This window comes from Lethenteron reissneri, chromosome 67 (genome assembly GCF_015708825.2).
Source record: "Lethenteron reissneri isolate LAM-NWPU_2019-01 chromosome 67, ASM1570882v1, whole genome shotgun sequence".
NCBI lineage: Eukaryota > Metazoa > Chordata > Hyperoartia > Petromyzontiformes > Petromyzontidae > Lethenteron > Lethenteron reissneri.
Window position 1 is genome coordinate 3,890,538 of NC_083845.1, and position 63,252 is coordinate 3,953,789.

Genomic DNA, 63,252 nt, shown 5'->3' on the forward strand with positions numbered 1-63,252 from the left:
ATACGAACAAACCTGGTCCGGATGTCCAGTCGCCTGTTCGGACCGAGAGTCGTAAGTTGAACCGCTGCACAACAGATGGCGGTGGTGGCATCTACATCTGCAGAACGTGAAGAACCAGTGACATCTACATCTGTAGAACGTGAAGAACCAGTGGCATCTACATGTGCAGGACATTAAGAACATGTGCATCTACATCTGCAGAACGTGAAGAACCAGTCGCATCTACATCTGTAGAATGTGAAGAACCAGTGGCATCTACATCTGTAGAATGTGAAGAACCAGTGACATCTACATCTGTAGAATGTGAAGAACCAGTGGCATCTACATCTGGAGAACATGAAGAACCAGTGGCATCTGCATCTGCAGGACATGAAGAACCAGTGGCATCTTCATCTGCAGAACGTGAAGAACCAGTGGCATCTACATCTGCAGAACGTGAAGAACCAGTGGCATCTACATCTGCAGAACGTGAAGAACCAGTGGCATCTACATCAACAGAATCATGACGAACCAGTGGCATCTACATCTGCATAACGTGAAGAACCAATGTCGTCTACATGTGCAGGACATTAATAACCAGTGGCATCTACATCTGCAGAACGTGAAGAACCAGTGGCATCTACATCTGCAGAACGTGAAGAACCAGTGGCATCTACATCTGCAGGACGTGAAGAACCAGTGGCATCTACATCTGCAGAACGTGAAGAACCAGTGGCATCTACATCAACAGAATCATGACGAACCAGTGGCATCTACATCTGCAGAACGTGAAGAACCAATGTCGTCTACATGTGCAGGACATTAATAACCAGTGGCATCTACATCTGCAGAACGTGAAGAACCAGTGGCATCTACATCTGCAGAACGTGAAGAACCAGTAGCATCTACATCTGCAAAACATGAAGAACCAGTGGCATCTACATCTGCAGAACATGAAGAACCAGTGGCATCTACATCTACAGAACATGAAGAACCAGTGACATATACATCTGCAGAACGTGAAGAACCAGTGGCATCTACATCTACAGAACGTGAAGAACCAGTGACATCTACACCTGCAGAACGTGAAGAACCAGTGACATCTACATGTGCAGAACATTAAGAACCAGTGGCATCTACATCTGCAGAACGTGAAGAACCAGTGGCATCTACATCTGCAGAACGTGAAGAACCAGTGGCATCTACATCTGCAGAACGTGAAGAACCAGCGGCATCTACATCTACAGGAGATCATACAACTTTTAAGCCATTCCCCGTGTTTAGTGCACATGCCGTACAAGTTTGCAATCGACAGGAGTAAAGTTGTACTTACGAACAAATCGACTTACGAACAGACCTCTGGAACCTAACTCTTTCGTAAGTCGAGGAGTCTCTGTATCTCAAAGTAGCAATCCGTGTACGTTCATTGGTTCTGTCGGCGGGCTATCCCATGGCAACGCGATTCAGTAGCGCCCTTGTTTTGGCTGTGCGTTTGCATAGTTTGAGAATCATTTGGCCGGTGGGTTTTGATGGAAATCACACGCGGCACACAGCCCTCGGGGCCAATAGTCATGGCGACACACACAGACAAAGGTCCCCCGTGTAGCCTTGAGCAGACTGTCTGGGCAAGCCACAGCCAACAACAGTGGCTAATATTTGAACGGGTCCTGGGTCCATCCCCCCCCGCCAGCTCCCTCCCCACTGGGTCGACTCAACCTTAAATAAGTATCTGGTGTTACGTGTACACGTCAGCACTGGGGAGACAAAGGCGGCCGGGCGTGGTGCTGGCCGCCAACTCCCCCTTGTGCACCGTGCCGACCTTCGTAGGTGCTGCTTCTCGCTGACGTCACTTGCAACCCAATAGATTGTTGAAGGCTACACACGGAGGGGGGCAGGCGCGCGGGGGGGGGGGGTGGAGTTTTTTGTCTTTGTTCCGTGTACACAAAGACCTGCAGGACTGGGCTTGAGTGAGAAGGGGCACTCATTAAACGCATGCACGTTTGAAAGGCCTGGAATTTGCCAATGTTTATTACGTGCGGGGAGCGGTGGCGCAGCGGTTAGCGCTACGCTGCGCTCCGAACTCCGGCGAGCCGAGGTTCGATTCCCGCTCACGGCCAACATCGGTGACGAGTATCCGAGCCGGTCCTGGGCCTCCTCTAGGTCGACTCAGCCTCAAGTGGGTAGCTGGTGTGGTCAGTAAACATCGCCACTGGGGAGACAAAGGCGGCCGGGCGTGGTGTTGGCCACTCGTGTCTCCTGCCGGCCTTCATAGGTGCTCGCTAACAGCACTTGCGCCAATAGTCTGTTAAGGCTATACGGGGGATCTTTGTCTTTTTGGTAGTGGTGCTGTTGGTGTTGGAAATGGGTGTGGAATGGCAATGGTGCAGAGAGTGTTACCTGGTGCGGTGTGTACACCTAAAACGATGTTTTGTTTACTTTATTTTAACCAGGTAAGGCCCACTGAGCTGTTATCTCTTCTTTTTTTCAGAAGCGACCTGGCCACAAATGGTAAGGTCAACGAAGTAGCTTATCTATCATCAGCACGTGGAAATCCATAGCAGCCGAACTCTCCAAACGCGTCGCGATGTTGATTATAAATGTGGAGGTGGGGGGGAAACCGGAGGACCCGGAGAAAAATCCACGCAACCACGGTAAGTAGAGAGAGAGACACCGCAAACTCCACATATACAGCAGGCGTCAGGGTCGGGATCGAACCCACGACCTCCTGTACACCAGGCGAGGTAGTTGACATCTCCTAGCCACCGTGATGATGAGAGAGACACACAAACTCCACATACACAGCAGGCGTCAGGGTCGGGATCGAACCCACGACCTCCTGTACACCAGGCGAGGTAGTTGACATCTCCTAGCCACCGCGGCGCCCCTCATCGTGAGCCATAGGAAAACAAAGGCGGTCCATGGCACGAGTGATGTGGCCCAGGCCAGCCTCGTGAAGGTGGCTGGCCTGGTCTCTGGAGTTCCCCCACACCCCCCTACAACCCTCCACTACCACCTCCCCACCCCCCATACCACCCCACAACCCCCCTACGCCCCCCACAACCCCCCACACCCCTCCCCACCCCCCATACCTTCCCACAACCCCCCCTACCCCGACCCCCCCCCCCACCCCACCCCCCACTACCCCCACCCCCATACCACCCCACAACCCACCTACCCCGACCCCTACCCCCCCACCCCACCCACACAACCCCCCCTAACCCCCCCTTCTACCCCATCCCCCCACAACCCCCTACCCCCCACAAGCCCCCCACACAACCCCCTTATCCCACCCCCTCCCCCACAAGCCTCCCACACAACCCCCCCTACCCCCCCTACCACACCCCCTTACCCCCCCTACCCCACCCCCTTACCCCCCACTCCCATCCGTTTCAACAAATCCACCTCGAAGCCCGGCGACACGGGAACACCTTAGCCTTAGCACTCTCAGTGTGCGCTGTAACAACATTGTCCCTGAACATTCGTACGTTCCAAGCATGGGCGGAGTTTACGGGGGGGCACGGGGGAGGGAACGGGGAGGGGGCATTGCCCCCCCCCGCTCCCCCCAAAACTGGACACCTTTATTAATGTATCCCCAGTAGTTTACAAGATAGATTTTAAATTAATTGTTTAATTCAATGTAACCCCCCCTCCCCGATTCCTAATGTGATGGACAAAGCGAACCTCTGCCCCCCCCCCCCCCCCCAATATAGAAGCCAAACTCCGCGTGTGATTTCGAGTGGGATCGTTTGTAATCGTTGACCAAGGGGCCGTCCATAAATGACGTCACGCACCTAGGGGGGGGTCAGACATTTGTGACGATGTGTGAAGAGGGGGGGGGGGGTTGAGAAATGTGACGTCACGTCAAAATTCACAACTTTAAATAAACATAGACAACACGTTCTACTTAATTAAATAGACTTTTTAATAAATGTTTTCTCCTACAACATCAGAGTGCAGCGCCACATTAAATACGCACTACAATGACGATAGTTTAAAGCGATTTGAAGCATGTTTTTTTTGGACGGGGGGGGGGGCAGAGCTTTGTGACCTCATATTTGAGGGGGGGGGGAGTCTGACTTTTTATGACGCCGTGTGACGATGGGGGGGGGGGGGTCAAACATCGTCCAAAATCGCGTAACGACATTTATGGACGGCCCCCAAGCCATGGTCTCCTCTCTCTCTCTCTCTTCCCACACGTGCGTCTCTCGTGCGGAGTCAGAGATCACCGTGCATACAGGGAACCCTGGGGCAGGCGTTGTAGAAGTAAACCTGATTCAAAGCAGGAATTACTCTTTGGTTCGTTCGGTAAAGTCACGTGGAAAAGAAATTCAATTACATAATAATAGACGTTTCGATTGCAGCACAAGCAACCATCGTCAGGTACAAATGAATGAGAAAACAAACATAGTAAACTTGGAAATATAACGCAATGGAAGAACGTCATCAACCAGGTGGGGTGTTGACTGTTGTTTTGGCTGACTCTCTGTGTTGTATTGCGTTATATTTCCAAGTTTACTATGTTTGTTTTCTCATTCATTTGTACCTGATGGTGGTTGCTTGTGTTGCAATCGAAACGTCGTATTCTATTATTTAATTTATTTTCTACGTGACTTTACCGAAAGAACCAAAAAATGGTAGAACTACTTTTCAATTCAGTTCAAACACGTGGTAGTAGTAGTGGTAGGAGGCTTTCGCGGCCAATGTTATCCAAAGTAGAGGGTTTTTTTTATCGGGGGGGGGGGTGGTTAGATCGCGTGAATGTGGAATGTGTCGATGACACCCGCCACCACCCGACGCAACCAACCATTGAAAGTGGTGTCACGTAAATAAAACACGCGAATTCGTTACTAGTACAGCACCACCGGTGGCGTGTTGGAGAGTAAACCCACATACACGACACAGCACACGAGTACACTACTTGAACTGTAAATGCTGTAGTGGGTTTGCTCTCCAACACACAACCGGTGGTGTGTGTTGGACTTCAATTGCTCATCTTACATCTACGAATCGAAGACGATTCATTCTCAGGAGGCGAAGAAATTCAGCCAACGTGAGTGGCAAACCGCGACTCGAGAGAGTGTGTGTGTGTGTAATGCATCGCGCTGCATTGTGTGTTCATGAACTGGAGACCCTCAATAAACTGGATTAAAGCTCAGTCTGTGTGCGTCTGTGGGTGTAGGTCTGCGTCGACTCAACCTCAAATGAGTACCTGGTGCGGTGTGTAAACATCGCCACTAGGGAGACAAAGGCGGTCGGGCGTGGTGCTGGCCACCCACCCCCTCGTGTACCGTTGCGGCCTTCATAGGTGCTCGCTAACAGCCACCTCACCTGGTATACAGGAGGTCGTGGGTTCGATCCCGACCCTGACGCCTGCTGCTGTATATTTGTGAAATCTCCGTGTTTCTCTTTCCCCGTGGTCGCGTGGATTTTTCTCCGGGTCCTACGGTTTTTCCCCTCCACGTTTAGAATCAACATCACGCGTTTAGAGTGTTTGGCTGCCATACATTTCCCCGTGATAAGCCACTTCGTTGAGCTATCATTTGTGGCCAGGTCGCCTCTGAAACACATTCCTGCGGAGAGAGCTGGTAGGAACGTTGGGTTGCTCGGTCAATGGCCAGGGTCAACGGCGACGTGGTGTATTCCGCAAATATGCCCGACTTTGAGGGCGGGCACAAGCCGGCGTGAGTAGGTTAAACGTTGAGTTTTATAAGGGCACCACGGGGTGACCAGCCCCTCCCCACCCAGCCCCACCCAGCTCCACCCTCCCCACCCAGCCCCTCCCCACCCTCCCCACCCAGCCCCTCCCCACCCACCCCTCCCCACCCAGCCCCTCCCCACCCACCCCTCCCCACCCAGCCCCTCCCTCCCCACCCAGCCCCTCCCTGCAGGACGGACGGACACAATAATCCCCTGTGGGCTGGTGTAACCAGGAGGTTCCTACCAGTAAAATAATTCCATAGCTCAGTGGGCCTTACCTGGAAAAATAAAAATAATAGTTTCTAGTTTTAAGAATGTAGTTTTTTTCGACGTCTGATTCTGCGTGTAAGTCTTATGAGTCTACGTGACTGTAGGCGTCTCTGCATGAGACTGTGTATCTCTGTAAATCCATGGGCCTCTATGTAAGTCGTTGGGTACTTTTTGGTTCTTTCGGTAAAGTCACGGAGGTGAGAATATTTTATTATTTATGTTTAGTATTTTGTTTATTACTATTTATATTTTCACCTACGTGACTTTACCGAAAGAACCAAAGAGTACCCAACGACTTACATCGAATCCTTGCAGTCACAAAAACTTCAAATCTATAATTAAGTCTTTGGGTCTCTATGCCAGTCTGTGTATGTGCGTCTCTGAATCTCTGTGTGATTCTACGGATCTCTCTGCAAGACGTTGAGCACCCAGGTTTAATCACAACGCAGTCTATGCGAGTCTACGAGTCTCTGTGCGAGTCATTGGGTGACCGGGCCTGAACGACCGTCAATCCTCGCACGCGCCTCCGATGAGCGCGGTTGGCTGCGTACGGTGCGAAAGAAGTGCAAAACAAAGACAAATGTCCCCCGCATAGCATCAACAGGCAAGTTCAACACGCATGCATACACGCAGTGCCCGGATTTTAATCGCGGTTGGCTGGTTGGTTGAACAGGTTGAAACTGATTTTCTAACAAAGATGCTCTCGGCAATTCTGGCATGATTTGTGACACGGCCATGATGTACCCACCAAAGACAAAGATCCCCCGTGTAGCCTTAACAGACTGTAGGGGCAAGTGTTGTTAGCGAGCAGCACCTATGAAGGCGGGAACGGCACACGAGCGGGTGGGTGACCAGCACCACGCCCGGCCGCCTTTGTCTCCCCAGCGGGCCATGGTTACTGCACGCCGCGGCAGGTGCTGAGTTGAGGCTGAGTCGTGATGTATCTACCACGTTCCACCCACCGCATCCACTTCATGTCGGGCTCCCCACGATGTGTGACTATCATCCCGTCGCCGCTGCTGCAGACCAGCCCCATGATTTCCAGGGTGCTATAGTTATTGATTTATATAATTTTGTTCTTTCAGTAAAGTCACGTAGATAGGAAAATAACAATAAAACAGTGAATAAAATAATAATAATAAAATAATAATAAAAACAATAATCTACTAATGTAAACTGTAGCCTGATTCTTATTTATGTTGGGGGTAAGGGGACAACTCTTTTACGGTTCAGCACAACTGTGGTTATTAATTAACTTTTATTTTTATTTTTTTACACAGCATGTTCCCCCGTGGTTTTACAGGCGTCGTACAGTGAACTGGCGCGGGTAAATACGCCGAGGCGATGATGTTAGACCACCCTGGCTGCCCTTGGTGGTGATGGGCAAGGATTTTTTTTTCCGACGGTTTTATTTATTTTCATTCAACGGTTTTTTTCATTCAACGGGTTTTTTATTTTCATTCAACAGTTTAATTTTTTTCATTCAACGGGTTTTTATTTTCATTCAACGGTTTTATTTTTTTTATTCAACTGATTTTTATTTTCATTCAACGGTTTTATTTTTTTTATTCAACGGTTTCATTCAACGGTTTTATTTTTTTCATTCAACGGGTTTTTTTTCATTCAACGGTTTTATTTATTTTTATTCAACTGTTTAATTATTTTCATTCAACGGTTTCATTCAACGGTTTTATTCAATTTTTTCATTCATCGGTTTTATTCAACGCTTTTATTTTTTTCAACGGTTTTATTTTTTTCAACGGTTTTATTTAGCTTCACTTGTGTGAAATCTTGTAATCAAAAGTTATTTTACGGTTTTATTTAACTTCGCTTGTGTTTGTCGTGATCAAATCTTGTAATCAAAAGTTAGTCTACTTCCTGTTGTCCAATCAATTCAAAATTTTGCACACGTACTCAGATCCGGTGACAATGCATCAATTAATCAATGAATTGGCTCCTTTAAAGCAATTCACATTTTGTATGGACGCCTTATTTCAGACACGCTTTTGCCCTAGGAGTTTGGATTAAATCCCGCAGATTTGCCTCCTACTCCTCCTCCTGCTGTCTCCTCCTCCTCATTCTTCTCCGGGTGATGAGACGCAGCTGACGGAGAGTGAAGACGCTCTCCCAAAACTCGTGCGCCCAGCGACAATGAGAGTCACAAGAGATCTGGTCTCGCGCACACAAAAACAAAGATCCCCCGTGTAGCCTTAACAGACTGTAGGGGCAAGTGCTGTTAGCGAGCACCTATGAAGTCCGGCACGGCACACAAGGGGGCGAGTTGCCAGCACCACGCCCGGCCGCCTTTGTCTCCCCACTGGCGATGTTCACACACCGCACAGGGTACTCATTTGAGGCTGAGTCGACCTAGGGGAGGCCCAGGACCGGTTCAGATAATCGTCACCGGTGTTGGCCGTGAGCGGGAATCGAACCCGGGTCGTCAGGTTCGTAGCGCAGCGTAGTGCTAACCACTACACTACCGCTCCACACACAAAGTCAAAGGTCACTCCCCCGTATAGTCTTCACAGACTGTTGGGGCAAGTGCTGTTAGCTGAGTAGCACCTATGAAGGCCAGCACGGCACACGAGGGGGGGGGGGTGGCCAGCACCACGCCCGGCCGCCTTTGTCTCCCCACTGCTTGTTTTTTTTTACACAGCCCACCAGGTAAAGACACACTACCATACACACTACCAACACGCACACACACACACAGACTAACAGCACCACGCGCCAACGACAGCGGACGAGCGAAGCTCACAACAACGAGCGGAGCGCCGGGGGGCAGCTAAAACGGCAGCGCGAGGTGGCACGGGTGATGGCGCACAAATTCGGCCAGTCGTCTCAGTCAGCCAAACCAAGACATCCGCCTCTGTCCCGTGACTCAAGGCGCACCTAGCCTGGCACAAACCCCGCGGTGACGAGTTGTTATTGCCTCCGAGTGTACGAGCTCCACCGCTCCGCTGCTGTTGCTCCAATCGGAACTCTGCGCCGTGGCCAATAAAGCTGACGCTTTTATTTGCACACGCAAATAACTCATCGGGCAGGAATTTACGGCGCCGTTTGTAAAGGCGTCGTTCCTATTAATTTTTTGTTTATATTATAATTAAACACCGCTTTGAGATGTGGCTCAATAAAAAAAAGTTAAATAAAAAAATAAGTATAACCCGTAAAAACTAAGTTTTTCACTCTAAATCCTTTATATGCGTGGCGGCCAGAGTCCTCTCGTCATCTGGCTTGAGATGGCTGCCACCTATGGGTCAGATGATTGTCTGCCAGTATTAAACAATTGGTAATTAAATATTTAATTTGTTTTCCCTAAACAGTGTAAAATTTTTGAAAAAATGTTTCACGAACATTAATTGTCTCGCACATCGAGTCTGTGTGCAAAATGTCAGCTCGATTGGATCACGGGAAGTGGGTTAAAAAACGACCGAAATGTTTGCACGGTCGTAAGCAAGCAAGCAAGCACGCAAGCAAGGAAGCAAGCGAACTTAATATAAAGGATTTAATATACGCGCTGCAAATGCACGCGCACGCTTTCACGTCGGCGAAGGCGCAGCACCTGCAATTGCGTGCCCTCGCCGCTGCTGGAATAATAGAGGGTCGATGTTGGTGGCTACGACGCTGCTGTTGTTGCTGCTGCTGCACGTGGCGTGGCCTCTAATCCAGCACGTGTCGAGTCAGCAGCAGCAGCAGCGGTGAGGGTTGGTGGATGACCGTACACACAGCTCCCCCCTCCCTTCATGACCGTGGGCGTCGAGGAGGAGCCTTACCCACCTTCAAGTTCAAGTTTCATTTATTAGGTACAAGCCCTGTGAGCCATTCGGCTCTTGAATCGGGTGCAACCGCAACAAAGAAAAAACAAAAACATGAACAAGAAAACATCTTAAAGTGACTATGTGAAACAGAAAATCCAAGAAAAGACAGCAAAATATTGCAGAAAAAGCACCGTACACCAACACTGTGTGCAAAAATCCCAGTGGTATGCAAGTCAAACAACAACCTTGACTCGCCGCATAGAAGGCGGTACAGCACACGCGTGGACTCCACCTGTTTCCATCTGCATGGGGGTGGGGGATAGAGTGTTTCCCCCTCGCACGCGTGGGGGTTTTTTTTTCCGGGTACTCCGGTTTTCTCCAACCTCTTTGAGTTCGTTGTCCTTCCCCCCTCCCACCCACAACCTCCAATTAGCACGGTTAGCTACGTGCGGTGTGAAAAAAGTTCAACAGACACACATACATTCATATATATGTATAGAACCGCTGAGCTTGGATGGGAAATTTTCCGTCAAAAGGAGGAGGCGCCAGGAGGAGGAGGAACCACAGACGAAGAGCGGTAAGACAGCAGCTGCAGCAACAGCAGCAGTAGCAACAACAGCAGCAGCAACAGTAGCAACAACAGCAGCAGCAGTAGCAACAACAGCAGCAGCAGTAGCAACAACAGCAGCAGTAGCAACAACAGCAGCAGCTGCAGCAATAGCTGCAGCAACAGCAGCAGTAGCAACAACAACAGCAGCAGTAGCAACAACAACAGCAGCAGTAACAGCAACAACAGCAGCAGTAACAGCAGCAGCAACAGTAGCAACAACAGCAACAGCAGCAACAACATCAGCAGTAGCAACAACAACAGCAACAACAGCAGCAACAGTAGCAACAAAAGCTACAGCAGCAACAACATCAGCAGTAGCAGCAACAACAGCAGCAACAACAGCAGCAGTAGCAGCAATAACAACAGCAGCAGAAACATCAGCAGTAGCAACAACAACAGCAGCAGCAACAGTAGTAGCAACAACAACAGCAACAGAAACAACAGCAGCAGCAACAGCAGTAGCAACAACAGCAGCAACAGCAGTAGCAACAACATCAATAACAACAGCAACATCAGCAGCAGCAACAAACAGCAGCAGCCACGTGGCGGTGAGCAGCCGGCGCCCATTCCCCTTCTACACCCCCCCAACCCAAGCTCTGCGATCTTCCGCGTGTGAAGTTGTTCTCGAGTTTCGTCGGCTAATCTGAAATCGAGTTCGTACGTGGGCCATTAACGCCGCGTTACGTGACACTTGCGCTCCGGGGCTGTTAAAGTTGGCAACTCTGTTCAGTTTCTCTCCACGGCAGCGCATGTTTGTAATAACGACGCGAGGGAGGGAGGACTTTTGCGGTGAGTGCTTTAATTAAATCAGAAGTTAACTTTGTCAAATAAATAATAACGACGACGACGATGATGATCATAGCAATAATGCGCATGTTCCCATCGCTACGATAGCAGAGGTCCCTAAACCCTGTCCCGTCGCATCCGCAGGTCCAGGCGTGCCCTGGCAAGGCTCAAGGGGTGGCGACACACGCTGCGACTCTGAGCACGATCGTGAAGCGTGCGTTTACGATGGGCACCATCAGTGTGGGTGGCAGCGGCAGCAGCATCGGCAGCAAGCTGGCGCCTTCCAGCAAGAAGGGGTTGCCCGGGTTCGAATCCCGACTCGGGCGTTTTTCTGTGCGGAGTTTGTGCGTTCTCGCCCCGTTCTGCAGTGAGTGTGAGTGAGAGAGTGAGTGTGAGAGAGTGTGAGTGAGAGAGTGTGAGTGAGAGAGTGTGAGTGAGAGAGTGTGAGTGAGAGAGTGTGAGTGAGAGAGTGTGAGTGAGAGTGTGAGTGAGAGAGTGTAAGTGAGAGAGTGTGAGTGAGTATGAATGAGTGTGTGTGAGAGCGTGAGTGAGTTAAAGTGAGTGAGAGTGTGTTTGTGTGTGTGAGATCGAGTGAGTGTGAGAGTGAGTGAGAGTGTGAGTGTGTGTGAGTATGTCAATGAGAGCGTTTGTTTGTGTGAGTGAATGTGTGTGAGTGAGTGAGTGTGTGAGTATGTCAGTGAACCGTCCCTGGGCCTCCCCTAGGTCGACTTAGCCTCAAATGAATTCAAGGTGCGGTGTGTAAACATCGCCACTGGGGAGACAAAGGCGACCGGGCGTGGTGCTGGCCACCCACCCCCTCGTGTGCCGTGCCGGCCTTTATAGGTGCTCGCTAACATCGCTTGCCCCAACAGTCTGCTAAGGCTACACGTGGGATCTTTGTCCTGTGTGGAGTTTGCATGCTCTCTCTCTCTGTCTCTCCCCTCTTCTGCATGGGGCTTCCTCCGTGTCCTCCAATGTCATCCCACGTGTACAATCGACACACTCATCATTAATTAATTGTCTCCAAGCATCTTAACGATCAACACCAAATGTAGCCACAGCAGCAGCAGCGGCAGGACCCTCCCGAAATGTCATTGCGACGTCTCTGCGTCCGTGACATTCGTTGATTAACAAACAAAGTATTTTAATAATGATGATCGCATCATTATTATTATGATCTTGGAAACACCGCAGGGTTGAATAGGTTGGCGTCTCGGCGAAGATCACAGCGTTCCACTTTCACCACCGACGCAATCATTAATTTCGAGCACTCCCGGCGTTGAGTTTAAATTTGTTTAGAGGCGCCAATGGAAACGTGGGTTCAACAACAACAACAACAGCAGCGAAAATGTGAGATTGAAAGTGGTGAAGGCGCAAGCGCCCAGCAAAACTGTGGTCGCCACTGTGGCTCGGAGATGTTAACTCCCTCGCCTGGTATGCAGGAGGTCGGTGGTTCCATGCCGACACTGACGACTGATTAGAGATTTGCAGTGTGTGTGCGTGTCTCTCTCTTTAAACAAATGTACAAGTCTCCCGTAGCCAAACGCTACGGTGACCTTCAGTGGAGGTTGGCACACTGCACGTTGCCATCGGCCGTGTGGCTCCGCCGAATCTCGCCAGGGGTAACAGACTTGTGAATTTCCTGCGGTGTCAGGGAGGATCTGCCCCACCGAGTACTTACACTGCCAGCGGCTCAAACCAATGTTCTGCCTTTTGGGGGACATCTTCAGGAAACTGGGGGTACCCTTCTACAACAGCAGCTTCGTATATGGGGTGGTGCCTTACCTGGATAACAAGCGCCATGACCTCGCCAACTTCGCCTGTGCTCAGGCGAAGATGGTGTGATGCCGCCGCCACGAAGCCGTTCGGCAGGCACCAAATCCCCGACCTCGCCACCACCAAGCAACGGAGCCGACCCCGCGTCCCCCTCACCTCACCTCACATGAACACACCCGCACTCATTTCCCCCCCCCATAGAGCTCCGAGGGGAGGTCGCCTGGCCGACCGGTTTTTATCCGAGAGACCCTTATCGGGATTAATTCTCACGGTTTCCGGCGATCAGGGAATTGGATGACCTCCCCCGTGCTACGTGGCACCGCGGCGCTGCGGCCGGCCTTAATATGGTGTGGTCGCGGCATGGGGCATTCGGCCACCGCGGTTGAGGCGCATTTCCCCCCACACACACTCCCACGGGTCGACGGGGCAAGCAGGGGAGGCACGGGACAGCATGAATAGCGGGGTCACAGGGGCTGTTGCGTATAGTCATGGAGGGTTGGGATAATTGCGCTTGAGCGCGCAGGCCCCATTGTTAGGAAGGGTAAGGGAGTAATTAGGATGTACGCCGCCAACGTCGCTCACTGATTAGCATATCAACAGCGCCCGGGAACCGCCGTGCGCGGGCTTGGGGTGCACGAGCCCATTGTTCAGCGCAGCATCCCCTTTGAGGTAGGGAGGATAAATAGAGGAGCGCAGAGGGGAAATCGCTCTCTTCTCTCCAGCGCCAGGCGACAGGACGCTCTCCAGTCCAGCGACCCGATCGTCCGTGAGACGCATCGAGGTACGCTGCGAGCACGGGATCAACGAACCGCCGTGGGCATCCAGCAGGAAGTAAGTAGGTGAATTAGAATCATAGCAGATAAATCGGGAATAGGTATAAAGGTATCAGCGTAGGCCAGCCTCGTCGACTCACTGATTTAACATTAAATTACCAGGTATCAGATAATAAATCATTAATAGCGAAGCGTGGTCTCGCGTGATATTGTCGTGCAGTGTGAGCGTGTGGGTGCGCGTGTGTACACTGTGGTTCACCACGTGAGTGAGCGCTGCGTAGAGCGGCGCACGAGTGGGTGTCGCGTGTGTGCAGGTGTGTGCGCTCGTAGTGTGGGTGAAGGGGTCGGTGCGTCCGCAGGTCCCCGATCCGTCTGTCGCCGCCGGGACTCGCGCAGTGTGAGGGCAGCGTCGTTCGCCCCCGACCCCCGTTTAATAGCGCGTGATCCGTGGAGAGACAACGCAGCGTCTGCAGGTGAACGAGGGCGTGCGGCGAGCTATGCCTCTCACACGAGCTCGCGGAGGGACGGACCAGGGAGGGGAGCCGTCGGGCGATGAGCCCAGCGACGGCAGCAGCTGCTCGCAGAGCAGCGAGGGGTCGGCGCACGGCGGAGCCCCTGCCATAGGCACGGAGCAGGGAGGGACTCCGGGGACCAGCGGCCCCAACAATGGCGGTGTACAGGTCGAGGAAAAATATGCTGCAAGGTGACACTGACGGCTGCTCTGTGCTTCCAGTGTTCAGGGGCCTGCTTAAGGCGCGGCTCCGGCAGGAGCACGCATACCACACACACATGTCGGTGATGTGCGTGTCTTCTTCGAACGCTGGGGAGACGGACAAGCCCCTCTCTGTACCAGCGTGGACGGCACCCTCGTGGTGTTCACCTTCTGAAGCACTCGCTCGTCACCGTGGCGTGCGCGATGACCACCACCACCACCACAACCACCACCACAACCACCATCACCACCACAACCACCACCACGTGACTTTTCTTTCGTGTTGTGCGCGGTGCATTTAGCGCCACAGCGCGTGGATTTGTATAGCGTTTGTTTTATTTTTTTGCTGGTGACTTTGTGTATTTCATATCGGAATAGCCTCCAGTGTTGCTGCTGGCGGCAATAAAAGTTGTTTAAAAGTCAAAAGTCTCCGTGGTCACGCGGTTTTTTTCTCCAGGTGTCGCCACGCGGGTTTTCATGCCGCCACATTCAGAATAAACATCGCGCGCCCAGAGTTGTTTTGGCTGCCGTAAATGTCCACACGACGATGACGATGATGAACCACTTCGGTTGAGCTATCGTTTGGGTCGCTTCTGAAAAAGAGCTACTCCAACGCTCAGCTGGGGGCCTTACACCTGGTCACATAAAATCAGTTGATCGTTGATTTTTTTTTGTTTTAAGCCTGCTCACTCTGGATCCATATTTTGTTTGTCGCAGGTATATTTGGCCTGCGCGTCCACGCCGCCTTTGAGGAGCCTCGACGCATTTTGGAGGAGACGTGGAGATCGATGTCCCCGGCAACTCTCACCCTGCACCGCACGCGACATGACAATCAACTCCCTGCAGCGAGACACATTCACACCGCTGCTGGGAGCTCAGAGCACGTGGAGGTGGGGGGTGGGGGAGGTGGTATAAGAAACTCCCCCCCCCCAGTGTTTCAGCTGCCACGCCAGGAGATGTAGTCGAACCCGGAGCCTAATCGGTCGCAAGTCCGGTGCCGTGTCAACCGTGACGAGGCCTCGGCAAGGTAAGGTAAAAGGTAAAAGCAACGAGCCTACCTTTACCCTACCTTTTACCCTTACCCCATACAAATTACCCGATTACAGGGTAATTACTGGGGTACTACTACACATAAAAAAGGTGTATAACAGGTAAATGGTAGGTAGAGCGCTTTATTCATCTAAATATATATAGAAGGGAAATTTGTGAATATGTGTGTCTGTTCGAAAAGTTTAGCATACATACTTCCCAACATGCAACAAACTTGAAATTTGGCATGTGGAAAGCTTCCAGACTGCACACAATGCAAAAAGTATAAAAATAGACTTTGTATTTTGGGGGGGGGGGGGGGGAGCACAATAATGGATGTATTTTGCACGGCAAGTGAGCGGTGACGTCACATCTGTGATGTCACCCGCATGCGGCAGCGTCACGCAGTGTGCATGCTGACGTCACGCAGTGTGCCTGCTGACGTCACGCAACCCCCCCCCACCCTCCGCGTAGGCCGTGTATTAATCCAAGACAAGAATCCAAGTCTCGGGCGAAGCCGGGTAGTAAAGCTAGTCTAGAATATTTCGATGATTCCAATTTTAAATGGAGGCCACGGACTGCGCCACGGAGCTTTTAGCGAGCGGTAAACAAGATGTTTACATTGCCGAGGCCTAACTGTGACGCCGCTACTGTGTTGAGCAACCCACACGTTTGACCCGGGAAGGCTTTCGTGACATCCGTGTTACGATTCACGATTTATTGTAAAATCCCAATTGCGTGCACGCGCATGTGTGTGTGGTGTACACACACACATGTACGAACCTGGCGACCCGGGTTCGATTCCCGCAAGCGACCAACACCGGCGACGATTATCTGAACCGGTCCTGGGCCTCCCCTAGGTCGACTCAGCCTCAAATGAGTACCTGGTGCGGTGTGTAAACATTTCCACTGGGGAGACAAAAGCGGTCGGCCGGGTGTGGTTGCTGGCAACCCACCTCCTCGTGTGCCGTGCCGGCCTTCATAGGTACTAATCAGCTAACAGCACTTGCCCCGACAGTCTGTGAAGGCTATACGGGGGATTTTTGCCTGTGTGTGTCGTGCACCCCTTCCACCACCCGACGCAAAGATCTCATACAATTTCATCACCGTCAAACCACTGGATATTATCTCATAAGGTGCTCATTCTAAATGTACGCCTCTATGTAAGGAATGAGACAGGTGGACTTCTCCACAGATCTGGCTGTCGCCTGATGAAGCTGGTTGTAATTACTGGCGAAACGTCGTACTTCAGATTGTAAATGTTGTGGCTTGGCTCTCCAACACACAACCTGTGTGCTGTGCTAGTATACTACACTATACACTACACTATACACTACACTACTATACACTACACTATACACTACACTATACACTACACTATGCACTATGATACACTACACTATACACTACTATACACTACTATACACTACACTATACACTACACTACTATACTATACACTACTATACACTACACGATACACTAGTGCTGTACTAGTGACGAATTAGCCACGTTCTGTTTACGAGACAACTCTTACTAGTTGGCTGTGTCGGGTGGTGGCGGGTTCTAACGACACATTTATATACTTACGCGATCTAACCTAAAAAAAAAACTCACTATTATGCACTGGACACCTGATGGCAGGGAGCCGGGAGACAGGATTCATGGAACGCTGTTCGGAAACTTTAATATCGCCACACGCGTACAGACCCACGGGTTTGAACAACCGTACGTACGGACGCGCATACATTCAAATGCATACAAAAAGTAATCTGTATCGTAGACTATATATTTATATATCTTCATATATGACGACGACAACAACACATTCTTCTGCCTACGTTGCTTCGTCTTCAGGGATGACATTCGAAACGCGACTGTTTAGCGCGTGGCTATGGAACAGCTGAATCCATCGCGGGTCAGCGAGTCCAGCGGTTTCTTAAACTTTTACTGTAACCTTGTCCCCCTCTGGTTCTCAATCATGAAAAAAAAACATGTTACAATGGCAATTATTAAATAAACTCCTTAAAAAAAGTGTTTTTGTTAAACAACGGTTTTATTAACAACTTCTTTAACTACGTCAATTATGCTGCGCGCCTGCTCCAACATCAACGCTTACTTGAATTAATTGATTACTTTATGAATGAATCTTCAATGTACAACTTTTGTTCGTGTGGAGTGAGAGTACCCGTAACTCGTTGACACGGAGCAGGCGCGTCTGAGACACGTGTCGCCCGAGACGTCACGTGTCGCCCGAGACGTCACGTGTCGCCCGAGACGTCACGTGTCGCCCGAGACGTCACGTGTCGCCCGAGACGTCACGTGTCGCCCGAGACGTCACGTGTCGCCCGAGACGTCACGTGTCGCCCGAGACGTCACGTGTCGCCCGAGACGTCACGTGTCGCCCGAGACGTCACGTGTCGCCCGAGACGTCACGTGGGGCCCGAGACGTCACGTGTCGCCTGAGACGACACGTGGCGCCTGAGACGTCACGTGTCGCCCGAGACGTCACGTGGTGCCCGAGACGTCACGTGGTGCCCGAGACAACACGTGGCGCCTGCTTCTTGGGCGAGGCGATTTGAGAGTTTAGGGACCGCGGCGTTTTTTACCTACACATATCAATATTTAATTATTTAGCCGTACATACAAAATGTTAATTGCTTTAAAAGAGCCAATTAATTGATTAATTGATACAGGCAATACATTGTCACCGGATCTGAGTACGTGTGCAAAATTTGGAATTCGTTGGACAACGGGAAGTGGACGAAATTTTGACTTAAAGATTTGACCACGACAAACATAGGAGTCAAGTTAAATAAAACCGTTGAAAAAATAAGAATGGGTTTAACCCTTTCTGGCAATAAAACAGGAGTTGTGTTAAGGTGTTCAAACACCAAATAGACACCTTTTGTAAGCAATCAAGTTAGCGCATTAACCACACACACCCGGTAGTTGTGGTGATCATGGTGTAGGACCAATCAGCAAGATTCTGCTTGCCTTGAAGCAATGCTGCTGAGATCACGTGCTCCCAGAAGGCCGTGCGTGCTGGCCGATGGGTTTCGTAAGAAAGACTCTTTTTTATACCTTATACATAGAGGGAGACTGATTATTACGTGTGAAAGACGCAGGATCGTGATAGGTGGAGGGTGGGTGGCTTGTGGGTGAGGCATTCATCCAGCAGTGGATTTATCATTGCTGATGATGGTGGTGGTAGTGGTTAGCGCGCTGCGCTATGAACCCGGCTACCCGAGTTCGATTTCTGCTCACGGCCAACAACAGTGACGATTATCTGAACCGGTACTGGGCCTCCCCTAGGTGGACTCAGCCTCAAATGAGTACCCAGTACAGTCAATAAACATCGCCACTAGGGAGACAAAGGCGGCCGGGCGTGGTGTTGGCCACTCACCCCCTCGTGTCTCCTGCCGGCCTTCATAGGTGCTCGTGGTGGTGTTGGAAATGGGTGTGGAATGGCCATGGAGGAGCTGTGGTACAGAGACTGTGCGTTTGGTTAAATCTGTCGTGGATTGTTAGGATTTGATAAATTGTACAATGTTTATATCAGCAGGCGAACTGAAATAACCGCGATTGCCCCTTGAAAGTGAAGGACGGAGAGTGTCCAGCGATTTGGAGGAATTCGTAGGAGAATGAAACGGCAACAACAAAAAGTCGATGAGAACATCCGAACAAAGTCCGAATCATTCGGGTGAAGAATAATAACAGATGCAGATGAGGCTGGTTAAAACAACAAGTCGGAGAAACTCCAGGGAGATCTGGGGGGGGGGGGGGGTGGAATGTCAAGACAAATTTGAGAAATACGTCTCGAACGATCGAGAGATGAAATAATTCGATTTAAAAAATAATCCAGGGAAATATGGTGAACATTTGTTTACAAAATCCAGTTTAAATCTGGTGGAAAGTCAAGATGATCTGGGGAAAGTTAAGAAAATCTCCAAAATAAGGTGGGCAAAAAAAACTGATGAATCTGTTGAAAAAAAAGAGAAAGTGTTTCATTTTATTTTTATTTTACTTTTATTAATTTAAAATTTTTACCTACGTGACTTTACCGAAAAAACCGAAGAATATTAATCCTTGCAGTCACGAAAGCTTCAAATCTAGAATTAATACACTCTACGGTGAGGAATTCCACCTATCTGTTAGAGTTTTTAACATACAACGAGACAAGAAGTCACAGCTTCTCGAGACGCTGGCCTTCCTCAAGAGATGCCGAGATAACAAGGTAATACCCATCGCTTTCACACTCACATCTGCTGCTGTGTCCTCACCGAACTCTAACTTGGAATTTATCTTACTTGATACAGCAATCGTGCTGTGACGGTTCCACCTGAAGACGGAAGCTTGTGTTGCCTCCGAAACGTCGTGATTTGTATTTATTTTTATTTTACTTTTATTAATTTTATTTTTTTATTTTTTTACCTACGTGACTTTACCGAAAAAACCTAAGAATATGAATAAGAGAAAGTGTGGCTCACGACCAACACGGTCCCCCAACTTCACTCACGAAGGGGCGCGCAACGCCGACGGCCTCCTGGCGACGAGGCCACCCGGGAGATGCGGGCTCCGAGTGGTGGAGTGAGCAGCCTCACCGTGGCTCCCTGGTGTGAGCCACGGCTCGGCTCAACGCTTCAAGACGCCGGCTCAAGTGGAGCCGTGGCTCAAAGCCGTGCGCTTATACTTGAGCCGGCTCTGAGATAATCTCAGGGTAATCCCCCGAGTTGAGCCGAGAGCCGGGCCACGTCTGAGCCGCTCACTCCTGATCAGTGGCGTAGTAACTACATAATCAGTGGCGTAGTAACTACATTATCAGTGGCGTCGTAACTACATTATCAGTGGTGTAGTGACTACATTATCAGTGGCATAGTGACTACATTATCAGTGGCATAGTGACTACATTATCAGTGGTGTAGTAACTACATTATCAGTGGTGTAGTAACTACATTATCAGTGGCATAGTGACTACATTATCAGTGGTGTAGTAACTACATTATCAGTGGTGTAGTGATTACATTATCAGTGGTGTAGTAACTACATTATCAGTGGCATAGTGACTACATTATCAGTGTTGTAGTAACTACATTATCAATGGTGTAGTAACTACATTATCAGTGACGTAGTAACTACATACTCAGTGCCGTAGTAACTACATTATCAGTGGTGTAGTAACTACATTATCAGTGGCGTAGTAACTACATTATCAGTGGTGTAGTAACTACATTGTCAGTGGTGTAGTGACTACATTATCAGTGGCGTAGTAACTACATTATCAGTGGTGTAGTAACTACATTATCAGTGGCGTAGTAACTACATTATCAGTGGTGTAGTAACTACATTATCAGTGGCGTAGTAGCTACATGATCAGCTCAGGGCGTGCGGAAATCGGTCAGGTGGGGTCACCCAATATGTGATTTGTCTCGCACGGTCGCACCTCGAGGCTATTCTACATTGCGGACTCCTCTTGCTCTAATCACATCATTAGATCAGTGCCGTTGTTGATGTTGTTGTTCTTCTCTTTACGCCGGGGGTGAGGAACGTCCGGCCCGTGGGCCGTATGAGGCCCCCGAAATCATTTGGGTCTGGCCCTGCCAAGGCAACCGCAGGCGGGACTCGAAATTCAACAAATCTAGGAGCAAACCTGGAAAAGCAGTTGCGAGTAGCAGCAACATCATCAATACCAGCTAACATCACACGCCTCACCAAAGAGAAGCAGTTCCAGCCATCGCATTAGGGGTGAGTTAATAAAATGTTTGACCGAATATAACGGGCAAATTTTTAAGTTGATAATTTTGTATGGCCCCCGAATGATGTTATAAATATCCAAATGGCCCTTGGCAGAATCAAGGTTCCCCACCCCCTGCTTTACGCTGTTATTGCAAACAGATCTCTGGTGTCTAGATTTGAAGCTTTCGTGACTGCAAGGATTCATATTCTTGGGTTTTTTTTCGGTAAAGTCACGTAGGTAAAAAAATTTAATTAAAATTAATAAAAGTAAAATAAAATAAAAAATATTTTTATTTTACTTTTAATAATTGTAATTTTAAAAAATTAAGAAAAGTAAAATAAAATAAAAAATATTTTTATTTTATTTTACTTTTAATAATTGTAATTAAAAAAATTTTACCTACGTGACTTTACCGAAAAAACCCAAGAATATAGATCTCTGGTGCCCAACTCGTTACTTTGGGCAACACGGGGGGCGAAGGGGGAGGAGAGGGGTGGGGGGGCAATGCGCCTCCTTGGCTGCTCCACTCGCACTCGCAACGCGGCCGCTTTGGAGGCAATCGGTGGGCTCAATGCCTGAGCCGGCCTCCTCGTGAGATGCCCAGGCAGGGCCGGAGCCGTAATGAAGGGACACGGCCAGACGAGTTATCGTGGGCAGGGGTGAGAAAGCCTTGGGACGTTGACGATGATGACCATGTGTGATGCTGATGAGTGATGAGGTCTGTTGACGGTGATGCTGATGATGTCTGTTGACGATGATGCCAATGAGTGATGAGGTCTATTGACGGTGATGATGTTTGATGCTGATGAGTGATATGGTCGATCGACGATGATGATTGATGGTGACTGATGGTCGATGATTGATTGACCACGATGGTTGATGATGATTACCGTTTGATAATTGATGAAGATGATTGATGACGGTGGTGGTTGACGTATAATTGATAACGTATGATAATGACAAAGTGCCATTGTTGATTGATAATTGGCGGATGATGGTGATTGATGTCAATAACAACAATTACTGGTTGATAATTGTGCAGATTATTATGATGATGATCATCATCATTAATGATGGTGATGCCCAGGCTCACGACCACATCCACTTCACCAAGCCTCACATACTCGCAGTGGTGAAGTATGGTCAACACGCACCACCACCCCCCAATCACATTTATCCCCCCCCCCCCCCCCCGTCTATTTAAGATGGAAACAAGGAGGATTTCTCCAAAACTCCTGCGGCTGTCCCGCCTGATGATGCTGGTCGTTGCAATTACCGGCGAAACGTCACCAGGCACTCGAATTGTAAACATTGCAGTGGGTATTCATATTCTTGGTTCTTTCAGTAAAGTCACGTAGAAGGGAAATTATAAAATAATATTAATATAGAAAAATATTAATATTATTTTATTATTTTCCTTCTACGTGACTTTACCGAAAGAACCAAGAATATGAATCCCTGCAGTCACGAAAGCTTTAAATCAAGGTTGTTGTGGGTTTTACTCTCCACCACACAACCGGTTAGCGCATGAACTAGTAACGAATCGGCCACGTGTTGTTGACGTGACAAACCCTTTACTAGTTGGATGCGTGTCGGGTGGTGGTGGTGGCGAGTTTCACGACACATTCATGTTTACGCCACCTAACCCCCCCCCAAAAAATGTCTCTATTATGCGCAAATGTGTCGCGTGGTCCTGAAAAGCATCGCTGCAAATTTGCCGAGTGCATCTCCCTGTAAACAAATTAAGTTGAACGCAACCGAGTTGCAAGCAACCGATTGCAAGCAACCGATCGCAACCAGTCGCGGAGGCATCCGCATACGGTGTGCAATTCGGTTCCGCGCAACCAATTTGTGCAGTTGCTCACAGACAATCGCAGAGGTGTCCACACGCAAGCAATACAGTTGCACGCCACCCTTAGCAGAGACGTCCACGCGTGAGACAGAGTCGGTTGCAAGCAACCAAATTGCAAGCAATTGAGAGCAACTGCTTGCAGAGTCGTCCACTGTACAAGCGAGTCCGTGTCTTGTGTGCACGTGTGTAAACCGGCGCGCGTCTGTGCTAGTTTAGTCTAAATATGCCAGATAACAGCATGCACCATCTTACGACCAAATCATCAATTGTCCAGCATTTTAGCAATCCGTGCAAAGTTGTTAGTGACCTTAATTAATCAATCAATTCCACAAACCCCTATTCCTGAAAACTCAGACAAGCTATTGCAAACTGCTCAATACAATCTGTAATACATTCCTTCAGGAGATTAAGAGTACAAATTTCAGATTCCATAAAACGGCATTTGGGAGATATATTATGTGTATAAAATTATATTATTATTATCTATTTTTTTTTTATTGCCAGAGCGAGCAGCTCAGGATCGCAAGGTTGCGAGTTCAAACCCCGGTTGGGAAGTTAAATCAGAGCCCATCATCCCTCGCGGGTCGATAAAATAAGGACCACTCTGTGGGGAAGTCAAACAGCGATGTGTCCCCCCGCCCCATCCGCCCCCGCCATAGGAACGTGGAATGTCCCCCAACTAGCTTAGGGTTGTCGATTGGAAATAAGCACCAATCATGCCTCGAATGCTCAACGCTCATTTGCGCGAGGCAAACTCTTTCGAGTATTAACCAGGGCAGCCGCCGGGCGGGGTTTGAACCGCGAACCTCTGCTGCTGCTGCTTCGACAACGAGCTGAAGAACGCGCCACCGCTCGATCCCCGCGTGACCCCATCGCGTGCAGCAGGGGGTGGTAGTGGGAGGGGGGGCTGACGAAAGAAGATGGTCCCAGCGCGAAACGTCGAACGCTTAGTCTGCGGAGAGCGCCACGCAAGTTGTGACGTCCTCGGCCCGTGTCCTCCCGGCTCTCTCAAAATATATCCTCTATGAAAACTACATCCGTCGGTCACTTTAAAAGGTCTGCCTCATTATCTCTTGTTCCAAAATACACATCTCTCTCTAGTATATATCGTATCATAATATATCTTTAGTCGTAGCAACAACAACAATAATCTTCCTGTGTTTTAATCCAAGCGAGTATAAATAATGCACTTTCGGCGTGGGACTGTTCAGACCCGCGGTGGCAGAGTTCATCAGCGCTGAACCATGACCCTGACCCTAACCCTGACCCTGGCCCTAACTCTGAACCTGACCCTCACCCTGACCCTGACCCTAACCCTGACACTAACCCTAACCCTGACCCTAACCCTGACCCTAACCGTGACACTAACCCTAACCCTGGCTCTAACCCTGACCCTAACCCTGACCCTAACTCTGACACTGACCCTAATCCTGACCCTGACACTAACCCTGACCCTAACCCTGACCCTAACCCTGACCCTAATACTAACCCTGACCCTAACCCTGACCATAACCCTGACCCTAACCCTGACCCTAAACCTGACCCTAACACTAAACCTGACCATAACCCTGACCCTAAACCTGACCCTAATACTAACCCTGACCATAACCCTGACCCTAACCCTGACCCTAACCCTGACCCTAAACCTGACCCTAACACTAAACCTGATCATAACCCTTGACCCTAACCCATGCGCGACACGAACATCGCAGCTCTGCACACACACCGTTCGTGGGCGCCAGGGGCTCGTCGCAAGCTCAAGCAGGCTTGAGCCTGGCTAGAAGTGCTCGCATGGGCGATGACCGGACCGTGTACAAACAGCAGTCCGTGGCGGCGGCGGCGGCGGTGGTGGCTACGCTACACGTGGCTGCCTGTGATCCAGCGCTGTGGACGCAGCAGCAGCGAGGGTTGGTGGAACACGCGCAGATGTTGTGTGAAACTCCCTTCCCGTGGGGCGTCGAGGAGGAACCGCATTCACCTGCCATCGCCAGGTGAATGGCGATACAGTAAAACAAAAAATGTGTGAGCTCCACCTGATTCAGCTGTGCGGGATAGAGTGTTTCCCCCTCGCTGCCTTAGCGTGGCTTTTCTCCGCGCACGCTCTCGGTTTCCTCCCGCACGTGAACACTCAACCATTGGCCCATGACACCTTAACACGTGGAGAATCGCAGAACTTAGGCGATCGTTGGTAGCGCCGGCTCCTCGCTACCGCGTGGCTGCTGTTGCTTTCTTCCCGCTCCTTGTCTGTGGTTCCTCCCCCTGACGCCTCCTCCGAATCGTCTTCTCTCTCTCTGAGTCGTCCTCTATCCCTCTGAGTCGTTCCCTCTCTCTCTCTGAGTTGTCCTCTCTCTCTCCGAGTCGTTCTCTCTCTCTCTCTAAGGCGTCCTCTCGCTTTCTTTCTGAGTCGTCCTCTTGCTCTCTCTGAGTCGTCCTCTCTCTCTCTGAGTCGTCCCCCCTCTCTCTCTCTCTGAGTCGTTCACTCTCTCTCTCTCTGAGTCGTCCCCTCTCTCTCTGGGTCGTCTCCTCTTTCTCTTCTCTCTACGAGAGCGATGAGCTGGTACCGTGCGGTGGTGGTGGCGCGGCGTTACGAGTTAACTTTTTCTCTTATTATACCGTACTTCTATGCTACCTACGTCTGTGCTACCCGCCTTCACCAATCAGCAATGACCGGCGTGGTGAAGTATGGTTAAATAACCCCCCCCCCCCCCAGACCCGCACGGCGATGGAAGGCGTTCATCCAGCAGTGGACTCAAGAAGGATCTGGCTGCACTTGTTCACCTGCAGACCTCTCACCGATGGTTTGAACCTTGTTGCTGTACTGCACTGGACACGGCCCCCCTTGGACATCACGGAGCTACCTTGAGAACCCCTTCCTCAAGTGACTTCTCTAAGACACACTTAAGACTAAATGACAACAACAACAACATATTGTAGCAGGTAACGACCCGGCCACAAATGATAGCTCAACGAAGGGGCTCATCGTCACGTGGACACTCACAGCAGGAGCCAAATCTTGATTTGAAGCTTTCGTGACCGCAAGAATCCATACGCTTTGGTTCTTTCGGTAAAGTCACCTAGTTAGAAATAAAATGAAATGAACCAAATCACGACGTTTCGATCGCAAGACAAGCTGTCGTCATCATTAGCCTGACTAATCATCATCAGCCTGGCTAATGGTGACGACCGCTTGTGTTGCGATCGAAACGTCGTGATTTGTTTCATTTCATTTTATTTCTAAGCACGTGACTTTACCGAAAGAGCCAAAGAGTATGGGGCCAAATATTCTGAATGCACGTCGATTCTTAACTTGCGGCTGCACTGCGCTACGAGCCGAGCGGGAGGACCACCCAAGTTCCATTGCCGCTCACGGCCAACATCGATGACGAATACCTGGACCGGGCCTGGGCCTCCTCTAGGTCGACTGAGTCTTTTAAAAAAAGGTGTTACCTGGTGCGGTGCATAACACTGGTCAACAAAAAAAAACTTTTTTTTCTGGCCTGGACTTTTGCAGCTGTTTTAGACTATTTTCAGGGTGCCGATTCCAAATCTGATCTCAGATTTGCTCTATCACATCTCATTTTTATGCTATCGGCATACCCCATTTTCATTGATTTTACCCGAAATTAACTCTGTCACTTATAATTGCAAGTTCTTGCGAATCAGTGACTGGTTTAGTGTTAAAATATGGTGCTGTATTTTTAGGATAGTGTGTTTATAATATCATTTTATGTAGATATCCACATTTATTTAATATTTCTATTCTGCAGTTGTTATTGAAAATGCAATATTTGATATCTCAAAAACCTGATGTGATAGACAAAAACTGATGCCAGATTTGGAATCAGCACCCCAAAATTACCTTAAAACCGTTGGAATACCTTATGCCAGAAAAGGTGTGTTGACCAGTGTAATCTAAACTAAAAGTTTAGTTTGTTTTTGTTTTACCAGGTAAGGCCCCATGGAGCTGTCAAGCAGCGACCCGGCCACAAGCTCAACGAAGTGGCTTATCATCACGTGGACATTCATAGCAGGAGCCAAATACTTTATCAACGCAAGTTAACTCTATGCGTTTATGAAGAGAAAAATCCACGCGGCCACAACGGGGAGAGAGACGTGCAAACTCCAAATATACAGCAAGCATCGTCAGGGTCGGGATCGAACCCACAACCTCCTGAAATGTCAATCACCTGGCGGTCAAAACGATATTTGTTTAGTTCTCTGAGCTGTAATTTGGCAAAATAAAGCACAAAACCAAATTTCATTTGATGCCTTTTTTGTGCAGTCATTTGTGGCCGGTCTGAGACCATCAACTCACTCACAACGCAGTCTGTGTGAGCCTATGGGTCTCCATGTGAGGCCTTATCTTTCACTGGCGTTTCAAAAATATAGTCGGTCTGAGACCATCAAACTCACTTACTTCCCTTCAGAACCCGGCTTAATCACAACTCAGTCTGTGTGAGCCTATGGGTCTCCATCTTTCACTGGCGCTTCAAAAATATCGTTGGGACTGACTGTTTTTTGGCACACTCACCGCGTGTGTGAGAGGGCGGTGACACAATGGTTCGCGTTGGTTGGTCTTGGTGGGTCCCGGTGGGTTCTTGTGGGTGCTGGTAGGTCCTGGTGGGTTCTGGGGGTTTCTGGTAGGTCCCGGTGGGTCCTGGAACGTCCTGGTGGGTTCTGGTGGGTGTTGGTGGGTTTTGGTAGGTTTTGGTGGGGCTAGGTGGGTCCATGTGGGTGTGGGTGGGTCTGGGTGGGTCTAGGTGGGTTCTGGTGGGGTTTCTGGTGGATTCTGGTAGGTTCTAGTGAGTTTGCGTGGGTCTTGATGGCTTTTGATGGGTCTAGTTGGGTCCCGGTGTGTCTAGGTGGGTTCTGGTAGGTTCTGGTGAGCTTAGCTGGGTCGTGATGGGTTTGGTGGGTCTGGGTGGGTCCTGCTGGGTCCTGGTGGGTCTAGGCGGGTACTGGTGGGACTAAGTCGGTCTAGGTGGGTCAAAGTGGGTCCAGATGAGTCCTGGGTGGGTGCCCCCACGTCACTCGTGCCAGGCCGGGTGCGAGAAGGTGATGTTGTAGGCCCTGGCCCAGCGTCCGAACACCCGCTTCTCGGTGAGGAAGCGGTGGTGGCTCCCACGGCGCCCGCGCTCATGCCAGATGTACATGGAGCACTCGTCGGCACCTGCCGGCTCGTAGTAGTGGTACGGCACGCGCCGGTGCGCGGGAGACCTAGCGCCACGCGCGCAGAGAGGGCATCAGTCATCGTCATTGTCGAAGCCATCATCGTCATCGTTGTCATCGTCATCGTCGTCATTGTCGAAGCCATCATCGTGATCGGTGTCGTCGTCATCGTCGTCATTGTCGAAGCCATCATCGTCATTGTTGTCGTCGTCATTGTCGTCATTGTCGAAGCCATCATCGTCATCATTGTCATCGTCATTGTCGTCATTGTCGAAGCCATCATCGTCATCGTTGTCATTGTCATTGTCGTCATTGTCGAAGCCATCATCGTCATCGTTGTCGTCGTCATTGTCGTCATTGTCGAAGCCATCGTCGTCATCGTTGTCATTGTCATTGTCGTCATTGTCGAAGCCATCGTCGTCATCGTTGTCATTGTCGTCATTGTCGAAGCCATCGTCGTCATCGTTGTCGTCGTCATTGTCGTCATTGTCGAAGCCATCATCGTGATCGGTGTCATCGTCATTGTGGTCATTGTCGAAAGCCATCATCGTCATCGTTGTCGTCGTCATCATCGTCATTGCCGAAGCCATCGTCGTCATCATTGTCATCATCGTCATTGTCGAAGACATCATCATCATCGTCTTCGTCATTAACATCCTCGCCGTCGTCATCATCGTGATTGTTGTTGTTGTCATCGTGATACTCTTAGGTTTTTTCGGTAAAGTCACGTAGATAAAAAAAGAAATGAAAATAACTCAATTAAATCACGACGTTTCGGAAGCAACACAAGCCTCAGTCATCAGGTGTAACTGCTCCAGTAAAATTACTGTAGCGTGTGAAAAAAGCTATTCAAGACACGTGTGTTTTATATAGGGTGCTGGGCAGGGAGGAGTCAATGAGTCGGGGGGAGGAAGAGTTAACCATCTCGGTGCTTGTACACTGCATGTACGGTGCTTGTGCACTGCATGTACGGTGCTTGTGCACTGCATGTACGGTGCTTGTACACTGCATGTACGGTGTTTGTACACTGCATGTACGGTGCTTGTACACTGCATGTACGGTGCTTGTACACTGCATGTACGGTGCTTGTACACTGCATGTACGGTGCTTGTACAATGCAAGTACGGTGCTTGTACACTGCATGTACGGTGCTTGTACACTGCATGTACGGTGCTTGTACAATGCATGTACGGTGCTTGTACACTGCATGTACGGTGTTTGTACACTGCAAGTACGGTGCTTGTACACTGCAAGTACGGTGCTTGTACACTGCATGTACGGTGCTTGTACACTGCATGTACGGTGCTTGTGCACTACAAGTACGGTGCTTGTGCACTGCATGTACGGTGCTTGTACACCGCATGTACGGTGCTTGTACACTGCATGTACGGTGCTTGTACACTGCATGTACGGTGCTTGTACACTGCATGCACGGTGTTTGTACACTGCATGTACGGTATTTGTACACTGCATGTACGGTGCTTGTACACTGCATGTACGGTGCTTGTACACTGCATGTACGGTGCTTGTACACTGCATGTACGGTGCTTGTACACTGCATGTACGGTGCTTGTACACTGCAAGTACGGTGTTTGTACACTGCATGTACGGTGCTTGTACAGTGCAAGTACGGTGTTTGTACACTGCATGCACGGTGCTTGTACACTGCATGTACGGTGCTTGTACACTGAATGTACGGTGCTTGTACACTACAAGTACGGTGTTTATACACTGCATGTACGGTGCTGTACACTGCATGTACTGTGCTTGTACACTGCATGTACGGTGCTTGTACACTGCATGTACGGTGCTTGTACACTGCATGTACGGTGCTTGTACACTGCATGTACTGTGCTTGTACACTGCAAGTACGGTGCTTGTACACTGCATGTACGGTGCTTGTACACTGCATGCTTGTACACTGCATGTACGGTGCTTGTACACTGCATGTACGGTGCTTGGACGCTGAATGGCGAATGGGAATGAAACACAGTTGTAAATCAGACTTTTTCCTTCGTGATGGTGGTGTATCAGGCTGGATATGACTAAAATTATAAGAATCAATATGGATATGATTATGAGAGTAAATATAAACTGGCTGTTTAGCACCATTGGAACCTCATTTGCCAGTAAAAAATATGATAATTGGTTTTTTTACCCTTCTATCTGGCAACAAAACTGGCACCTTTTTTTTTTACTAGGAGTCATGTTTGCATAGACCACAATACCTGCAGCCATAATGCACAAAAGATAGCTGTCTCGGGCGTGGACCAATCAACTTCAAGGACAGTGCATATATCATCAGAGTTATGTTTTTTGTTTGCATTATGGCTGCAGGTATTGTGGTCTATGCAAACATGACTCCTTGTAAAAAATGTGTCAGTTTTGTTGCCAGATAGAAGGGTAAAATACCAATTATCATGGCTGTTTAGCAGTAAACTGCACGGCAGCTAAAGTTAAACTTGGTTAATTACATCCATCTTCAGGTGGGGACTACGAAGTGTAAGCACAACAGCTGAAGTGTGTCTAAGAGGTGGCTTTGACGAGGAGTTACATCTTTTTTACATGGTTAATAACCGTACATGCAGTGTACAAGCACCGAGATGGTTATATCTCCCCCCCACTCATTGGCTCCTCACTGCCCAGCACCCTCTATAAAAAAAAACACGTGTCTTGAATAGCTCTCTTCATACGCTACAGTAATTTTACTGGAGCAGTTACACCTGATGACGGAGGCTTGTGTTGCTTCCCGAAACGTCGTGATTTAATTGAGTTATTTTCATTCATTATTATTTTATTTTATTATTATTTTTGTACCTACGTGACTTTACCAAAACTACCTAAGAATATGAATCCTTGCAGTCACGAAAGCTTCAAATCTAGAATCGTCGTCCTCGTCATCATCGTCACCATCGGCACCATCGGCGTCATCATCATTGGTGTATCGTGGGGGGCTGTGTTGCGTGGTGTATTGTAGGGGGGGCGGCTGTGTTGGGTGATGGAGTGGGGGGCCACTGGCTCACTTGCAGTAGCTGGGGGGCACCATCCCATACACGTGCAGGCGGTCGCACACGTCCAGAGAGATGCCCATCGTGAACCAGCCAGTGCTCAGCCAGGACTGCGATGACTTCCTGTGGGCACAAAGACAAAGATCCCCCGTGTAGCCTTAACGGACTGTTGGGGCAAGTGCTGTTAGCGAGCACCTATGAAGGTCGGCACGGCACACGAGGGGGTGGGTGGCCAGCACCATGCCCGGTTGCATTTGTCTCCCCAGTGACGATGTTTACACACCGCACCAGGTACTCATTTGAGGCTGAGTCGACCTAGGAGAGACCCAGGACCGGTTCAGATATTTGTCGCCGGTGTTGGCCGTGAGCGGGAATCGTACTCGGCTCGCCGAGTTCGTAGCGCAGCGCTCTAACCGCTACACCACCGCTCCCCACCCTGTGGGCACAAAAGATAAAAGATAAATGTCCCCAGTGGAGCCTTAACAGACTGTTGGGGCAAGTGGCTGTTAGCGAGCAGCACCTATGTAGACCGGCAGTGCCGGATTATCCTAGTTGCAAAAGTAGCTACATATGCTACGGGCCCCGCACTTTAAAGGTCCCCACGCTAAATGCATTCAAGCTATCCATTCCGTTTCAGTGGTTCTGCACTTGCTCTATTAGTATAGTACTATAGTGCCTTCAGTTATTATTAACGACGGGGTGTTTGAGGTAAGCGATTTGTCGTATTATCTGGCTGTGTAGCAAATTTAAAAAATACAATGACTTTTCTGTGCAAGTGAAAAATTTATGTTTTAATATTTACGTGTTTTTTTTTATTTAGGCCCCCTTTATAACAACATATGCTACAGGTCCCGCACTAGCTTAATCCGGCACTGCCTGTGGGAACACGCACAATGCCACACACATGTATTCACAATCATATACGGGATGCACATGAGCCTCGTGTGTACTTGCACACACCCACGTGTGTAGGTACACGTGTGTGTGTGTGCAAGTACATATCTGTGCATGTAGCCTTTTCACAGAGCGTTGGGGAGCTGGTGGCTGTTATCTCGTCCAGACCCACGATTTAACCCCCTATTGCTGGTGTTTGCACACTTGTGTAGTGACGGTAAATGGATCACTACGGCCCGTAGCGCCAAGTGCCGTTGAAACAGGCGCAGAGGCGAACACACCATGCAGTACCACTCAGTGGGCCACTAGGGGCATGGTACTGGGTGCTAGCAGGAGGAAAGCTGATGAGTCCTACCGACAAAGTGGCCGTCCATAAATGACGTCACGCGATTTTGGCCGATTTTTGACCCCCCCCCCCTCCCCCCCTCGTCACACGGCGTCACAAAAAGTCAGACCCCCCCTCAAATATGACGTCACAAAGCTCTGCCCCTCCCCCCAAAACCATACTTCGATTTTGAAAATAAAACATGCTTCAAATCACTTTTAACTATTGTCATTGTAGTGCGTATTTAATGTGGCGCTGCACTCTGATGCTGTAGGAGAAAACATTTATTAAAAAGGAGGCGTTGGAAAGCTGAAATTAAGCAGAAATTCACTTGAAAATATTCAACGTCTAACTAAAACTGCAGATGTTCACAATATTATATTGAAATTAGCTTATAATTACAAAATATTAAATGTAATTATAACTATAAAAAAAATACTTAAAACTTTGTAGTAGAACGAAGCAAAATGAAGAGTACAATTATAACAATCACATATTAATTCCACAGAATGAAAAGCCCTGCTAGAAACATTAGAATCAAAATGTTTAATAACAATAATTTAAAACATTTACTAAATGTATGCTTCTCCATTCTCCCATGGAGAAGCAAAATGCTCCTTCATGGAATAAATAAAAGGTGACCTTAGTAAATTTAAGTAATCAAATAGTTCATAATGAAAATCGAAATTTATCAAAATTTGTGTTGTTATAACAATTATATTTAATTAACATTTATTTGAAGTTGCGCATTTTAATTTGACGTCACATTTCTCAAACTCCCCCTCCCCCTCTCTTCACAAATGTCTGACCCCCCCCCCCACCCCCCCTAGGCGCGTGACGTCATTTATGGACGGCCCCAAAGTAGGGGATTGCAGCCTTCACCAACGCCGCAGGGTATCACCACAGAGTGCGCCACTGGGAGAGTGCGATAGGGGGGCGGCTGGTGCTAGGGGTCATGTGAGGACGAGTCACCCCGACACCGGGATAAGCACGTGATGGGCCGGGGTAAGTAATGTGGGCCAAAAGTGAACGAGGGGGCACGGGGGAATAGCTGGAGAGTTCCCGAAAAAGGCGTAGTTATGGGCGGAGCCAGAAAGGGAACAGGTGATGGTGTAGCCTGGAACCGTCGGGAATATTCTGGACGTAGGGCGCGGCCGAGGGTGGAGCCAGGCCGTGCCGAGAGAGATAAAAGGGAAGCCCCGATCACCGATCCGGGCTGTCTGCAGGTGAAGTGGAACCTAAGTGCTACGTCTTCGTCATCGTGGGTCAGGCGGCACGTTGGCTGCTCTGGCCCGATTATAGTTTTCCCGTATGAAAGAGAAATAGGTGTATTGTGGTCCTATGCGTAACAAGAGTGAGAATGGATGTATTTAGTCACGTGTGTAACGATGTTGCATGAAGTGTAGAATAAACGTTGTTGCCTCCTAAATAGTGTCTCTGAATGACTCACTACACTTGCACCAGAAATTCATTTCAATCAGAATCAGAATATTGATTAATACTGAAGTAATCCGATGAGCTTTACAACTCTTTTTTAACAGATCTCCAGGAGGCGCGGGTAAGAACGTTACAACAACAAACACAATGCAGTTTAAGACGTAGGCTTTCGCGACCAATATCATCCATAATAGAAGTTTTTGGGTTAGATCACGTAAATATATGTGTCGGTAAAACCCGATGCAACATTGTTGTGGCTTGACTCTCCAACACAACCAGTGTGTGCTGTACTAGTGACGAATTGGCCACGTTCTGTTTACGTGACAACCCTTACTGGTTGGCTGTGTCGGGTGGTGGCGGGTTTTAATGACACATTTATATATTTATGCGATCTAACCCAAAAACCTGTATTATAAACACATAGCAAAACCACGATAGGAGTGCAAAGTAGAATAAAGGTAACTATATCACCAAAACACATACACATTAAACTAAACCATCCCCATCCTACCAGGCAAAGCCCACTGAGGTATTCACTTATTTGTCAAAAGTGACCTGGCCACAAATGATAGCTCAACAACAAAGTGGACATGTATAGCAGCAAAATTACCTGAATGGTTTCAACGCATGTTTCTAAATGTCGAAAGAGAAAAACCGGAGGATCCAGAAAAGAAATCCACACGGCCATGGGGAGAGCATGCGTACAGCAGGTGTCAGGGTCGGGGGGTAGGGGCGAGGTCATTGTGGGTAGGGGCGGGGTTAGTGGGGGTAGCGGTTCGGTGGCTTCACCCCGAAGCAGAGGTCGCAAACGGGTTTTGATTCCTTACCCCTACCCGTACCCGGCCGCACCAGGGTCGCAAACGGGTACCCGTACCCGTACCCAGCCGGGTATGTGTACCCGTTCCCTACCCGTACCCGTACCCTACCCGAAATGAGTGACAAACGGTTACTCACCAGTGAATCACGGCCTACCCGTACCCGTACCCGGCCGCACCAGGGTCGCAAACGGCTACCCGTACCCGTACCCGGTCGGGTACGGGTAGCCGGGTATCGGGTCGGGTATGGGTATCGGGTACCCGGTTGCGACCTCTGCCCCGAAGACCAGAATCTGTGTAGACCCTCTCCGCCTCTTCTTCTTCAGAGGCGGCCTCGCTCTGTTGAGGCCCCACCACTGACACGGGGTGGGGCTGTTGTGGCTCTGGGTGGGCTTCGTGGCAAGGGGGGAGAGGAAGTGGGAGGGGGATGAGGTGGGGGGGAGGAGGTGGGGGGGAGAGAAGGTGGGGGTGTGGAGGTGTGGAGGAGAAGATGGGGGGGGAAGGAGGTGGGTGGGGAGGAGGTGGGGGGGAGGAGGTGGGGGGTGTGAGGAGGAGGGGGAGGTGGGGGGGAGCGATCGTGCATAGCAGTGGGTGGGGGGGTGTATAGAGAGGTTTGAGGCGACTACAAAAACCCGAATCCCTCCTTAAGAGTGACAAGATGATAACCACAACAACAACAACAAGACCACCACCACCAACCACCACCAACCAACCAATCATCATCATCAGACCGTCGCCCGCTCACCTGTCCTTGCCCGTCTCGTGCCTGAAGAGCTCGTCGAAGGTGCGCATCTTGCGGGGCGTCACGATGTGGGCCCGCAGGCGAGGCACGGCCCTGGCGAGCCGCCGCAGGAGGCCGAACGTGGGGCCCTTGCCGCCTGGTCGCATGCGGTCCGAGGGGCCCCAGAAAACCACCACGGCGCCGGGGTGCGTCGCGTTGCCGGGCCAGAGCAAGTGGCCGTGGTGCTGCCGTGGCGGGGGACGGGGGGGGGTAGTGGTAATCATAGTAAGAATAATAGTAAGAATAGTAGTAATAGTAGTAATAGTAATATAATAGTAGTAATAGTAAAATAATAGTAATAGTAGTAATAGTAAAATAGTAGTAGTAATAGTAAATTAATAGTAAAATAATAGTAGTAGTAATAGTAGTCATAGTAAAATAATAGTAGTAATAGTAAAATAATAGTAGTAGTAATAGTAGTAATAGTAAAATAATAGTAGGAATAGTAAAACAATAGTAGTAGTAATAGTAGTAATAGTAAAATAATTGTAGTAATAGTAAAATAATAGTAGTAATAGTAGTAGTGGAAGTACGCTAGACCGCTCCCCGTGACAGCATGTGGACGAGACGACCTCCACGTCACAAACCCCAGCCCCTCCCCCCACCCCCTCCCCCGCCCCTCCCCCGCCCCTCCCCCACCCACCTTGACGAGGTGAGCCACGCTGGAGTGAGCCACCACGCGCAGGGTGGTGCGCGAGCCGACGTCGCCCTCGTAGCCGCGCGTGGGGGCGTCGTTCATGCGGATGACGCACTCGGTGCTGTCCACCGCAGGGCCCAGGCCCGCCCCCAGGAGGTGGCCCGAGCTCGTGATGAGGGCGCAGTCGCCACAGCGCATGCGCAGCGGCTGTGAAAGGCGGGCGGTGGGGGTGGGTTGGGTTGCGGGGGTGGGTTGGGGGGGTTGGGAGTGGATTGGGTAGGGGGGGTGGTGTTGGGGGGGGTTTGGGTTGGGGGGTTGTATTGGCGGGGGGTTGGGGGGTTGGGGGGGGTTGGGGGGGGGGGGAGTTGGGTTGGGGGTGGGTTGGGGGGGTTGGTAGGAGGTCGACGGGTTCCGAGGTCGAGGGCATCATCATCAGCATCGTCAGCAGCATCATCGGCATCATCAACATCATCCTATTGTTAGCAACAGCATGGGCGTCATCATCATCAGCAGCAGTATCAGCAGCAGTATCAGTAGCCTTATCATCATCAGCAACAATATCCGCAGCCTCATCATCAGCAGCAGCAGCAGTATCAGCAGCCTCGTCATCATCAGCAGCATCGTCAGCAGCAGCAGCACAAATATCATCAGCATCATCGCAATCAATATCATCAGCAGCAGCAGTATCAGCAGCCTCGTCATCATCATCAACATCATCAACGGCAGCATCGCCATCATCCGACAAAAACAACAACCTCACAACCCATGGTAACGTGGAGTGGGCCGCACCTGCTGCCCGTGGATGGAGGCGTACCCCGGCAGGATGTAGACTCCGCGGGGGTCCATGCCCCTCTCCCCGTGGGGGGACGCCGGGCGGGAGAGGGGACCCCCGGGGTGGCCCCCCACGGCCATCAAGTCCTCCTGGAGGAGCAGGGAGCCGTAGAGGAGCAGAGCCGCCACCATCCCGCAAGCAGCCACGCACAGCAGCAGCGGCACCCCCGTCTGTGTGTGTGTGGGGGAGATAGAAGGGCCTTCATTCATTCGTTCATTCGTTGTTCGTCGTTCAATTCGTGGGTTAGGCCACGTGGCGATCCCCGATCGAGGTTTGTGTCGTCAAGGCCACCACACGGCGCGGTCCGAGCGTAAATGAAATGGAATCGCCACGTGGTCAAAGGCACCACGCAAGCGCCGTTCGACGCGTCGATTGTGCGTGGGTCGGTGGGTGGGATGAGTGGGAGCGTGGGGTAGGAGGGTGGGTGAGAGAGTGAGTGTCGTGGTAGGATGGTGAGTGGGTGGTTAGGTGAGTGGGAGTGTGTCGTCGGAAGGTGGGTGAGTGTGTAGGGTGGGTGAGTGTGTAGGGTGGGTGAGTGTGTGGGTGGGTGAGTGAGAGGGTGAGTGTCGTGATAGGATGGTGAGTGGGTGGTTAGGTGAGTGGGAGCGTGTATTAGGAGGGTGGATGTGCGGGTGAGAGGGTGAGTGTCGTGGTAGGTTGGTGAGTGGGTGGTTAGGTGAGTGGGAGCGTGGGGTAGAAGGGTGGGCGGGTGAGAGGGTGATGTCGTGGTAGGATGGTGAGTGGGAAGGCGAGTGTGGGTGGATGAGTGGAAGGGCGACTGTTGTGGTCAATCGGTAAGTTGCAGGATGAGTGCTGTGGTCGGAGGGAGAGTGGGAAGGTGAGTGGGTAGGTCAATGAGTGAGTGAGTGTCGCGGTGGGAGGGTGAATGAGTCGGCGGGTGAGTGAGTGAGTGGGAAAGCGAGTGGGTAGGTGAATGAGAGGGTGAGTTTGTGGTTGTGGATTTCAGTGGAAGAGTGAGTGAGTGTGTGAATGGGAAGGCGAGTGGGTAAGTGAATGAGTTGAGTGAATGTTAAAAAAACACTGCCCGTTGACGGCAAATGCCCAATCCAACAGCAATGAGGCTGCGGAAAAGAGTGGTAAAGAAAAACACCCAACGGATGACTCAGGAGAGAGCCCTCACCACAGAGCTCACGCGAGACGGCAGTGGACCCCGCTCCAACTCCGGCTACTGCCACGGAGACTGAGGCTCAGCCAGCCACCCAGCTGTCATTGACAGCCGGACCTCTGAAGAGAAAATTTACGACACACTCCCACATCTCCAGAGTCAAGTGGGGATGAGCTCGGTCCTTTTAAAGATCTCCCAGAGTTGGAGTCGGACATCGCACCCACGCCTGGGGGGAGATGTGGAGAGCACTGGTGGCAAAGTCGGGGGTCTTCACCATGCCAGATGCCCCTAGAGGTGGGACACGCACAGGGAAAAAGCCCCCGTGCAGGAACCAAGACCAGGCGCAGGGCGCCTACAGAAAATCAGGAGCTTGAAATAGAAGCGGGGGGAAACGCAATCTGTGGAGTGGCGAAGGAAACAGGTTGGTTGTTTGACTTGCATCCCACTGGGATTTTTGCACACAGCGTTGGTGTACGGTGATTTTTTTTCTGCAAATATTTTGCTGTCTTTTCTTGGATTTTCTGTTTGCACTTAGTCACATATTTACTTTAAGATGTTTTTTGTTTGTTTGTTGCGGTTACACCCGATTCAAGAGCCGAATGGCTCACAGGGCTATACCTAAAAAAATAACTTGAACTTGAAGGTGAAGAGGGTCGCACTTCAGACCTCGACGACGCGCCCAGTGAGACGGCCGACGGCTCCCAGGAAACACGAGCAGCCGAGAACACGGAGGGGCCCAAACAGGACCCCACTGTATTTCGATTTAAAGCTTTCGTAACTGTAGGGATTCATATTCTTGATTCTTTCGGTAAAGTCACGTAGAAGGGAAATAATACAATAATAAAAATAAAACATAATAAAATAAAAATTATCACGCTGTCGGGACGCTGTCTTTCCGACAGCTCTGTTCTTCACCTGAGGACGGCTGATTGTGTTGTGGCCGAAACGTCGTGAGAATTTTATTTTACTATATTTTATTATTTTATTATTTCCCTTCTACGTATAGGACCCCACTGATCAAACTGCGGTGGGTGACCTGGGCGAGAACAATGGAAGGCCTTCCATGGAGGGGCAAGCGGCATCACCCAATGAAGCAAACGACAGAGGATAGCACAATGATAGAGAATCCTCAAAGCCTCGGGGCTGAGAAGGGAAATTAATGAAGAGGAGGTGGAAGAAGACCTCCGCACAGGAAGTGGGGTGAGCCCAACATCTGCTAAGCTGACTGAAGTGTCGCCAATATAGTGGATTGTATAATAATAAATGGTATAAAATTGTCGTAGTTGTATGGTGAATATGCAGCAGTGTGGTGTGCAATAGGGTTGGTAGAATAATACATAGTGTAATATTACATAAATATGCTAAAATTCCTCTTGATATGCAAATTATTTTGTCAAGGCGCTCTTCCTCCTCCCTCCCAGCTTAAATAGACGCTCCAAGCCCAGGACGTGTCATTCAGACTCTGTCTTATCGACAGACCTGTTCTTCACCTGAGGACGGCTGCTTGCGTTGTAGCCAAAACGTCGTGAAAATTATTTTATTATGTTTTATTTTGATTATTTTTTTATTATTTCCATTCTACGTGACTTTACCGAAAAAACCAAGAAGAATATTCTCACAGTCGGAGCTATGGAATGTTGTAGATACAGTGCATGGCTCGGAAGAAAGAGTGACTGCAGCTCTTTCAAGGTGGCAAAATGTGGAGGCATTTATAGCCTCCCGACTCCCGACTTCGAGAGACAGGGAAACTCATCATCTGGAAAATAAAGGAAAAGGATCAGGTACATCCTGACCCAAATAACTGCTTGGAAAGTGAACATACCTGGCAACAAGGCCTCTAAAAGCTTTTGGTTTTTGGACTAGCTCCATAGGATTAATTAGGTTGCTCTACAACATGGCCCAGTGTCTAGTCAAAGTTATTGGTAGACTAATTGCTCTTATAGACTTCAAAAGCGGTATCAGGCAAGACTGTCAGGACAGCTCTACACCCTCGTCGTGCAGCCTTTTCTGCGTCTACTTCGACGCCGATTCACCGGATTGACTCTAAAGGAGCCCAGTATGAGAGTGACTCTCACAGCGTATGCCGATGACATTCTCCTCTTTTTACGAAGCTTTGACGACATCGAACAGCTACACGAGTGCCAAGAGGTTTACTCCCGTGCGGCCTCCTCCTCCAGGATGAACTGGGAGAAGTGCAGTCGTCTGCTTGTTGGGGAGTGGGACGAAGCCCGGTTCCCTGAGTTGACCAAAACAATAACGTGAAGCAAAGAGTTTCTTCATCATCTCGGCGTGCTCCTGGGACCTGGAGATAAACCGTTGCAGAATATCTTGATTTGAAGCTTTCGTGACTGTAGGAATGCATACTCTTTGGTTCTTTGGGTAAAGTCACGTAGGTAGAAAAAATATATATGTTATGTTTCTACCTACGTGACTTTACCAAAAGAACCAAAGAGTACGTTGCAGAATAATTGGGATTTCTTGGAATAGAAGGTGAGGAAACGACTGGAGCCTTGGGGTCGCCTGTGCAAATCTCTCACGTTCAGAGGAAAACCCCTGGTGGTAAACCAGTTGATTGCATCCACCTTGTGGCACTGCTTCTTTTCCCTCACTCCACCCGCATACATGATAGCCAAACTTCCGAGAATGATAGCTGCCTTCTTCTGGTCACAGAGGAAGCACCGTGTGGCTGCTGGCATCTTGGCCTTGCCACTGCCGGAGGGCGGGCAAGGTCTGGTGTGTGTACGGAGCCAACTCTCTACCTTTCACCTACAAGCCGTACAGAGACACTATTGGGACCTCATTTGCCAGTAAAAATATGATAATTGGTTCTTTACCCTTCTATCTGGCAACAAAACTGACACCTTTTTGCAAGGAGTCATGTTTGCATAGACCGCAATACCTGCAGTCATAATACAAACAAAAGAACATAACTCTGATAATGTGCACTGTCCTTGAAGTTGATTGGTCCACACCCGAGACAGCTTTCCTTCGAGCCTAGTCTCATATGGGTTGGACCAGATGACGCCAAAAGGCGCACAACTCAAGGACAATGCACCATCAGAGTATGAGAGCTCGGGGCAAGCATCTACACTATTGGGACCTCATTTGCCAGTAAAAATATGATAATTGGTTCTTTACCCTTCTATCTGGCAACAAAACTGACACCTTTTTGCAAGGAGTCATGTTTGCATAGACCGCAATACCTGCAGTCATAATACAAACAAAAGAACATAACTCTGATAATGTGCACTGTCCTTGAAGTTGATTGGTCCACACCCGAGACAGCTTTCCTTCGAGCCTAGTCTCATATGGGTTGGACCAGATGACGCCAAAAGGCGCACAACTCAAGGACAATGCACCATCAGAGTATGAGAGCTCGGGGCAAGCATCTACACTATTGGGACCTCATTTGCCAGTAAAAATATGATAATTGGTTCTTTACCCTTCTATCTGGCAACAAAACTGACACCTTTTTGCAAGGAGTCATGTTTGCATAGACCGCAATACCTGCAGTCATAATACAAACAAAAGAACATAACTCTGATAATGTGCACTGTCCTTGAAGTTGATTGGTCCACACCCGAGACAGCTTTCCTTCGAGCCTAGTCTCATATGGGTTGGACCAGATGACGCCAAAAGGCGCACAACTCAAGGACAATGCACCATCAGAGTATGAGAGCTCGGGGCAAGCATCTACACTATTGGGACCTCATTTGCCAGTAAAAATATGATAATTGGTTCTTTACCCTTCTATCTGGCAACAAAACTGACACCTTTTTGCAAGGAGTCATGTTTGCATAGACCGCAATACCTGCAGTCATAATACAAACAAAAGAACATAACTCTGATAATGTGCACTGTCCTTGAAGTTGATTGGTCCACACCCGAGACAGCTTTCCTTCGAGCCTAGTCTCATATGGGTTGGACCAGATGACGCCAAAAGGCGCACAACTCAAGGACAATGCACCATCAGAGTATGAGAGCTCGGGGCAAGCATCTACACTATTGGGACCTCATTTGCCAGTAAAAATATGATAATTGGTTCTTTACCCTTCTATCTGGCAACAAAACTGACACCTTTTTGCAAGGAGTCATGTTTGCATAGACCGCAATACCTGCAGTCATAATACAAACAAAAGAACATAACTCTGATAATGTTTGTATTATGACTGCAGGTATTGCGGTCTATGCAAACATGACTCCTTGCAAAAAGGTGTCAGTTTTGTTGCCAGATAGAAGGGTAAAGAACCAATTATCATATTTTTACTGGCAAATGAGGTCCCAATAGTGTAGATGCTTGCCCCGAGCTCTCATACTCTGATGGTGCATTGTCCTTGAGTTGTGCGCCTTTTGACATCATCTGGTCCAACCCATATGAGACTAGGCTCGAAGGAAAGCTGTCTCGGGTGTGGACCAATCAACTTCAAGGACAGTGCACATTATCAGAGTTATGTTCTTTTGTTTGTATTATGACTGCAGGTATTGCGGTCTATGCAAACATGACTCCTTGCAAAAAGGTGTCAGTTTTGTTGCCAGATAGAAGGGTAAAGAACCAATTATCATATTTTTACTGGCAAATGAGGTCCCAATAGTGTAGATGCTTGCCCCGAGCTCTCATACTCTGATGGTGCATTGTCCTTGAGTTGTGCGCCTTTTGGCGTCATCTGGTCCAACCCATATGAGACTAGGCTCGAAGGAAAGCTGTCTCGGGTGTGGACCAATCAACTTCAAGGACAGTGCACATTATCAGAGTTATGTTCTTTTGTTTGTATTATGACTGCAGGTATTGCGGTCTATGCAAACATGACTCCTTGCAAAAAGGTGTCAGTTTTGTTGCCAGATAGAAGGGTAAAGAACCAATTATCATATTTTTACTGGCAAATGAGGTCCCAATAGTGTAGATGCTTGCCCCGAGCTCTCATACTCTGATGGTGCATTGTCCTTGAGTTGTGCGCCTTTTGGCGTCATCTGGTCCAACCCATATGAGACTAGGCTCGAAGGAAAGCTGTCTCGGGTGTGGACCAATCAACTTCAAGGACAGTGCACATTATCAGAGTTATGTTCTTTTGTTTGTATTATGACTGCAGGTATTGCGGTCTATGCAAACATGACTCCTTGCAAAAAGGTGTCAGTTTTGTTGCCAGATAGAAGGGTAAAGAACCAATTATCATATTTTTACTGGCAAATGAGGTCCCAATAGTGTAGATGCTTGCCCCGAGCTCTCATACTCTGATGGTGCATTGTCCTTGAGTTGTGCGCCTTTTGGCGTCATCTGGTCCAACCCATATGAGACTAGGCTCGAAGGAAAGCTGTCTCGGGTGTGGACCAATCAACTTCAAGGACAGTGCACATTATCAGAGTTATGTTCTTTTGTTTGTATTATGACTGCAGGTATTGCGGTCTATGCAAACATGACTCCTTGCAAAAAGGTGTCAGTTTTGTTGCCAGATAGAAGGGTAAAGAACCAATTATCATATTTTTACTGGCAAATGAGGTCCCAATAGTGTAGATGCTTGCCCCGAGCTCTCATACTCTGATGGTGCATTGTCCTTGAGTTGTGCGCCTTTTGGCGTCATCTGGTCCAACCCATATGAGACTAGGCTCGAAGGAAAGCTGTCTCGGGTGTGGACCAATCAACTTCAAGGACAGTGCACATTATCAGAGTTATGTTCTTTTGTTTGTATTATGACTGCAGGTATTGCGGTCTATGCAAACATGACTCCTTGCAAAAAGGTGTCAGTTTTGTTGCCAGATAGAAGGGTAAAGAACCAATTATCATATTTTTACTGGCAAATGAGGTCCCAATAGTGTAGATGCTTGCCCCGAGCTCTCATACTCTGATGGTGCATTGTCCTTGAGTTGTGCGCCTTTTGGCGTCATCTGGTCCAACCCATATGAGACTAGGCTCGAAGGAAAGCTGTCTCGGGTGTGGACCAATCAACTTCAAGGACAGTGCACATTATCAGAGTTATGTTCTTTTGTTTGTATTATGACTGCAGGTATTGCGGTCTATGCAAACATGACTCCTTGCAAAAAGGTGTCAGTTTTGTTGCCAGATAGAAGGGTAAAGAACCAATTATCATATTTTTACTGGCAAATGAGGTCCCAATAGTGTAGATGCTTGCCCCGAGCTCTCATACTCTGATGGTGCATTGTCCTTGAGTTGTGCGCCTTTTGGCGTCATCTGGTCCAACCCATATGAGACTAGGCTCGAAGGAAAGCTGTCTCGGGTGTGGACCAATCAACTTCAAGGACAGTGCACATTATCAGAGTTATGTTCTTTTGTTTGTATTATGACTGCAGGTATTGCGGTCTATGCAAACATGACTCCTTGCAAAAAGGTGTCAGTTTTGTTGCCAGATAGAAGGGTAAAGAACCAATTATCATATTTTTACTGGCAAATGAGGTCCCAATAGTGTAGATGCTTGCCCCGAGCTCTCATACTCTGATGGTGCATTGTCCTTGAGTTGTGCGCCTTTTGGCGTCATCTGGTCCAACCCATATGAGACTAGGCTCGAAGGAAAGCTGTCTCGGGTGTGGACCAATCAACTTCAAGGACAGTGCACATTATCAGAGTTATGTTCTTTTGTTTGTATTATGACTGCAGGTATTGCGGTCTATGCAAACATGACTCCTTGCAAAAAGGTGTCAGTTTTGTTGCCAGATAGAAGGGTAAAGAACCAATTATCATATTTTTACTGGCAAATGAGGTCCCAATAGTGTAGATGCTTGCCCCGAGCTCTCATACTCTGATGGTGCATTGTCCTTGAGTTGTGCGCCTTTTGGCGTCATCTGGTCCAACCCATATGAGACTAGGCTCGAAGGAAAGCTGTCTCGGGTGTGGACCAATCAACTTCAAGGACAGTGCACATTATCAGAGTTATGTTCTTTTGTTTGTATTATGACTGCAGGTATTGCGGTCTATGCAAACATGACTCCTTGCAAAAAGGTGTCAGTTTTGTTGCCAGATAGAAGGGTAAAGAACCAATTATCATATTTTTACTGGCAAATGAGGTCCCAATAGTGTAGATGCTTGCCCCGAGCTCTCATACTCTGATGGTGCATTGTCCTTGAGTTGTGCGCCTTTTGGCGTCATCTGGTCCAACCCATATGAGACTAGGCTCGAAGGAAAGCTGTCTCGGGTGTGGACCAATCAACTTCAAGGACAGTGCACATTATCAGAGTTATGTTCTTTTGTTTGTATTATGACTGCAGGTATTGCGGTCTATGCAAACATGACTCCTTGCAAAAAGGTGTCAGTTTTGTTGCCAGATAGAAGGGTAAAGAACCAATTATCATATTTTTACTGGCAAATGAGGTCCCAATAGTGTAGATGCTTGCCCCGAGCTCTCATACTCTGATGGTGCATTGTCCTTGAGTTGTGCGCCTTTTGGCGTCATCTGGTCCAACCCATATGAGACTAGGCTCGAAGGAAAGCTGTCTCGGGTGTGGACCAATCAACTTCAAGGACAGTGCACATTATCAGAGTTATGTTCTTTTGTTTGTATTATGACTGCAGGTATTGCGGTCTATGCAAACATGACTCCTTGCAAAAAGGTGTCAGTTTTGTTGCCAGATAGAAGGGTAAAGAACCAATTATCATATTTTTACTGGCAAATGAGGTCCCAATAGTGTAGATGCTTGCCCCGAGCTCTCATACTCTGATGGTGCATTGTCCTTGAGTTGTGCGCCTTTTGGCGTCATCTGGTCCAACCCATATGAGACTAGGCTCGAAGGAAAGCTGTCTCGGGTGTGGACCAATCAACTTCAAGGACAGTGCACATTATCAGAGTTATGTTCTTTTGTTTGTATTATGACTGCAGGTATTGCGGTCTATGCAAACATGACTCCTTGCAAAAAGGTGTCAGTTTTGTTGCCAGATAGAAGGGTAAAGAACCAATTATCAAGCCGTACAGAGGTTTCTCTACACGGCCCCATCACCCATGTGGTGTTCCACAGGATCCTTGTTTCTAAATAACCTTGGGGGCCTTCAGTGCAGCAAGCAGCTCTTCTTCATGGGCATTACGGGTATTCCACTCATGCAGATTCCCCACTTCTACAGGTGTATCCAACATACCTGGGGTTTCCTTGTCACTGCCCGACTGAATAAACCCCGGTCAGCATCAAAATTAGCCACTGTTACAGAACCCCAACATGGCACTACCCGCTCTGATGGGCCCTGCCATGGAGAAACGCATGGTAGAAGGCACGTCTCACAAGGGTGGGCGATTTGGTGAAACCAGGCACGGAGGGACAGTGGCTTCTCCCTACCGAGATAGCTGCAATGACCGGAATGCACTCGGTGAGCCTTGCTGCAAAGCTTGTGAATGAAGTGCGAAGGTCTTTCTCAACAACAGTGTGGAGAGCGTCTGCTGTGAGTGCTGGTGACGAGTCAGCCGGCAGTGGCCCAGTGCCACCAAAACTGAATGTCGACCTAGCAAGGAAGCACACTCAACTCTCTTCTTCACAGCAGCACTGGGGGCACACCTCCGGGAATGACCAGGAGGGGTGCTTCTCAAATATAGATCGGGAGGAAGCTGTATTCCCAAATGGTCAAATTCCACCATCAACAAATAATAAAGTCATGCAAAGGCTACGCTTGGAGGGAGATGATGCCGTGCAGTGATCGCGTGAGGCCTCATTCGGAGCTGTTTTACTCCAATCCATCGTACAAGCGCCAAGGTGATCTGAGCTGGAGCATTGCCCTTGGGACTGTGCCCACACAAACACATTTCTGGCCCTTTTCACAGAGACAAATCCAAAACACGTATTTTGCGGTGAGCTCGAAACAGTGGCGGATCAATACGTGCACTGCAAAAGCCTAAGCCGCTACGAAATATTCTACTGAAATTCAATCTTAATTTCTCCCCTACAATTCTTATTTTTGGATATACGGGGAATGAGGGTACCAAGGATATAGAGGGGTTGACGAACTTTATCATGAACAACGCCAAACTGGCCATCTATAGGGCCAGATAATGTGCAACTGAAGTAAGCGGCTTCCCCAGCCACTGCCGCATCTTCAAGGTCCTCTTTCTGCCAAAATTTGGCTGGAATTTCCTTACGCTCAGTTGACGGGGGGTGTCGTATTTTTCTCGATGCGTTGGACTACCAAGGGTGCTTTGTGTAATGTGACGAAAGCAGGGGATCTGGTGATGGGTTTTTTAGGGTGATTTTTTTCTTGTTGGTGTCTATAAACACAGTAGTACACAATGGGATTTATGTTACACGGGAAACCCGCGTTATATCTTTGATTTAAAAAAGGGGGCACATAAGCAAACAAAAAAAATACAAAAAAACGACATGATGAACGAAGCAAAGTGCCGAAAGACCGAGCATCTTTCTATTCTGATCGTTAAAAAAAGGAGGGAGGGAGGGAGATGATGGGGTAGTGGGAGGGAGCGAGAGTGACTCTGTGATGTGGTCAGGCTGTCTGGGAAGAGAGGGATATTGGAAAAGCTTTTAAAATTAATTAATTACTCTCTTCCCCCGAGAGAAGACCCCACGCACTCCTCGGTCCCCATAGGACCCATTAATAGTCCGTGAGCCACGTGGTCTGTTGGTCCAACTTGGGGTGGCAAAACGCTTCTCATGTCCACCGTGGGCCGCGTCCACCATGGGCATTGTCCAACTGTAGTAGCTACATATGTAGCAGCTACATATGTAGCATTAACCACAAAATTAACCACAAAATTGAATGCATTCAGAATGCATTCTGACCACAGAATGCATTCTGCATTTCTTTCGCACCGCAACGTTCAAGTTTCAAGTTTCATTTATTAGGTATAGCCCTGTGAGCCATGCGGCTCTTGAGTCGGGTGCAACCGCAACAAACAAAATATGAACAGAGAACATCTTAAAGCGACGACGCGCAACAGAAACATCCTGGATAAACCAGCAAATGTTCCAGAAAAAAACACCGTATTACAACGCTGTGTGCAAAAATCCCAGTGTGATGCAAGTCAAACAGGGGCGGTTTCTTCATTAGGGCGATTGGGCGACGCACCACCAATCTCAGCCGTTAATGTGCCTCTGGATATAGTTCAATCAGCGTCATGTCACGTTCTGTGGAGTACCGCCTCTTTTTGGGCGATTTCATTATGGCTGAGAATCGCCCAGAGTGTTCCCATAGACTTACATTCAAAGATGTTTTTTTTTCGAACGGCGGGCGAAGCAATGCATTCTCTATGGCTTCCGGGAGGGCTCGCACTAACGTGCTTACGTCATCATACGTAAGCACGTTTCAGTCAACAATATTATGTCGCCACCTAGTGGAATCTTTAATAAAAGAAACTGAGTGGATTTTAATAATAGTGAGATAGAAACAAACAAGATGTATTGTAAGAGTCACTTTATTTTTCATTAATATTGAAGAAGTGAAGTTGCCTTTACATGTGTAGGGGTGTTAAAGAGAGGGCCCGTTATGCATGGCAGCCTATGGAAAACAAACACAGTGGGCGGGGCTACGTAAGTGCACGAGCAAGTGCCCTCTACGACGTCCGAGCCAGACACCCTGGGGGGGGCTGGTTCGAACGTTATGATCCCCCGGGGCCCCACCCCTCAGGGAGGGGTTGGGTATAAAAGGGGATGTTTCAAAGGGCTCGGCAGTTATGTTTAAGCTAAGGGAAGAAGATTGAAGACGTCTTAGATAGAGCCCTGGACTCCCCTGGTTCGATGTCCTTTTCAGGGCCGGACAGGATTGAGCCAGCGGCGTGGTCCTGAAAGCCAGAGCCGGTGCTCTTGTAAGAGCTGGTCTGGAACTCCGGGTACCGGGCCCGACTTACCAGTGTCGGGCCAGTTAGCCTCCCCTAGCCCATTAGTGGAGGATTCGGGGCTAGGACAGAGTTAGCTAGGGGTGTATCCCGAGTTATACGGGTGAGGGGGCCGATACCCCCTCGAGTGTGTATATGCCCACTGTCATATTGTGAATAAACATACGTGTGCCTCAACCTCGGCGTCAAGCGTCCTCACCGGTACTTCAACTGGTGTCAGAAGTAATTCGAACATGGACACGCGGAAAACAGCGCGGGCCAAAGTACCGCAGGAGGAAGACACTGCCGAGATCGTCGAGCCCGAGACGGCTCCACAAGACAAGGTGCAGCCGGGGCCTGACGCCTCCTTACCGGGGCATCGAAATGAAGAGGGGCCGCAGCCAGACGCGTTACGGCTGGCTCACGGGAGGCTGGCGGAGCTGCTGTATGCCGCTGCCGCCACGCTGGAGACCATCACGCGACTAGGGGCCGGTGATCCAACACGGGGCGAGGCGAGCCAACGACCAGGGCGCCTTCCCGCCATTTCGGAGCAGTCCGAATTTGAAATTCCCGCCATCGACGCTACAGCTGTTCGGGGCGTGGCCAGCCTAGACATCCGCTCCGACATCACCGTCGCTGAAGCTGCAACGTCATCACAAGCGCGACAGGCGATCCCATCGGCCGTTCGCACCGACGCACAGCCGAGTGGTGGTGACATCAGCCTGCGGGAGTCCACAACGACCGCTGCGCTTCATCAGAGACTGCCCCCGCTGAAGGAGTTCATCGGCGCGGAGGGGGACTGGGCCGGTTTTCGCCGACGTTTCCTCGCCCATCAGGAGATGGCGAAATGGTCCGATGAGGAGGCTCTCTGCGCGCTGCCGGCGCTCCTTGACGGCGACGCGCTCGCCGCCCTCACATCGGCGCCGAGAGAGAAGCGGTCTACGTTACCGATGGCACTACAGCTGCTGGGCGGGGTCTATGGACCATCGGCTGAATGCCGACAGCAATTTTACGACCGCAAGCGGGGTGAGAAGGAGTCGCCCCTAGCATATCGGACGAGCCTCCTGGCGATGGCTAAGTCTGCCTTCCCTCGTATGGACGACGACGGTGTGGACGCGATGGTCACGGAGAAGATCCTCCTCCTGGCAGACGACCTTGACATCGCGGTCGTCGCCCGGGAGGACGAGGAGATGACATCGCTCCAGGCGGCGCGGCTCCTCCACGCCAACCTCCTGTCACTGCGGCGGAAAGCCAGCAGGGCATCGGCGGGGCGTGCGGTGGCTGCAGCCACCATTCCGACGGAGGAGCTCTACGCCGTCGACCACCGACCGCAACAGGCGACAGGAGCACGGTCGGGCCGGGACGGGCCGGGCCGTTTCAACCGTCCGTCTCCTCCAACGGCGCTCCCGCGGTGTTTCAACTGCGGCGTCCGGGGCCACGTCGCCTCGGGGTGCCGCGCTCCTCGACAGCGCGGGACGACACCTCAACGGGACGACGGGCCTCATCACAAGCTCCACCATCATAACCCGGCGAGTCGCGGCACCCCACATGTTTGGCCCACGCACACACCCGTCACGCACTCAAACACCGCAACGAGAGGGGGGCCGATATCGCGCACCATCGCACCATCACGCACCACCCCGGGTACTCATATCGAACCCGGCCAGTGGTCCGTGCTGGCCGATCGTGTGGTAGCCGCATCGTCGGGGTCGTCGGCCGTTGTGGGGCACATCGACGGGGTTGAAGTGCGCATCCTGGTCAATACGGGAGCATCGGCGACCATTATTTCGGAGTTGATTTACAATATTCTCCCTGTCCGGAGTCGTCCTTTGATGCCTGTTAACGTACCATTCTATGCGGCTAACGGGGGCTCACTTGGCATCATCGGACAAATTCGTGCCCAAATTTGTATTGGGGAAATTAAATTGTCTGGGCCGATTTTTGTTTCCTCCTCGCTGGCGGTTCCGTGCCTGCTGGGGACGGACTTCCTGGCCAAAATGCCGATTAGGATATTGATCGACCAGGGATGTATTGAGCTCCCGTCGGGCAGACGCATGGCGTTTCTGCCATCGCCTGTTACGACTCGGACGGCGTTCGCGACGGTGCCGGCATTCGTAGAGAGAACGGTGCGCGTCCCTCCGGGGGCGCAAATGTTGATTCCCTTGAAACTTCGGCGGCCCTTCGCTACGGGTGTTGGGGCCCAAGGGGTTCTGCTGGGGCCGTCTAGGGCCGGGGTTAGTGGACCTCATTTACTTCCGGCCCAGACCATAGTAAGAGGGGACGGTGAACCCTTCATCGCGGTCCTCAATGTGGGCTCGCAGACGGTGGTGGTCCCACAGGGGACCGTGCTTGCTCACGCAACGCCGGTGCCATGTGAGGAACCCGTCGCAAATCAGGTCAGCGTTGTCCCTGCGCCGCGACCGCATTCGGACAGCGATGAAGGGTGGCTCGAGGCGCTTTGTGCGGGATCGACGGACCTGTAAGATTCAGAGCGTCAACAACTTAAAACACTACTGCGGGAATTTTCCGACGTTTTTAGTCGGAATAAATACGATTTGGGTTGTACTCACCTGCTGCGTCACCATATTGACACGGGTGACAGTGCGCCAATTCGCCAAAATCCGTTTCGGTTGAGTCCCGCCGAAAAGGACCATGTCAAATCGGCTGTTGATGACATGTTGGCCGCCGACATCATTTCTCCTTCCACCAGCCCTTGGGGAGCGCCGATCGTCCTGGTTAAAAAGCAGGGCGGTTCGTTGCGGTTTTGCGTTGATTTCTGGCGTCTTAACAAAATTTTGGTTGCCGACGCATACCCGCTCCCTCGGATGGATGAATCGCTGGACGCCTTGGCGGGAGCGCAATTCTTTTCCACACTGGATTTACTTTCGGGATTCTGGCAGCTTCCTCTGGACGATGATTCAAAGCCTAAAACTGCTTTCCGTACACCGCACGGCCTGTTCCAATTCAACCGGTTGCCGATGGGCTTACACTCAGCGCCGGCAACTTTCCAGCGTTTGATGGAATTGGTTTTGGCTGGATTGCAATGGGAGTCGTGCCTCATTTATTTGGATGACGTTATCGTCTTTAGTAAAACTTTTGACGAACATCTCCAGAGGTTGCGGGCGGTTTTCCTAAAGATGCGGGCTGCTAATTTGAAATTCAAGCCCCAAAAATGCCATTTGTTGCGCGATTCGGTGCGTTATTTGGGGCACATCGTGGGACGCTCAGGTATTGCTACCGATCCCGCCAAAACGCAGTGTGTCAGCTCCTGGCCGACTCCCACCTCGGTGGGAGAGGTCAGGAGTTTCATTGGGTTCGCGTCGTATTACCGACGGTTCGTCGCTGATTTTGCGACAATTGCAAAACCCCTGCACGCTTTAACATCTAAAGGGGTTCGGTTCCACTGGGGTCAAGAGGAGGAGGCTGCTTTCTGCTCCCTTCGGGACGCCCTGGTAAAAGCCCCTCCCTTGATTTACCCAGATTTTTCTAAGCCCTTTTTGCTCGACACCGATGCGAGCAACACGGGTATTGGGGGTGTGCTTTCCCAGGTGGTTGATGGCGTGGAACGGGTGGTCGCGTACCGTAGTCGGGTGTTGTCTCCTGCGGAGCAAAGATATTGTGTCACCCGTAGGGAACTGTTGGCAATTGTCTATTTCATCCAACAGTATCGCCCATATCTGTACGGTCGGCATTTCACCGTCCGCACAGATCATGCGGCACTACAGTATGCCCTGCGAGTTCAACAACCATCGGGACAGTTGTCTCGATGGTTGGAGGTTCTCCAGGACTTTGATTTTGAAACCACCTACCGTAAGGGCGTTCGCCATACGAATGCGGACGCTCTGTCGCGCATGCCAACCACCTCCGAATGTGCATGCCTCCTGGGGTCGGGACGTTGCAGGCCTTCAGGGGACGCATCGGTTCCGATCTTGGCAGCCACCAACGACGACGAACCATTGGTTACTAATTCGATCGAACAACAGGGAAGAGATTCCCTGTTGGGGTTGCCCGTCACTGAATGGGGGCGCCTCCAAATGGAGGATACCTCCCTCCTCGGGTGGCGTCGTCGCGTCGGGGGTGCTGGGCGGGTGAAGGGGGATTCGGATGCATGGGAAATGGTGCAAGGTCTGCTGATGCATTGGGACGGCAAATCCCAGCGACATCGGCTGGTGGTCCCTTCTGAGTTGCGAGGCAAGGTGGTGTGGGCCGCGCATGAGCGCCTATTACACCTGGGGACCCAAAAGACTCTTGCACTGCTACAACTTGATTTTTTTTGGCCTGGTATGACGAGGGATGTTGGGGATCTATTGGGATCATGCCCTCGGTGTGCGCAACGGAAACCGCCGGCGCGAGAGTCTAACCCGCCCTTGCAATCGATCAAAGTATCCAGAATAAATGAGCTTGTCGCGCTGGACATTTTGGGCCCATTTCCCGCCACCCCCAGGGGCAATAGGTATTTGTTGACAGGTGTCGAGTATTTTACGCGCTGGCCTATGGCCTGGCCCCTTGCCAACCAGTCGGCAGCAGCCATCGTGGAGGCCTTTGTTCAGGGATACGTCCTGGACAAAGGTGCTCCGGAGCGGCTGCTGACCGACCAGGGCAGAAATTTTTCCGGTAAATTACTCAAACAAGTCTGTGACCTCTTAGGCACGAAGAAAATTCGTACCTCCCCGTATCACCCGCAAACTGACGGAATGGTCGAGCGCCTGCATCGCACCATTACGTCAATGATGTCACAGCAGGTCTCGGACTCGCAGACTGACTGGGACCTGCATATTCAAGGGGTCTTGGCGGCATACCGGATGGCACCCCATGCAGCTACGGGATTTTCCCCCTTTTACCTCATGTACGGTCGCGAACCCGACCCGCCTGTTCGCGCCCAGCTGCAGATCCCCGACCCGCAAGGGAAAACTAAATTGGCTGACCACGTCAAATTTAATCTGGCCAAATTAACAGAGGCGAGGGATGCTGCTATGCTAAACTCGGACCTCCGTCAAAAGGCGAATGAGCGCCTCAGGCTGGGTCGGGCGCACGTAATACAGTGGAAGCCGGGGGACAAGGCATGGTTGCACTGTCCCCAAGTGCCCCTGGCTACCTCCCCTAAGCTGGCGCGGCCGTGGCGGGGCCCTGTGGAGGTGGTCGAAGTTTTGCGACCACAGTGCGTGCGCATTAAATGGGGGAAGCGGCGATGGTTCGTGCACCCCTCTAGGTTAAAACCCTTCGTTGTGGTACACAAACCCACTTCACACATGCGTGGCCAAACGTGTGGGGGGTCGACCGACTCACTGGGTCCGTCTCCGTCGTTCTCACCTAATGCCTTGCCGGCCGTGCCACCTCCAGGTGCATCAGGACTGACGGGCTCACGCCCGACCACCACTCCTGGGGATACCGACGGTCGCGCGGCATCGGATGAGGTCTCACTCCGGGACGGACAATTGCCACCTGACGGTCCGCCACCCGGGGTTACCCCGTGTGAGGGGCCCGCTGCAAGGACGCGCGCAAAAATGCGCAGACTGTTATGAGGCCGGAAGATGTGTACATAGGTTGTGTTCATCGTGTGTTGTGTGGGTGGTGTGTTCCCTGCCCATTGAAATGTACATACGTTGTGTTCATTGTGTGTTGTGTGGGTGGTGTGTTCCCTGCCCATTGAAATGTACATACGTTGGGTTCACCTGGTGTTGTATGGTGGGTTCCCTGCAAATTGTATATAGGTTGTTTTTTTTACGGAATTCGTATTTATTCAAGGGGGGGTGCGTCGGGTTGTTTTCTCTTCTTGCTGTTGCATTTTGTTGTGTTCTTGTTGCTGTTCTTGTTATTGTTGAAAAATAGTGAGGCACACGCGCGGTCAAGGTGTAAATGCACTTTTATTGTCATTTTTGTATGTTGGCAGCCGGGACGGCTGCAAGCTATGCGGGGGGGGGGGTGATGTAGGGGTGTTAAAGAGAGGGCCCGTTATGCATGGCAGCCTATGGAAAACAAACACAGTGGGCGGGGCTACGTAAGTGCACGAGCAAGTGCCCTCTACGACGTCCGAGCCAGACACCCTGGGGGGGGCTGGTTCGAACGTTATGATCCCCCGGGGCCCCACCCCTCAGGGAGGGGTTGGGTATAAAAGGGGATGTTTCAAAGGGCTCGGCAGTTATGTTTAAGCTAAGGGAAGAAGATTGAAGACGTCTTAGATAGAGCCCTGGACTCCCCTGGTTCGATGTCCTTTTCAGGGCCGGACAGGATTGAGCCAGCGGCGTGGTCCTGAAAGCCAGAGCCGGTGCTCTTGTAAGAGCTGGTCTGGAACTCCGGGTACCGGGCCCGACTTACCAGTGTCGGGCCAGTTAGCCTCCCCTAGCCCATTAGTGGAGGATTCGGGGCTAGGACAGAGTTAGCTAGGGGTGTATCCCGAGTTATACGGGTGAGGGGGCCGATACCCCCTCGAGTGTGTATATGCCCACTGTCATATTGTGAATAAACATACGTGTGCCTCAACCTCGGCGTCAAGCGTCCTCACCGGTACTTCACATGCTTAAGCTGTTAATTTATCCATTGCATGGGTGGACCTTATCCTTATCAATCATCCAGACATTTGCCCCCCCTGAGAGATTTTGCAGGAGCCGCCACTGAAGTCAAACAACAACAACCATAAGACAATTTAGATTCAAGCTATCTGGCCAACTCCACACTTCCGCAAGAAACATGGCTTAACCATATGTTTTCGAAATCACCAAAATAAAGCTATAAAATACAATGTAACAACAGTAATCATAGGAACTTTGATTCGAATTTAACAATAAACGATACACACAACATGTACGACCAAACCAGCAGCCATATCCGGCAGCCAACCGTAGCCAATCGGAGGCTAATCCACATATCTCGCAGGCGACGTTTCGGGCAAGGGCCCCTCTTCAGAGCACGTTGAGCGACGTGGCCACCACTAGGCAGCAGGCTCCTGCCCTCCCTGTCGAGGTATCCGATGCCATCCGACACCAGCCCGGCAATTGTAGCCGTGCCAACTGCTACGAGCGTGGATTATTCTCTATCTCTCTCTCTCTCACTTTCCCAAAAAAGGAATTTCGATCGGGCTACATTACATCCTGACTTGCGTCGAGACCCATGGACAAACAATAATAATGCAATTTGTAACGCGCGCAAATTTGCGGACGGAATTGCCGCAACTCAGAATCGCGGAGCCAAGCTCAGAGTCACTCGAAAGGCAGGTGGTAGAGGTTGTAGAGGTGAGCTTTTAAGTGTCTCTTGAAGGAGACGATGGAAGCGATGCTGCAAATGTGCAGAGGGATGGCGTTCCAGACGCGGAGCCATAGATTAACGCACAAACCTAGAGACTCGCGTGAGAAAAAATAACCACTTACCTACTTAGCGAACCACAGGCTAACACAGGCCATAGACTTCAATCGAAGGCCATCGACTAATACAGGCCATAGATTTAGAGACCCATGGACAAACACACAGACCCATAGACTAACGCAGAAACCTACAGACTCACGTAAATTTTTTATTTTTAAACCTACTTAGCGAACCATAGACTAACAGAGGCCATAGACTTCAATCGAAAGCTATAGACTAGCACAGGACAGATTAAGAGACCCGTGGACTAACACAGAGACCCATAAACTAATAAAAAAAAACTATATTTCTACGTAGCAACCCATATACTAACATAGGGGCCATAGACGACAGAGACGCATAGACTGACTCAAAAGCCATAGACTTATATAGTAACCCATAGAATAACACAGAGGCCCATAAACACAGAGGCCATGAAATTACATAGAGACTCAAAGACCCACATAGAGACTCATGGACTCACACAGAAAGCCATAGACTAATATAGAGACCCATAGACGTACAGACGGACCCAAATATTTACATAGAAACCCGTAGACTCACACAGAGACGGATCGACTCACAAAGAGACCCATAGACTCACACAGGGACCCATAGACTCACAAAGAGACCTAGAGACTTACACGGAGACGCATAGACTCACATGGAGCCCCATAGATTCACACATGGATCCCATAGACTCAAATAGACACCCATAGACTCACAGAGCGACCCATAGACTCACATAGAGATCCATAGACTATTACGGAGATCCATGGACTCATATAGATACCCATAGACTCATATAGAGACTCACACAGATACCCATAGACTCACATAAAACCCATATACTTACTCATCAACAAATCGGCGTATGTACACAGACACATGTATATATATACACACATACGCAGAGTTAAATACGCACACACACTGACAACTAGCTAGTCGAATAGACACTTACACAGGCATAAATACAATCACATACACAGCTAAACATATATACACAGCCACACATTATGCCTATATAGGAACACACATGAACACACATTGTTATCTATGCAAGCACAGACATACACACATATAGGCATATATACACAATAAAAGACATACACAGTCACATACATGTACATAGCCATATGATGTACATAATTACACAAACAAAAACAAATATCCCCCGTATAACCTTAACAGACTGTTGGGGCAAGTGCTGTTAGCGAGCAGCCCCTATGAAGGCCGGCACGGCACACGAGGGGGTTGGTGGCCAGCACCGCGCCCGACCGCCTTTGTCTCTCCACTGGCGATGTTTAAAAACGACACAATTTACTCATTTGAGGCTGAGTCTACCTAGGGGAAGCCCAGGACGGGTTAAGATAATCGCTATCACTAGTGGTGCCCGTGAGCATACGTACAGCCATAAACTGTACGTAACTACATGCATATATACACAGACATGCACAGACACACACACATTGATGCATTGATATAAAAGACAAAGACACATATAGAGGCATATACACAATGACACAAAGACAAAGATCCCCTGTATAGCCTGAACAGACTGTAGGGGCAAGTGCTGTTAGCGAGCACCTATGAAGGCCGGCACGGCACACGAGGGGGTGGGTGGCCAACACCACGCCCGGCCGCCTTTGCCTCCCCAGTGGCGATGTTTACACATCGCACCAGGTACTCATTTGAGGCTGAGTCGACCTAGGGGAGGCCCAGGACCGGTTCAGATAATCGTCACCGGTGTTGGCCGTGAGCGGGAATCGAACCCGGGTCGCCAGGCTCACACAGCCACACATACACGAATACACAATGACAGACACACAGCCACTCATACATAAGGGCATATACACAAACACACACATACAGGCACACATGCATTGTAGGCATATACACACTCGCATTGACACAGCCACACAGTACAGGCAAAGGCACAATGACACACACGCACACATGGGCACATGAACGGCACACATTGAACACGACTCTCGCGACACGACAGCAGAGGCAATGGAAATAGCCGCTCACCAAATTCATGGCTCCACTTTGTTTATCGAAATCAAGCGTCTCCGATTGCATCGATGTGATTATATCTGTGTATTTAATTAATAATAAATAAACGATGTGATTTCCATAATCCTTCACATTAATTGCTAATGCAATAGGCCGAAATAATCCAGCGTGTATTTTCTTTGAAACGACTGATGATGATGATCGTTGCTCCGATGATGAAGATGATGATGATGACGGTGGTGGAGGTTACGTGATCATACGATCAGCTGCTGCGGGATTTCCTCTCGATTGTGCCTTGCACACAGGCACCACCACCACCATCATCATCATCCTCACAGAATTCCCCCCCCCCCCTCTCTCTCTCAGAGCTCACAATGGTACAGCCTGACGGCTTTAATGCACGCGCGCGCAGATGTCCACGTACACCCCAATCAAAGGCAAAGGTCCCCCGTATAGCCTTCAACGGACTGTTTGGGGCAAGTGCTGCTTGCGAGCAACTACGAAGGCCGGTACGGTGCACGAGGTGGTAGTGTGGCGAGGGCAAGGCGCGGCCGTGTTTGTCTCCCCAGTGGCGATGTTTTGCACGTGAACGCACACGCGCTTGTGTGAGCGAATAGACAGACACACATACGCACAGATATGTGCAGACACATGTCCTATCGTGTATACACACAGAACACGCGTACCACACATGTACGCATAACATGTATGTGATCTTGAGTATCTTTGCACAAAGACAAAGATACTCTGTATAGCCTTTAACAGACTGTTGAGGCAAGTGCTGTTTGCGAGCACATATTAAGGCCGGAACGACACACGAGTGTGTAGCCAGCGCCACGCCCGGCCGCCTTTGTCTCCCTAGTGGCGATGTTCACACACCACACCAGGTACTCATTTAAGGTTAAGTCGACCTAGGGGAGGCCCAGGACCGGTTCGGATTTTCGTCACTGATGTTGGCCGTGAGCGAGAATCGAACTCCGAGTCGCCGGGTTCGTAGCGCAGCGCGCTAATCACTGCGCCACCGCTCCCACACAGTGCCGGATTATCCTAATAGCACAAGTAGCTACACGTGTAGCAGCTACACGTGTAGCAGCTACACGTGTAGCAGCTACACGTGTAGCAGCTACACGTGTAGCAGCTACACGTGTAGCAGCTACATGTGTTTACGAGTCTTTACCGAAAGACCCAAAGAATAAGAACGTGGACAATTCGTTACCAGTGTAGTGGCATAGTGTATGCATAGCGCTGGCTGCTGGCAGGAAAGGGGATCTGCGGCTTACGGCAGCCCTGACGTCAGCAGGCCACGTGACACACCAGAGGGGGATCTAGGGGGAAGGTCACAAAAGGGCACACCAAGAACCCGCTGGTAGGTTCCAGAAAGGAGGCGTGGCTTGAGGCGGAGCGAGGCCACGTGACAGTATAAGAGGGGCCCCTGTAGGGGACCTCGGGGCTGTCGTTGGAGTGGGATCCCAGTCGTGCTGCTGAAGTCCATCATCGTCATTCTTCTCGTCGTCTTCACCGTCCTTCTCCTCGTCCTCTTCATATTCACCATCTCGGGCTCCACCAGTCAGGCAGCCTACCAACTGTCCTGTCTGAGTAGCGTCACCGACAATAGACGGACTAATTGTTAAGAGTGTTAAACCCGATGGTGCTTGTCCACAACATTTACAATCTGAGTACGACGGTTCGCCAGAAATTACAAATAGCTTCATCAACCACAGCCAGATTTGTGGCTCAGATTTGTAAATGTTGTGGATTTGCTCTCCAACACACAACCGGTGTGTGCTGTATCAGTTTAACGACTCGACGACAATCTATATAAAGAGCCACTTTTATTTCGATTTAAAGCTTTCGTGACTGCAGGGATTCATCTTCTTGGTTCTTTCGGTAAAGTCACGTAGAATGGAAATAATACAATAATAAAAAAGAAAACATAATAATATAATAAAAATATAACATAAGACTGTCTTCTCGACAGACCTGTTCTTCACCTGAGGACGGCTGCTTGCGTTGTGGCCGAAACGTCGTGAGAATTATTTTATTATGTTTTTCATTTTTATTATTTTATTATTCCCATTCTACGTGACTTTACCGAAAGAACCAAGAAGATGAACCACTTTTATTTCAAGACTTCCACAATATGGGACCCTAGACTTCATGACTATCGTCGAGTTTGTATCTTCCTCCAAACCTCCCCACTCCTCGTGCTCTCCCCTTATATCTCCCTCAGCCTCTCCCTTTCTCGAACGTTCCCTCACCCCTTATTTCCCTCAGCCAATCGCTGTCCTTGCCCTCTAACGGATCTAAACCGTTGCCTCTGGGTTCCACCACCGTTGTTTCCCGCCTTTTTCTCCTTCAAACTTTCCCGCCAATCCACTTCAAAAGCCCCGCCTCCTGACCAATCCCTGTGGAGGCCTCTTTCCTCCAATTGGAGACCTCGGTTTATTTATTTTTTGAATAGCCGTTAGGCTGCACATTGGTTTGGGGTCATTTCCGGCGATTAAACGAGTAACGAATTGGCCACATTCTGTTTACGTGACAAACCTTAATAATTGGCTGTGTCGGGTGGTGGCGGGTTTAACGACACATTTATATTTACGCGATCTGACCCAACCCCCATGCCGTTACATTATCATTGAGCAGAATCTGCCCCATGACTTCCAATCACCCGCGGTCTCGGTGCCAGCGTTACGACGCATTCGGGCATTGAACGTCACCCAGTGAGGTGACGACTCCAATCCTCGAAGGTGGTGGCACTTTCGCCAATGCCAAGGACAGGAGGCCAGTAGCAGGTAACTGGCTCATCGGTCTTGGCCCCTGCATCCATCACTGCACAGAGGTTCATCTTCAGCAGTGGCCATAGGTGACCCCCGCACCAACAACCATCACCGCCGCCATGATTGCCCTCGCCTGCTATTGATTGGGCAAGCGAGCAAACGAGAGGCTGGGACTCACCACCTCTCAGTCATCACCTCTCACTCACCACCCCTCCTCACCACTCCTCCTCACCACCCCTCCTCACCACCCCTCCTCACCACCCCTCACCACCACCCCTCCTCACCACCCCCCCTCACCACCTCTCACCACCACCCCTCCTCACCACCTCTCACCACCTCTCACCACCACCCCTCCTCACCACCCCCCCTCACCACCTCTCACCACCTCTCCTCACCACCTCTCCTCACCACCTCTCACCACCCCCCCTCACCACCTCTCCTCACCACCTCTCCTCACCACCTCTCCTCACCACCTCTCCTCACCACCCCTCCTCACCACCTCTCCTCACCACCTCTCCTCACCACCTCTCCTCACCACCTCTCCTCACCACCCCTCCTCACCACCTCTCCTCACCACCTCTCCTCACCACCCCTCCTCACCACCTCTCCTCACCAACTCTCCTCACCACCTCTCCTCACCACCTCTCACCACCCCCCCTCACCACCTCTCCTCACCACCTCTCCTCACCACCTCTCCTCACCACCTCTCCTCACCACCCCTCCTCACCACCTCTCCTCACCACCTCTCACCACCACCCCTCCTCACCACCTCTCCTCACCACCTCTCCTCACCACTTCTCACCACCTCTCCTCACCACCACCTCTCCTCACCACCTCTCCTCACTACCTCTCCTCACCACCCCTCACCACCTCTCCTCACCACCTCTCCTCACCACCTCTCCTCACCACCTCTCCTCACCACCTCTCACCACCACCTCTCCTCACCACCTCTCCTCACCACCTCTCCTCACCACCTCTCCTCACCACCCCTCCTCACCACCTCTCCTCACCACCTCTCCTCACCACTTCTCCTCACCACCCCTCCTCACCACCTCTCCTCACCACCTCTCCTCACCACCTCTCCTCACCACCTCTCCTCACCACCTCTCACCACCACCTCTCCTCACCACCTCTCCTCACCACCCCTCCTCACCAGCCCTCCTCACCACCTCTCCTCACCACCTCTCCTCACCACCTCTCCTCACCACCTCTCACCACCACCTCTCCTCACCACCTCTCCTCACCACCCCTCCTCACCAGCCCTCCTCACCACCTCTCCTCACCACCTCTCCTCACCACCCCTCACCACCTCTCACCACCACCTCTCCTCACCACCTCTCCTCACCACCTCTCCTCACCACCTCTCCTCACCACCCCTCCTCACCAGCCCTCCTCACCACCTCTTCTCACCACCTCTCCTCACCACCCCTCACCACCTCTCACCACCACCTCTCACCACCTCTCACCACCACCTCTCCTCACCACCTCTCCTCACCACCTCTCCTCACCACCTCTCCTCACCACCTCTCACCACCTCTCCTCACCACCTCTCCTCACCACCTCTCCTCACCACCCCTCCTCACCACCCCTCCTCACCACCCCCCCTCACCACCTCTCCTCACCACCTCTCCTCACCACCTCTCACCACCACCTCTCCTCACCACCTCTCCTCACCTCCTCTCCTCACCACTTCTCCTCACCACCTCTCCTCACCACCTCTCACCACCACCTCTCCTCACCACCTCTCCTCACCACCTCTCCTCACCACCTCTCCTCACCTCCTCTCCTCACCACCTCTCCTCACCACCTCTCCTCACCTCCTCTCCTCACCACTTCTCCTCACCACCTCTCCTCACCACCTCTCCTCACCTCCTCTCCTCACCATCCCTCCTCACCACTTCTCCTCACCACCTCTCCTCACCACCTCTCCTCACCACCTCTCCTCACCACCTCTCCTCACCACCTCTCCTCACCACCTCTCCTCACCACCTCTCCTCACCACCTCTCCTCACCACCTCTCCTTACCACCCCTCCTCACCACTTCTCCTCACCACCTCTCCTCACCACCTCTCCTCACCACCTCTCCTCACCACCTCTCCTCACCACCTCTCCTCACCACCCCTCCTCACCACTTCTCCTCACCACCCCTCACCACCTCTCACCACCTCTCCTCACCACCTCTCACTCACCACCCCTCCTCACCACTTCTCCTCACCACCCCTCACCACCTCTCACCACCACCTCTCCTCACCACCTCTCCTCACCACCTCTCACTCACCACCCCCCCTCACCACCCCTCCTCACCACCTCTCCTCACCACCTCTCACCACCGCACACCCTGCATGTATTGTGAAGGGTCACACTCT

General features: G+C 50.3%; 1 protein-coding gene across 1 annotated transcript; it reads right to left on the reverse strand.

The window, feature by feature from the left end:
- Positions 1-26,236: 26,236 nt before the first annotated feature.
- On the reverse strand, positions 26,237-58,434 carry LOC133360045 (alpha-N-acetylgalactosaminide alpha-2,6-sialyltransferase 5-like). Its single transcript, XM_061578620.1, has 6 exons — positions 58,125-58,434; positions 36,833-37,045; positions 36,050-36,250; positions 35,371-35,591; positions 31,170-31,277; positions 26,237-28,194 (listed from the first exon to the last, which is right to left on the reverse strand). Exons 1-6 carry the CDS (start codon positions 58,173-58,175, stop codon positions 28,005-28,007), a joined length of 984 nt encoding a protein of 327 aa, XP_061434604.1. The 5' UTR covers positions 58,176-58,434; the 3' UTR covers positions 26,237-28,004.
- Positions 58,435-63,252: the final 4,818 nt, after the last annotated feature.

What these genes read in the sequence shown, in the direction of transcription:
- LOC133360045 (XM_061578620.1), bottom strand. Translation starts at nt 58,175, where the DNA reads ATGCAATCGGAGACGCTTGATTTCGATAAACAAAGTGGAGCCATGAAT. An exon ending in CACGAGACGGGCAAGGACAG is followed by an intron (nt 31,278 to 35,370) that starts GTGAGCGGGCGA and finishes TTGTGCCCACAG; the next exon opens with GAAGTCATCGCAGTCCTGGC. An exon ending in GTGCCCCCCAGCTACTGCAA is followed by an intron (nt 28,195 to 31,169) that starts GTGAGCCAGTGG and finishes GCGTGGCGCTAG; the next exon opens with GTCTCCCGCGCACCGGCGCG.